The sequence below is a fragment of the Eucyclogobius newberryi genome, unplaced genomic scaffold (genome assembly GCF_026437365.1).
Source record: "Eucyclogobius newberryi isolate DKJ021-1_F unplaced genomic scaffold, fEucNew1.0.hap1 SCAF_6, whole genome shotgun sequence".
In the NCBI taxonomy this organism is placed as follows: Eukaryota; Metazoa; Chordata; class Actinopteri; order Gobiiformes; family Gobiidae; genus Eucyclogobius; species Eucyclogobius newberryi.
The window spans coordinates 2,361,323-2,430,501 of NW_027316278.1; the positions used below are offsets into that span (position 1 = coordinate 2,361,323).

Consider the following 69,179-nt stretch of genomic DNA (forward strand, 5'->3'; position numbering starts at 1 on the left):
TGACAGGGCCGTGCAGGAGGAGGTGTAATGACAGGGCCGTGCAGGAGGAGGAGGAGGTGTAATGACAGGGCCGTGCAGGAGGAGGAGGAGGTGTAATGACAGGGCCGTGCAGGAGGAGGAGGAGGTGTAATGACAGGGCCGTGCAGGAGGAGGTGTAATGACAGGGCCGTGCAGGAGGAGGTGTAATGACAGGGCCGTGCAGGAGGAGGAGGAGGTGTAATGACAGGGCCGTCCAGGAGGAGGAGGAGGTGTAATGACAGGGCCGTGCAGGAGGAGGAGGAGGTGTAATGACAGGGCCGTGCAGGAGGAGGAGGAGGTGTAATGACAGGGCCGTGCAGGAGGAGGTGTAATGACAGGGCCTTGCAGGAGGAGGAGGAGGTTCAATGACAGGGCTGTGCAGGAGGAGGAGGTGTAATGACAGGGCCGTCCAGGAGGAGGAGGAGGTGTAATGACAGGGCCGTGCAGGAGGAGGAGGAGGTGTAATGACAGGGCCGTGCAGGAGGAGGAGGAGGTGTAATGACAGGGCCGTGCAGAAGGAGGAGGAGGTGTAATGACAGGGCCGTGCAGGAGGAGGTGTAATGACAGGGCCGTGCAGGAGGAGGAGGAGGTGTAATGACAGGGCCGTGCAGGAGGAGGAGGAGGTGTAATGACAGGGCCGTCCAGGAGGAGGAGGAGGTGTAATGACAGGGCCGTGCAGGAGGAGGAGGAGGTGTAATGACAGGGCCGTGCAGGAGGAGGAGGAGGTGTAATGACAGGGCCGTGCAGGAGGAGGTGTAATGACAGGGCCGTGCAGGAGGAGGAGGAGGTGTAATGACAGGGCCGTCCAGGAGGAGGAGGAGGTGTAATGACAGGGCCGTGCAGGAGGAGGAGGAGGTGTAATGACAGGGCCGTGCAGGAGGAGGAGGAGGTGTAATGACAGGGCCGTGCAGGAGGAGGAGGAGGTGTAATGACAGGGCCGTGCAGGAGGAGGTGTAATGACAGGGCCGTGCAGGAGGAGGAGGAGGTGTAATGACAGGGCCGTCCAGGAGGAGGAGGAGGTGTAATGACAGGGCCGTGCAGGAGGAGGAGGAGGTGTAATGACAGGGCCGTGCAGGAGGAGGAGGAGGTGTAATGACAGGGCCGTGCAGGAGGAGGAGGAGGTGTAATGACAGGGCCGTGCAGGAGGAGGTGTAATGACAGGGCCGTGCAGGAGGAGGTGTAATGACAGGGCCGTGCAGGAGGAGGAGGAGGTGTAATGACAGGGCCGTGCAGGAGGAGGAGGAGGTGTAATGACAGGGCCGTGCAGGAGGAGGAGGAGGTGTAATGACAGGGCCTTGCAGGAGGAGGAGGAGGTGTAATGACAGGGCCGTGCAGGAGGAGGAGGAGGTGTAATGACAGGGCCGTGCAGGAGGAGGAGGAGGTGTAATGACAGGGCCGTGCAGGAGGAGGAGGAGGTGTAATGACAGGGCCGTGCAGGAGGAGGTGTAATGACAGGGCCGTGCAGGAGGAGGAGGAGGTGTAATGACAGGGCCGTGCAGGAGGAGGAGGAGGTGTAATGACAGGGCCGTGCAGGAGGAGGAGGAGGTGTAATGACAGGGCAGGAGGAGGAGGAGGTGTAATGACAGGGCCGTGCAGGAGGAGGAGGAGGTGTAATGACAGGGCAGGAGGAGGAGGAGGTGTAATGACAGGGCCGTGCAGGAGGAGGAGGAGGTGTAATGACAGGGCCGTGCAGGAGGAGGAGGAGGTGTAATGACAGGGCCGTGCAGGAGGAGGAGGAGGTGTAATGACAGGGCCGTGCAGGAGGAGGAGGAGGTGTAATGACAGGGCCTTGCAGGAGGAGGTGTAATGACAGGGCCGTGCAGGAGGAGGAGGAGGTGTAATGACAGGGCCGTGCAGGAGGAGGAGGAGGTGTAATGACAGGGCCGTGCAGGAGGAGGAGGAGGTGTAATGACAGGGCCGTGCAGGAGGAGGAGGAGGTGTAATGACAGGGCCTTGCAGGAGGAGGTGTAATGACAGGGCCTTGCAGGAGGAGGATTCATCTGGATTATGATCCAAGAGTCATTCTCAATCTGAGGCTCAAGACCAGGAACTCAGATATTTATCCCTGGAGAGGGCGACGCCCACAGCATTGTGATGTCATCAGTTCCACAGGAGGAGAGTGACAGGGACAATATGAGGCTGATGCCCATTACAGGACTGAGAGGACATCGCGTTCAGGAGGAGCTGCTCGCGTTCAGGAGGAGCTGCTCGCGTTCAGGAGGAGCTGCTCGCGTTCAGGAGGAGCTGCTCGCGTTCAGGAGGAGCTGCTCGCGTTCAGGAGGAGCTGCTCGCGTTCAGGAGGAGCTGCTCGCGTTCGACGTCCAGGCGTTTACGTTCACCTTTAAATCTGTTTCAAACGTCTTTGTTCCAGATCCAGATCTTCGGTTGAAGACGTCCGGGACTCTCCTCTGCTCGGAGCGCTGCAGGCTCTGGCCCCTCCCCCCTCAGAGGTATTCCCCGCCTCACCTGTAGCTCCGCCCCCTCCGGACGGTTGTCATGGCGAGTACATTCTGATGGAGCCGCTTCAGAAGCATCAGGAGGCGACTCGAGAGAAGAGAGACCAGACTGTGAACAGGTCAGAGGGACACACGCCCCCCTCGGGGAGCACCCCCAAACCCCCCGAGCCCCCCAGGTCATGGTGCTGGTGTCCTGGTGCTGGTGTGGTGCTGGTGTCCTGGTGCTGGTGTGGTGCTGGTGTCATGGTGCTGGTGTGGTGCTGGTGTGGTGCTGGTGTCCTGGTGCTGGTGTGGTTCTGGTGTCCTGGTGCTGGTGTGGTGCTGGTGTCCTGGTGCTGGTGTGGTGCTGGTGTCATGGTGCTGGTGTGGTGCTGGTGTGGTGCTGGTGTCCTGGTGCTGGTGTGGTGCTGGTGTCCTGGTGCTGGTGTGGTGCTGGTGTCCTGGTGCTGGTGTGGTGCTGGTGTCCTGGTGCTGGTGTGGTGCTGGTGTCCTGGTGCTGGTGTGGTGCTGGTGTCCCGGTGCTGGTGTGGTGCTGGTGTCCTGGTGCTGGTGTGGTGCTGGTGTCCTGGTGCTGGTGTGGTGCTGGTGTGGTGCTGGTGTCCTGGTGCTGGTGTGGTGCTGGTGTCATGGTGCTGGTGTGGTGCTGGTGTCCTGGTGCTGGTGTGGTGCTGGTGTGGTGCTGGTGTCATGGTGCTGGTGTGGTGCTGGTGTGGTGCTGGTGTGGTGCTGGTGTCATGGTGCTGGTGTGGTGCTGGTGTCCTGGTGCTGGTGTGGTGCTGGTGTCCTGGTGCTGGTGTGGTGCTGGTGTGGTGCTGGTGTCCTGGTGCTGGTGTGGTGCTGGTGTCATGGTGCTGGTGTGGTGCTGGTGTCCTGGTGCTGGTGTGGTGCTGGTGTCCTGGTGCTGGTGTGGTGCTGGTGTCCTGGTGCTGGTGTGGTGCTGGTGTCCTGGTGCTGGTGTGGTGCTGGTGTCCTGGTGCTGGTGTGGTGCTGGTGTGGTGCTGGTGTCCTGGTGCTGGTGTGGTGCTGGTGTCATGGTGCTGGTGTGGTGCTGGTGTCCTGGTGCTGGTGTGGTGCTGGTGTGGTGCTGGTGTCCTGGTGCTGGTGTGGTGCTGGTGTCATGGTGCTGGTGTGGTGCTGGTGTCCTGGTGCTGGTGTGGTGCTGGTGTCATGGTGCTGGTGTGGTGCTGGTGTGGTGCTGGTGTCCTGGTGCTGGTGTGGTGCTGGTGTCCTGGTGCTGGTGTGGTGCTGGTGTCCTGGTGCTGGTGTGGTGCTGGTGTCCCGGTGCTGGTGTGGTGCTGGTGTCCTGGTGCTGGTGTGGTGCTGGTGTCCTGGTGCTGGTGTGGTGCTGGTGTCCTGGTGCTGGTGTGGTGCTGGTGTGGTGCTGGTGTGGTGCTGGTGTCCTGGTGCTGGTGTGGTGCTGGTGTCCTGGTGCTGGTGTGGTGCTGGTGTCCCGGTGCTGGTGTGGTGCTGGTGTCCTGGTGCTGGTGTGGTGCTGGTGTCCTGGTGCTGGTGTGGTGCTGGTGTCCTGGTGCTGGTGTGGTGCTGGTGTGGTGCTGGTGTGGTGCTGGTGTCCTGGTGCTGGTGTGGTGCTGGTGTCATGGTGCTGGTGTGGTGCTGGTGTCCTGGTGCTGGTGTGGTGCTGGTGTGGTGCTGGTGTGGTGCTGGTGTCATGGTGCTGGTGTGGTGCTGGTGTCATGGTGCTGGTGTGGTGCTGGTGTGGTGCTGGTGTGGTGCTGGTGTGGTGCTGGTGTCATGGTGCTGGTGTGGTGCTGGTGTCATGGTGCTGGTGTGGTGCTGGTGTCATGGTGCTGGTGTCATGGTGCAGAGTTTAACGCTCCGATTCGGATCTGATTTTAGAACAAATTTTAATTCAGTTCTATCCATTTTTTTAACTTCCAAAATCACAACTTTCTCAAAGGCGACAGTGAAAAACATGTCCCAGTGTCTTCTGGCCCCTGAGACTGGCCCCTGAGACTGGCCCCTGAGACTGGCCCCTGAGCCTGAACCCTGGGACTGGCCCCTGAGACCGACCCCTGACACTGGCCCCTGGGACTGGCCCCTGACATTGGCCCCTGAGACTGGCCCCTGACACTGGCCCCTGACACTGGCCCCTTAGGCTGGCCCCTGACACAGGCCCCTTAGGCTGGCCCCTGACACTGGCCCCTGGGACTGGCCCCTGACACTGGCCCCTGACACTGGCCCCTGGGACTGGCCCCTGACACTGGCCCCTGGGACTGGCCCCTGACACTGGCCCCTGACACTGGCCCCTGACACTGGCCCCTGACACTGGCCCCTGACCAGTTTGTTTCTAGCTTTTATTTCTGGATTTTATGGCACATAAACGTTCCCACAATGTGGCCCCTGTCTCTGAGGCTGAATGGACGGACTCCCAGCTCAGGGGCCAGTTTGAGGAGTCTCTGTGGTGCACATGCGCAGTAGCTCTGAGTCCCGGTCCCTCCGCTCAGACCGCGGAGACACGCGACCGGGACGCGCGAGTCCCCGAGAGCAGCGAGGGACCGGGCGCGAGCGGCAGGTGCACGAGCGGCAGGTGCACGAGCGGCAGGTGCACGAGCGGCAGGTGCACGAGCGGCAGGTGCGTCAGGACTTTTTACTTTCATAAACAGAAATATGACTCACTTAAACACAAATGTTTTTTGAAGTAAAAATATAAATACAATGTGAGAAAAGTGAAAAGTAAAGTGTTAATCATTGAAAATGTTTGACTTTGTTCTGTCTCTGTTTATTATAAATTATATTATTATATTATTATTATAAATATTCTACTTTTAAATTGAGTTGATGGTTTGTGTCTGAAGAAGTCGTGAGCGACAGATCTCGACCCGGACTACACCCGGACTACAGGGACTACACCCGGACTACAGGGACTACACCCGGACTACAGGAACTACACCCGGACTACAGGGACTACACCCGGACTACAGGGACTACACCCGGACTACAGGGACTACACCCGGACTACAGGGACTACACCCGGACTACACCCGGACTACAGGAACTACACCCGGACTACAGGGACTACACCCGGACTACAGGGACTACACCCGGACTACAGGGACTACACCCGGACTACACCCGGACTACAGGAACTACACCCGGACTACAGGGACTACACCCGGACTACGCCCGGACTACAGGGACTACACCCGGACAACAGGGACTACACCCGGACTACAGGAACTACACCCGGACTACAGGGACTACACCCGGACTACAGGGACTACACCCGGACTACAGGGACTACACCCGGACTACAGGAACTACACCCGGACTACAGGGACTACACCCGGACTACAGGGACTACACCCGGACTACAGGGACTACACCCGGACTACAGGAACTACACCCGGACTACAGGGACTACACCCGGACTACAGGGACTACACCCGGACTACAGGAACTACACCCGGACTACAGGGACTACACCCGGACTACAGGGACTACACCCGGACTACAGGGACTACACCCGGACTACAGGAACTACACCCGGACTACAGGAACTACACCCGGACTACAGGAACTACACCCGGACTACAGGGACTACACCCGGACTACAGGGACTACACCCGGACTACAGGAACTACACCCGGACTACAGGAACTACACCCGGACTACAGGGACTACACCCGGACTACAGGGACTACACCCGGACTACAGGAACTACACCCGGACTACAGGGACTACACCCGGACTACAGGGACTACACCCGGACTACAGGAACTACACCCGGACTACAGGGACTACACCCGGACTACAGGAACTACACCCGGACTACAGGGTCAGCGTGAGGCTCGTGTCGTGTTTAATCCGGATTATCCTGATGCTCGGTCACATGACCATCATGAAGTACATTTTCAAACAGCCACTGCAATACTGCCACTTTTACTGAAGTTACTACTATTACTACTACTACTACTACTATTACTATTACTACTACTACTACTACTACTACTACTACTATTACTATTACTACTACTACTACTACTACTACTACTACTATTACTATTACTACTACTACTACTACTACTACTACTACTATTACTACTACTACTACTACTACTACTACTACTACTACTACTAGTAGTAGTAGTAGTATAACTACTATTACAGTATTTCATCCACCACTGCAAAACGTAAGATTACACTATGTAAAGATTTTAAACGGCTCCTCTGCGCCTCCTGCTGGACAAACGGCTCCTCTGCGCCTCCTGCTGGACAAACGGCTCCTCGTGTTTGATGAATCGTGAAGGACTCTGTGATTCTCGGGCTTTTTACAGACGACACTAAAGAGTTTGTTCAGAGCTGCAGCTCAGACAGAGCCTCCAGTCAGACCCTGAGACCAGAGCCTCCAGTCAGACCCTGAGACCCCGAGACTCACACTGAGCTCAGTCTCTTCAGACTCGTGTCAGGCTCAAGTGTCTCCGCCTGAATCCACAACAGAGCTCTGTCCTTTAGAACTTTAGTCCTGGTTTAGTCCCAGTTTAGTCCTGGTTTGAGTCTGACCTCTGTGTTTCAGGGCGGAGCCTGAAGCTGGGGGAGGAGAGTACGTGATGGTGAGTAAATCTAGATTTGTTGTTCTTTGGATCCTTTTAGCTACAACAGAGTTCTTCCTGGTTCTGGTTTAGAAAACAAATATCTGATGTTGGATTAGAGACACGCACTCGCTACTGACCACATCTGACCACATCTGACCACATCTGACCACATCTGACCCCATCTGACCACATCTGACCCCATCTGACCCCATCTGACCGCATCTGACCGCATCTGACCGCATCTGACCACATCTGACCCCATCTGACCCCATCTGACCACATCTGACCCCATCTGACCCCATCTGACCGCATCTGACCGCATCTGACCGCATCTGACCACATCTGACCACATCTGACCCCATCTGACCACATCTGACCCCATCTGACCCCATCTGACCGCATCTGACCGCATCTGACCGCATCTGACCACATCTGACCCCATCTGACCCCATCTGACCCCATCTGACCGCATCTGACCACATCTGACCCCATCTGATCCCATCTGATCACATCTGACCGCATCTGACCGCATCTGACCACATCTGACCCCATCTGACCCCATCTGACCCCATCTGACCACATCTGACCCCATCTGACCCCATCTGACCCCATCTGACCCCATCTGACCACATCTGACCTCATCTGACCCCATCTGACCACATCTGACCACATCTGACCCCATCTGACACCATCTGACCCCATCTGACCCCATCTGACCCCATCTGACCACATCTGACCACATCTGACCACATCTGACCCCATCTGACCCCATCTGACCACATCTGACCACATCTGACCACATCTGACCCCATCTGACCACATCTGACCACATCTGACCACATCTGACCCCATCTGACCCCATCTGACCACATCTGACCCCATCTGACCCCATCTGACCCCATCTGACCACATCTGACCCCATCTGACCCCATCTGACCACATCTGACCACATCTGACCACATCTGACCACATCTGACCACATCTGACCCCATCTGACCCCATCTGACCACATCTGACCACATCTGACCACATCTGACCCCATCTGACCCCATCTGACCACATCTGACCCCATCTGACCCCATCTGACCCCATCTGACCACATCTGACCACATCTGACCCCATCTGACCCCATCTGACCACATCTGACCACATCTGACCCCATCTGACCCCATCTGACCACATCTGACCACATCTGACCCCATCTGACCCCATCTGACCACATCTGACCACATCTGACCACATCTAACCCCATCTGACCACATCTGACCACATCTGACCACATCTGACCACATCTGACCCCATCTGACCCCATCTGACCACATCTGACCCCATCTGACCCCATCTGACCCCATCTGACCACATCTGACCCCATCTGACCCCATCTGACCACATCTGACCACATCTGACCACATCTGACCACATCTGACCCCATCTGACCACATCTGACCCCATCTGACCACATCTGACCCCATCTGACCACATCTGACCACATCTGACCTCATCTGACCCCATCTGACCACATCTGACCACATCTGACCACATCTGACCACATCTGACCACATCTGACCTCATCTGACCCCATCTGACCCCATCTGACCCCATCTGACCACATCTGACCACATCTGACCCCATCTGACCACATCTGACCCCATCTGACCACATCTGACCTCATCTGACCCCATCTGACCACATCTGACCACATCTGACCACATCTGACCACATCTGACCCCATCTGACCACATCTGACCCCATCTGACCACATCTGACCACATCTGACCACATCTGACCACATCTGACCTCATCTGACCCCATCTGACCACATCTGACCACATCTGACCACATCTGACCCCATCTGACCACATCTGACCACATCTGACCACATCTGACCACATCTGACCCCATCTGACCACATCTGACCACATCTGACCACATCTGACCACATCTGACCTCATCTGACCCCATCTGACCACATCTGACCCCATCTGACCCCATCTGACCACATCTGACCACATCTGACCTCATCTGACCCCATCTGACCACATCTGACCACATCTGACCACATCTGACCTCATCTGACCCCATCTGACCCCATCTGACCCCATCTGACCACATCTGACCACATCTGACCACATCTGACCCCATCTGACCCCATCTGACCCCATCTGACCACATCTGACCCCATCTGACCCCATCTGACCCCATCTGACCACATCTGACCCCATCTGACCACATCTGACCCCATCTGACCACATCTGACCACATCTGACCACATCTGACCACATCTGACCTCATCTGACCCCATCTGACCACATCTGACCGCATCTGACCGCATCTGACCGCATCTGACCACATCTGACCCCATCTGACCCCATCTGACCCCATCTGACCGCATCTGACCACATCTGACCCCATCTGATCCCATCTGATCGCATCTGACCGCATCTGACCGCATCTGACCACATCTGACCCCATCTGACCCCATCTGACCACATCTGACCCCATCTGACCCCATCTGACCCCATCTGACCCCATCTGACCACATCTGACCTCATCTGACCCCATCTGACCACATCTGACCACATCTGACCCCATCTGACACCATCTGACCCCATCTGACCCCATCTGACCCCATCTGACCACATCTGACCACATCTGACCACATCTGACCCCATCTGACCCCATCTGACCACATCTGACCACATCTGACCCCATCTGACCACATCTGACCACATCTGACCACATCTGACCACATCTGACCCCATCTGACCCCATCTGACCACATCTGACCCCATCTGACCCCATCTGACCCCATCTGACCACATCTGACCCCATCTGACCCCATCTGACCACATCTGACCACATCTGACCACATCTGACCACATCTGACCCCATCTGACCCCATCTGACCACATCTGACCACATCTGACCACATCTGACCCCATCTGACCCCATCTGACCACATCTGACCCCATCTGACCCCATCTGACCCCATCTGACCACATCTGACCACATCTGACCCCATCTGACCCCATCTGACCACATCTGACCACATCTGACCCCATCTGACCACATCTGACCCCATCTGACCCCATCTGACCACATCTGACCCCATCTGACCCCATCTGACCACATCTGACCACATCTGACCACATCTGACCCCATCTGACCACATCTGACCCCATCTGACCACATCTGACCCCATCTGACCACATCTGACCACATCTGACCACATCTGACCACATCTGACCTCATCTGACCCCATCTGACCACATCTGACCACATCTGACCACATCTGACCACATCTGACCACATCTGACCTCATCTGACCCCATCTGACCCCATCTGACCCCATCTGACCACATCTGACCACATCTGACCCCATCTGACCACATCTGACCCCATCTGACCACATCTGACCTCATCTGACCCCATCTGACCACATCTGACCACATCTGACCACATCTGACCACATCTGACCTCATCTGACCCCATCTGACCCCATCTGACCACATCTGACCCCATCTGACCCCATCTGATCCCATCTGACCCCATCTGACCACATCTGACCACATCTGACCACATCTGACCCCATCTGACCCCATCTGACCACATCTGACCACATCTGACCACATCTGACCCCATCTGACCCCATCTGACCACATCTGACCACATCTGACCACATCTGACCACATCTGACCACATCTGACCTCATCTGACCCCATCTGACCACATCTGACCACATCTGACCACATCTGACCACATCTGACCTCATCTGACCCCATCTGACCCCATCTGACCCCATCTGACCACATCTGACCACATCTGACCCCATCTGACCACATCTGACCCCATCTGACCACATCTGACCTCATCTGACCCCATCTGACCACATCTGACCACATCTGACCACATCTGACCACATCTGACCTCATCTGACCCCATCTGACCCCATCTGACCACATCTGACCCCATCTGACCCCATCTGACCCCATCTGACCCCATCTGACCACATCTGACCACATCTGACCACATCTGACCCCATCTGACCCCATCTGACCCCATCTGACCACATCTGACCACATCTGACATCATCTGACCCCATCTGACCCCATCTGACCACATCTGACCACATCTGACCCCATCTGACCACATCTGACCACATCTGACCACATCTGACCACATCTGACCTCATCTGACCCCATCTGACCACATCTGACCACATCTGACCACATCTGACCCCATCTGACCACATCTGACCACATCTGACCACATCTGACCACATCTGACCCCATCTGACCACATCTGACCACATCTGACCACATCTGACCACATCTGACCACATCTGACCTCATCTGACCCCATCTGACCACATCTGACCCCATCTGACCCCATCTGACCACATCTGACCACATCTGACCTCATCTGACCCCATCTGACCACATCTGACCACATCTGACCACATCTGACCTCATCTGACCCCATCTGACCCCATCTGACCACATCTGACCACATCTGACCACATCTGACCCCATCTGACCCCATCTGACCCCATCTGACCCCATCTGACCACATCTGACCCCATCTGACCACATCTGACCCCATCTGACCACATCTGACCACATCTGACCCCATCTGACCACATCTGACCCCATCTGACCACATCTGACCACATCTGACCACATCTGACCACATCTGACCCCATCTGACCACATCTGACCCCATCTGACCACATCTGACCTCATCTGACCCCATCTGACCACATCTGACCACATCTGACCACATCTGACCACATCTGACCCCATCTGACCACATCTGACCCCATCTGACCACATCTGACCTCATCTGACCACATCTGACCACATCTGACCCCATCTGACCACATCTGACCACATCTGACCACATCTGACCACATCTGACCCCATCTGACCACATCTGACCCCATCTGACCACATCTGACCTCATCTGACCCCATCTGACCACATCTGACCACATCTGACCACATCTGACCACATCTGACCCCATCTGACCACATCTGACCACATCTGTGATTTGGTTCTGGACTCATAACAAATTCTAGCTCTGACGTATTATGTCCTTTTTGTTCTAGAATCTAAACCATCTTAAACCTTCTGTTCATCGTCAAAGACGTAAACACTGCCATGTGTCGCTGTCAATGTCGCACACGGACCTTATATAGTGTCGCACACGTCTTCAGGGCAGAAGTGAAGCCGGCGAAATAAGTTTAAAGACGCGAGAGACAGAACCGCGTCTCCACACGTGAACACTGAAGTGAACCGTGTCTCCACGTGTGAACACTGAAGTGAACCGTGTCTCCACGTGTGAACACTGAAGTGAATTGTGTCTCCACGTGTGAACACTGAAGTGAACCGTGTCTCCACGTGTGAACACTGAAGTGAACCGTGTCTCCACGTGTGAACGCTGAAGTGAACCGCGTCTCCACGTGTGAACGCTGAAGTGAACCGCGTCTCCACACGTGAACGCTGAAGTGAACCGTGTCTCCACGTGTGAACGCTGAAGTGAACCGTGTCTCCACACGTGAACGCTGAAGTGAACCGTGTCTCCACGTGTGAACGCTGAAGTGAACCGCGTCTCCACGTGTGAACACTGAAGTGAACCGCGTCTCCACACGTGAACGCTGAAGTGAACCGTGTCTCCACACGTGAACGCTGAAGTGAACCGTGTCTCCACGTGTGAACGCTGAAGTGAACCGCGTCTCCACGTGTGAACGCTGAAGTGAACCGTGTCTCCACGTGTGAACACTGAAGTGAACCGTGTCTCCACATGTGAACACTGAAGTGAACCGTGTCTCCACGTGTGAACACTGAACTGAACCGCGTCTCCACACGTGAACACTGAAGTGAACCGTGTCTCCACGTGTGAACACTGAAGTGAACCGTGTCTCCACGTGTGAACACTGAAGTGAACCGCGTCTCCACGTGTGAACGCTGAAGTGAACCGCGTCTCCACGTGTGAACGCTGAAGTGAACCGCGTCTCCACGTGTGAACGCTGAAGTGAACCGCGTCTCCACGTGTGAACGCTGAAGTGAACCGCGTCTCCACGTGTGAACGCTGAAGTGAACCGCGTCTCCACGTGTGAACACTGAAGTGAACCGCGTCTCCACGTGTGAACACTGAAGTGAACCGCGTCTCCACGTGTGAACACTGAAGTGAACCGTGTCTCCACACGTGAACACTGAAGTGAACCGTGTCTCCACGTGTGAACACTGAAGTGAACCGCGTCTCCACGTGTGAACACTGAAGTGAACCGTGTCTCCACACGTGAACACTGAAGTGAACCGTGTCTCCACACGTGAACACTGAAGTGAACCGCGTCTCCACGTGTGAACACTGAAGTGAACCGCGTCTCCACGTGTGAACACTGAAGTGAACCGTGTCTCCACGTGTGAACACTGAAGTGAACCGCGTCTCCACGTGTGAACACTGAAGTGAACCGTGTCTCCACACGTGAACACTGAAGTGAACCGTGTCTCCACGTGTGAACACTGAAGTGAACCGCGTCTCCACGTGTGAACACTGAAGTGAACCGTGTCTCCACGTGTGAACACTGAAGTGAACCGCGTCTCCACGTGTGAACACTGAAGTGAACCGCGTCTCCACGTGTGAACACTGAAGTGAACCGTGTCTCCACGTGTGAACACTGAAGTGAACCGTGTCTCCACGTGTGAACACTGAAGTGAACCGTGTCTCCACGTGTGAACACTGAAGTGAACCGCGTCTCCACGTGTGAACACTGAAGTGAACCGTGTCTCCACGTGTGAACACTGAAGTGAACCGTGTCTCCACGTGTGAACACTGAAGTGAACCGTGTCTCCACGTGTGAACACTGAAGTGAACCGCGTCTCCACGTGTGAACACTGAAGTGAACCGTGTCTCCACGTGTGAACACTGAAGTGAACCGTGTCTCCACACGTGAACACTGAAGTGAAACATTGTATCAGATGAAACAGCTGCTTTGACCCTTGACCCCGACTGACCCTGTCAACAACACTCAACATGCTCTTGGTGTTGAGTTGAGTCGTAGCTCGTGATGTGTAAGTTGTAACTTCTGTTAAAAACAGTGAATGAATCAGACAAGTTGAGTTCATTTCACTGCAGTTAAACCTCGTGTTGGAGTCGTCCTGGTTCAGTGTCTTTGTTACGTTGTTATAACTTTATGCAAATATGGCATGAGTTCAGGTCCGGACCTGAACCTGAACCTGAACCTGAACGCAGGTTTAGGTCTGCATCCCTAATCTGACCACACCCGACCACACCCGACCACATCTGACCACATCTGGTGCCGGGGGTTCCTGTACAGGTCTTATACTGAGAGTCATGTGGTGCCTAAAACACACACACCACAGGACCAGGACCAGGAACTGACCAGGACCAGGACCAGGACCAGGACCAGGACCAGGACCAGGACCAGGACCAGGACCAGGACCAGGACCAGGACCAGATCTGCAGAAGAAGCTCCTGTTTGAATCATCACATGTTCTGTTTGTCCCTCCAGTTTTCAAAGAAGAAGCTCTGTGAGGGCCTGGAGCTGGACTCAGGTCTGGACCCGGGTCTGCGGTCAGAGGAGCTGAGGTCAGAGGAGCACCCCCTGTGGTCAGAGGAGCTGAGGTCAGAGGAGCACCCCCTGTGGTCAGAGGAGCTGAGGTCAGAGGAGCACCCCCTGTGGTCAGAGGAGCTGAGGTCAGAGGAGCACCCCCTGTGGTCAGAGGAGCTGAGGTCAGAGAGGACCGCAGGTCAGGAGGACCTGCGGTCAGTTCACAGGTGAGTTCGAATCCTCATGATTTACTCATAGTTTGAACGTTTTTAATAGTTTCTACATTTACGAGATGGAAATATGTGGCTCTGCTCAGAGGAAGTGGCTCATCAGAGGAAGTGGCTCTGCTCAGGGGGAGTGGCTCTGCTCATGGGAAGTGGCTCATCAGAGGAAGTGGCTCTGCTCAGGGGGAGTGGCTCTGCTCATGGGAAGTGGCTCATCAGAGGAAGTGGCTCTTCAGGGGAAGTGGCTCTGCTCAGAGGAAGTGGCTCATCAGAGGAAGTGGCTCTGCTCAGAGGAAGTGGCTCATCAGAGGAAGTGGCTCTGCTCAGGGGGAGTGGCTCTGCTCAGAGGAAGTGGCTCATCAGAGGAAGTGGCTCTGCTCAGAGGAAGTGGCTCATCAGAGGAAGTGGCTCTGCTCAGAGGAAGTGGCTCATCAGAGGAAGTGGCTCTGCTCAGGGGGAGTGGCTCTTCAGAGGAAGTGGCTCTGCTCAGGGGGAGTGGCTCTGCTCATGGGAAGTGGCTCATCAGAGGAAGTGGCTCTTCAGGGGAAGTGGCTCTGCTCAGAGGAAGTGGCTCATCAGAGGAAGTGGCTCTGCTCAGAGGAAGTGGCTCATCAGAGGAAGTGGCTCTGCTCAGGGGGAGTGGCTCTGCTCAGAGGAAGTGGCTCATCAGAGGAAGTGGCTCTGCTCAGAGGAAGTGGCTCATCAGAGGAAGTGGCTCTGCTCAGAGGAAGTGGCTCATCAGAGGAAGTGGCTCTGCTCAGGGGGAGTGGCTCTTCAGAGGAAGTGGCTCTGCTCAGGGGGAGTGGCTCTGCTCAGAGGAAGTGGCTCATCAGAGGAAGTGGCTCTTCAGGGGAAGTGGCTCTGCTCAGAGGAAGTGGCTCATCAGAGGAAGTGGCTCTGCACAGAGGAAGTGGCTCATCAGAGGAAGTGGCTCTGCTCAGGGGGAGTGGCTCTTCAGAAGAAGTGGCTCTGCTCAGGGGGAGTGGCTCTGCTCAGGGGAAGTGGCTCTGCTCAGAGGACGTGGCTCATCAGAGGAAGTGGCTCTTCAGGGGAAGTGGCTCTGCTCAGAGGAAGTGGCTCATCAGAGGAAGTGGCTCTGCTCAGGGCAAGTGGCTCTTCAGAGGAAGTGGCTCTGCTCAGGGAAAGTGGCTTTTCAGAGGAAGTGGCTCTGCTCAGGGGAAGTGGCTCTGCTCAGAGGAAGTGGCTTTTCAGAGGAAGTGGCTCTTCAGAGGAAGTGGCTCTTCAGGGGAAGTGTCTCTGCTCAGGGGGAGTGGCTCTGCTCAGAGGAAGTGGCTCATCAGAGGAAGTGGCTCTTCAGGGGAAGTGGCTCTAGTCAGAGGAAGTGGCTCATCAGAGGAAGTGGCTCTGCTTAGAGGAAGTGGCTCATCAGAGGAAGTGGCTCTTCAGGGGAAGTGGCTCTGCTCAGAGGAAGTGGCTCATCAGAGGAAGTGGCTCTGCTTAGAGGAAGTGGCTCATCAGAGGAAGTGGCTCTGCTCAGGGGGAGTGGCTCTTCAGAGGAAGTGGCTCTGCTCAGGGGGAGTGGGTCTGCTCAGTGGAAGTGGCTCATCAGAGGAAGTGGCTCTTCAGGGGAAATGGCTCTGCTCAGAGGAAGTGGCTCATCAGAGGAAGTGGCTCTGCTCAGAGGAAGTGGCTCATCAGAGGAAGTGGCTCTGCTCAGGGGAGTGGCTCTTCAGAGGAAGTGGCTCTTCAGAGGAAGTGGCTCTGCTCAGGGGAAGTGGCTCTGCTCAGAGGAAGTGGCTTTTCAGAGGAAGTGGCTCTGCTCAGGGGAAGTGGCTCTTCAGAGGAAGTGGCTCTCCTCAGGGAAAGTGGCTCATCAGAGGAAGTGGCTCTGCTCAGAGGAAGTGGCTCTTCAGAGGAAGTGGCTCTTCAGGGGAAGTGGCTCTGCTCAGGGAAAGTGGCTCATCAGAGGAAGTGGCTCTGCTCAGGGGGAGTGGCTCTTCAGAGGAAGTGGCTCTGCTCAGAGGAAGTGGCTCATCAGAGGAAGTGGCTCTGCTCAGAGGAAGTGGCTCATCAGAGGAAGTGGCTCTGCTCAGGGGGAGTGGCTCTTCAGAGGAAGTGGCTCTGCTCAGGGGGAGTGGCTCTGCTCAGGGGGAGTGGTTCTGCTCAGAGGAAGTGGCTCATCAGAGTAAGTGGCTCTTCAGGGGAAGTGGCTCTGCTCAGAGGAAGTGGCTTTTCAGAGGAAGTGGCTCTTCAGAGGTAGTGGCTCTTCAGAGGAAGTGGCTCTGCTCAGGGGAAGTGGCTCCTCAGAGGAAGTGGCTCTTCAGGGGAAGTGGCTCTTCAGGGGAAGTGGCTCTTCAGAGGAAGTGGCTCTGCTCAGGGGAAGTGGCTCTGCTCAGGGGAAGTGGCTCTTCAGAGGAAGTGGCTCTGCTAAGAGGAAGTGGCTCTTCAGAGGAAGTGGCTCTTCAGAGGAAGTGGCTCTGCTCAGGGGAAGTGGCTCTGCTCAGAGGAAGTGGCTTTTCAGAGGAAGTGGCTCTGCTCAGGGGAAGTGGCTCTTCAGAGGAAGTGGCTCTGCTCAGGGAAAGTGGCTCATCAGAGGAAGTGGCTCTGCTCAGAGGAAGTGGCTCTTCAGAGGAAGTGGCTCTTCAGGGGAAGTGGCTCTGCTCAGGGAAAGTGGCTCATCAGAGGAAGTGGCTCTGCTCAGGGGGAGTGGCTCTTCAGAGGAAGTGGCTCTGCTCAGAGGAAGTGGCTCATCAGAGGAAGTGGCTCTGCTCAGAGGAAGTGGCTCATCAGAGGAAGTGGCTCTGCTCAGGGGGAGTGGCTCTTCAGAGGAAGTGGCTCTGCTCAGGGGGAGTGGCTCTTCAGAGGAAGTGGCTCTGCTCAGGGGGAGTGGCTCTGCTCAGAGGAAGTGGCTCATCAGAGGAAGTGGCTCTTCAGGGGAAGTGGCTCTGCTCAGAGGAAGTGGCTCATCAGAGGAAGTGGCTCTGCTCAGGGGGAGTGGCTCTTCAGAGGAAGTGGCTCTGCTCAGGGGGAGTGGCTCTGCTCAGGGGGAGTGGCTTTGCTCAGAGGAAGTGGCTCATCAGAGGAAGTGGCTCTTCAGGGGAAGTGGCTCTGCTCAGAGGAAGTGGCTCATCAGAGGAAGTGGTTTTCCTCAGAGGAAGTGGCTCATCAGAGGAAGTGGCTCTGCTCAGGGGAAGTGACTCTTCAGAGGAAGTGGCTCTGCTCAGGGAAAGTGGCTCATCAGAGGAAGTGGCTCTGCTCAGAGGAAGTGGCTCATCAGAGGAAGTGGCTCTGCTCAGAGGAAGTGGCTCATCAGAGGAAGTGGCTTTTCAGAGGAAGTGGCTCTTCAGAGGAAATGGCTCTTCAGAGGAAGAGGCTCTGCTCAGGGGAAGTGGCTCTGCTCAGAGGAAGTGGCTTTTCAGAGGAAGTGGCTCTTCAGAGGAAGTGGCTCTTCAGAGGAAGTGGCTCTGCTCAGGGGAAGTGGCTCCTCAGAGGAAGTGGCTCTTCAGGGGAAGTGGCTCTTTAGGGGAAGTGGCTCTTCAGAGGAAGTGGCTCTGCTCAGGGGAAGTGGCTCTGCTCAGGGGAAGTGGCTCTTCAGAGGAAGTGGCTCTGCTCAGAGGAAGTGGCTCTTCAGAGGAAGTGGCTCTGCTAAGAGGAAGTGGCTCTTCAGAGGAAGTGGCTCTTCAGAGGAAGTGGCTCTGCTCAGGGGGAGTGGCTCTGCTCAGGGGGAGTGGTTCTGCTCAGAGGAAGTGGCTCATCAGAGGAAGTGGCTCTTCAGGGGAAGTGGCTCTGCTCCGAGGAAGTGGCTTTTCAGAGGAAGTGGCTCTGCTCAGGGGAAGTGGCTCTTCAGAGGAATTGGCTCTGCTCAGGGAAAGTGGCTCATCAGAGGAAGTGGCTCTGCTCAGAGGAAGTGGCTCTTCAGAGGAAGTGGCTCTTCAGGGGAAGTGGCTCTGCTCAGGGAAAGTGGCTCATCAGAGGAAGTGGCTCTGCTCAGGGGGAGTGGCTCTTCAGAGGAAGTGGCTCTGCTCAGAGGAAGTGGCTCATCAGAGGAAGTGGCTCTGCTCAGGGGGAGTGGCTCTTCAGAGGAAGTGGCTCTGCTCAGGGGGAGTGGCTCTTCAGAGGAAGTGGCTCTGCTCAGGGGGAGTGGCTCTGCTCAGAGGAAGTGGCTCATCAGAGGAAGTGGCTCTTCAGGGGAAGTAGCTCTGCTCTGAGGAAGTGGCTCATCAGAGGAAGTGGCTCTGCTCAGAGGAAGTGGCTCATCAGAGGAAGTGGCTCTGCTCAGGGGGAGTGGCTCTTCAGAGGAAGTGGCTCTGCCCAGGGGGAGTGGCTCTGCTCAGGGGGAGTGGCTCTGCTCAGAGGAAGTGGCTCATCAGAGGAAGTGGCTCTTCAGGGGAAGTGGCTCTGCTCAGAGGAAGTGGCTCATCAGAGGAAGTGGTTTTCCTCAGAGGAAGTGGCTCATCAGAGGAAGTGGCTCTGCTCAGGGGAAGTGACTCTTCAGAGGAAGTGGCTCTGCTCAGGGAAAGTGGCTCATCAGAGGAAGTGGCTCTGCTCAGAGGAAGTAGCTCATCAGAGGAAGTGGCTCATCAGAGGAAGTGGTTTTCCTCAGAGGAAGTGGCTCATCAGAGGAAGTGGCTCTGCTCAGGGGAAGTGACTCTTCAGAGGAAGTGGCTCTGCTCAGGGAAAGTGGCTCATCAGAGGAAGTGGCTCTGCTCAGAGGAAGTGGCTCATCAGAGGAAGTGGCTCTGCTCAGAGGAAGTGGCTCATCAGAGGAAGTGGCTCTGTTCAGGGGGAGTGGCTCTGCTCAGGGGGAGTGGCTTTTCAGAGGAAGTGGCTCTGCTCAGGGGAAGTGGCTCTGCTCAGAGGAAGTGGCTTTTCAGAGGAAGTGGCTCTTCAGAGGAAATGGCTCTTCAGAGGAAGAGGCTCTGCTCAGGGGAAGTGGCTCTGCTCAGAGGAAGTGGCTTTTCAGAGGAAGTGGCTCTTCAGGGGAAGTGGCTCTGCTCAGGGAAAGTGGCTCATCAGAGGAAGTGGCTCTGCTCAGGGGGAGTGGCTCTTCAGAGGAAGTGGCTCTGCTCAGGGGGAGTGGCTCTGCTCAGGGGGAGTGGCTCTGCTCAGAGGAAGTGGCTCTGCTCAGAGGAAGTGACTCTTCAGAGGAAGTGGCTCTGCTCAGGGAAAGTGGCTCATCAGAGGAAGTGGCTCTGCTCAGAGGAAGTGGCTCATCAGAGGAAGTGGCTCTGCTCAGAGGAAGTGGCTCATCAGAGGAAGTGGCTCTGTTCAGGGGGAGTGGCTCTGCTCAGGGGGAGTGGCTTTTCAGAGGAAGTGGCTCTGCTCAGGGGAAGTGGCTCTGCTCAGAGGAAGTGGCTTTTCAGAGGAAGTGGCTCTTCAGAGGAAGTGGCTCTTCAGAGGAAGAGGCTCTGCTCAGGGGAAGTGGCTCTGCTCAGAGGAAGTGGCTTTTCAGAGGAAGTGGCTCTTCAGAGGAAGTGGCTCTTCAGAGGAAGTGGCTCTGCTCAGGGGAAGTGGCTCCTCAGAGGAAGTGGCTCTTCAGGGGAAGTGGCTCTTCAGGGGAAGTGGCTCCTCAGAGGAAGTGGCTCTGCTCAGGGGAAGTGGCTCTGCTCAGGGGAAGTGGCTCTTCAGAGGAAGTGGCTCTGCTCAGAGGAAGTGGCTCTTCAGAGGAAGTGGCTCATCAGAGGAAGTGGCTCTTCAGGGGAAGTGGCTCTGCTCAGAGGAAGTGGCTCATCAGAGGAAGTGGCTCTGCTCAGAGGAAGTGGCTCATCAGAGGAAGTGGCTCTGCTCAGGGGGAGTGGCTCTTCAGAGGAAGTGGCTCTGCTCAGGGGGAGTGGTTCTGCTCAGGGGGAGTGGCTCTGCTCAGAGGAAGTGGCTCATCAGAGGAAGTGGCTCTTCAGGGGAAGTGGCTCTGCTCAGAGGAAGTGGCTCATCAGAGGAAGTGGTTTTCCTCAGAGGAAGTGGCTCATCAGAGGAAGTTGCTCTGCTCAGGGGAAGTGACTCTTCAGAGGAAGTGGCTCTGCTCAGGGAAAGTGGCTCATCAGAGGAAGTGGCTCTGCTCAGAGGAAGTGGCTCATCAGAGGAAGTGGCTCTGCTCAGAGCAAGTGGCTCATCAGAGGAAGTGGCTCTGTTCAGGGGGAGTGGCTCTGCTCAGGGGGAGTGGCTTTTCAGAGGAAGTGGCTCTGCTCAGGGGAAGTGGCTCTGCTCAGAGGAAGTGGCTTTTCAGAGGAAGTGGCTCTTCAGAGGAAGTGGCTCTTCAGAGGAAGAGGCTCTGCTCAGGGGAAGTGGCTCTGCTCAGAGGAAGTGGCTCTTCAGAGGAAGTGGCTCTGCTCAGGGAAAGTGGCTCATCAGAGGAAGTGGCTTTGCTCAGAGGAAGTGGCTCTTCAGAGGAAGTGGCTCTTCAGGGGAAGTGGCTCTGCTCAGGGAAAGTGGCTCATCAGAGGAAGTGGCTCTGCTCAGGGGGAGTGGCTCTTCAGAGGAAGTGGCTCTGCTCAGGGGGAGTGGCTCTTCAGAGGAAGTGGCTCTGCTCAGGGGGAGTGGCTCTGCTCAGAGGAAGTGGCTCATCAGAGGAAGTGGCTCTGCTCAGAGGAAGTGGCTCATCAGAGGAAGTGGCTCTGCTCAGGGGGAGTGGCTCTGCTTAGAGGAAGTGGCTCATCAGAGGAAGTGGCTCTTCAGGGGAAGTGGCTCCGCTCAGAGGAAGTGGCTCATCAGAGGAAGTGGTTTTCCTCAGAGGAAGTGGCTCATCAGAGGAAGTGGCTCTGCTCAGGGGAAGTGACTCTTCAGAGGAAGTGGCTCTGCTCAGGGAAAGTGGCTCATCAGAGGAAGTGGCTCTGCTCAGAGGAAGTGGCTCATCAGAGGAAGTGGCTCTGCTCAGAGGAAGTGGCTCATCAGAGGAAGTGGCTCTGTTCAGGGGGAGTGGCTCTGCTCAGGGGGAGTGGCTTTTCAGAGGAAGTGGCTCTGCTCAGAGGAAGAGGCTCTAATCAGGGGAAGTGGCTCTGCTCAGAGGAAGTGGCTTTTCAGAGGAAGTGGCTCTTCAGAGGAAGTGGCTCTGCTCAGGGGAAGTGGCTCCTCAGAGGAAGTGGCTCTTCAGGGGAAGTGGCTCTTCAGGGGAAGTGGCTCTTCAGAGGAAGTGGCTCTGCTCAGGGGAAGTGGCTCTGCTCAGGGGAAGTGGCTCTTCAGAGGAAGTGGCTCTGCTCAGAGGAAGTGGCTCTTCAGAGGAAGTGGCTCTTCAGAGGAAGTGGCTCTGCTCAGGGGAAGTGGCTCTGCTCAGAGGAAGTGGCTTTTCAGAGGAAGTGGCTCTGCTCAGGGGAAGTGGCTCTTCAGAGGAAGTGGCTCTGCTCAGGGAAAGTGGCTCATCAGAGGAAGTGGCTCTGCTCAGAGGAAGTGGCTCTTCAGAGGAAGTTGCTCTTCAGGGGAAGTGGCTCTGCTCAGGGAAAGTGGCTCATCAGAGGAAGTGGCTCTGCTCAGGGGGAGTGGCTCTTCAGAGGAAGTGGCTCTGCTCAGAGGAAGTGGCTCATCAGAGGAAGTGGCTCTGCTCAGAGGAAGTGGCTCATCAGAGGAAGTGGCTCTGCTCATGGGGAGTTGCTCTGCTCAGGGGGAGTGGCTCTTCAGAGGAAGTGGCTCTGCTCAGGGGAAGTGGCTTTTCAGAGGAAGTTGCTCTGCTCAGGGGAAGTGGCTCTGCTCAGAGGAAGTGGCTTTTCAGAGGAAGTGGCTCTTCAGAGGAAGTGGCTCTTCAGAAGAAGAGGCTCTGCTCAGGGGAAGTGGCTCTGCTCAGAGGAAGTGGCTTTTCAGAGGAAGTGGCTCTTCAGAGGAAGTGGCTCTTCAGAGGAAGTGGCTCTGCTCAGGGGAAGTGGCTCCCCAGAGGAAGTGGCTCTTCAGGGGAAGTGGCTCTTCAGGGGAAGTGGATCTTCAGAGGAAGTGGCTCTGCTCAGGGGGAGTGGCTCTGCTCAGAGGAAGTGGCTCATCAGAGGAAGTGGCTCTTCAGGGGAAGTGGCTCATCAGAGGAAGTGACTCTGCTCAGAGGAAGTGGCTCTTCAGGGGAAGTGGCTCTGCTCAGGGGGAGTGGCTCTGCTCAGAGGAAGTGGCTCATCAGAGGAAGTGGCTCTGCTCAGAGGAAGTGGCTCTGCTCAGAGGAATTGGCTCTTCAGGGGAAGTGGCTCTGCTCAGAGGAAGTGGCTCATCAGAGGAAGTGGCTCTGCTCAGGGGGAGTGGCTCATCAGAGGAAGTGGCTCTGCTCAGGGGGAGTGGCTCTGCTCAGGGGGAGTGGCTCTTCAGAGGAAGTGGCTCTGCTCATGGGAAGTGGCTCATCAGAGGAAGTGGCTCTTCAGGGGAAGTGGCTCTGCTCAGAGGAAGTGGCTCATCAGAGGAAGTGGCTCTGCTCAGAGGAAGTGGCTCATCAGAGGAAGTGGCTCTTCAGAGGAAGTGGCTCATCAGAGGAAGTTGCTCTTCAGGGGAAGTGGCTCTTCAGGGGAAGTGGCTCTTTAGAGGAAGTGGCTCTTCAGGGGGAGTGGCTCATTGGCTCAAATGTGTTTACAGCAGGTGTTTTTTTTATTTATTTATTTGACAAAAACAAAACAAAAAATCATCATTTTTCTTTTCTACAGAACGACTTTTCACTCAGAGACGGAAGAATCCAGAGAGTCTCCTCCCACATCTGTGGAGCCTGACCATGCTAACGCTAGCCACGCTAACAAGGCTAACAAGGCTAACAAGCTGCTAATGTCACCAACACCATCTTCAGACCAAGACCTAAACCAAGACCTCAACCAAGACCTAAACCAAGACCTCAACCAAGACCTAAACCAAGACCTCAACCAAGACCTAAACCAAGACCTAAACCAAGACCTCAACCAAGACCTAAACAGAGACCTAAACCAAGACCTAAACCAAGACCTAAACCAAGACCTCAACCAAGACCTAAACCAAGACCTAAACCAAGACCTAAACCAAGACCCAAACCAAGACCTCAACCAAGACCTAAACCAAGACCTAAACCAAGACCTAAACCAAGACCTCAACCAAGACCTAAACCAAGACCTCAACCAAGACCTAAACCAAGACCTAAGCCAAGACCCAAACCAAGACTTAAACCAAGATTTGGACCTTAACCAAGACTTGGACCGGGACTTGGACCAGGACCAGGACCGGGACCAGGACCAGGACCAGGACCAGGACCAGGACCAGGACCAGGACCAGGACCAGGACCAGGACCGGGACCAGGACCAGGACCAGGACCAGGACCAGGACCAGGACCAGGACCAGGACCAGGACCAGGACCAGGACCAGGACCAGGACTGGACTGGCTACACTGAGCTGGTTCCTCAGAGCTTCGTGGAGCGGCTGCACGTGGCGGCTCACGGCTCAGAGAAGCTAAAGGCTAAGGACGTGCCGGAGTCCACTTCCTGCTTCAGCCTCGAGGCCGAGGTCACTTCCTGTTTCCGCCCCGAGGCCGAGGTCACTTCCTGTTTCCGCCCCGAGGCCGAGGTCACTTCCTGTTTCCGCCCCGAGGCCGAGGTCACTTCCTGTTTCCGCCCGCTCTCGTACCGGTCGGCGCTGATGTCGGCAGAGAACCGGCCCCTGGAGGTGGACGTCCTGCGACGGGTCAAACACGTCCTGGCCCAGGTTCAGCCCAGGACGGCCGCTCTGCACATGACCCGGGCCGACTGCCGGGTGAGGGGCCATGGCCACGCCCTTCACACCTGTGCCAGGTGAAGACGTGAGACCCTGAGAACCTCGTCTCTGTCCTCAGGTGGGACGCATCCTGCAGGTGACCCCGGAGCAGCAGAGGATCATGGGAGTCACTTCTGGAGTGGAGCTGCTCACGTTACCGCACGGACGACAGCTCCGACTGGACCTGCTCGAGAGGCAAGTCCCAGTCTGGGTTTAGTCCTGGTTTAGTCCTGGTTTAGTCCTGGTTTAGACCTGGTTTAGACCTGGTTTAGTCCTGGTTTAGACCTGGTTTAGTCCTGGTTTAGTCCTGGTTTAGACCTGGTTTAGTCCTAGTTTAGTCCTGGTTTAGACCTGGTTTAGTCCTGGTTTAGTCCTGGTTTAGACCTGGTTTAGTCCTGGTTTAGTCCTGGTTTAGTCCTGGTTTAGTCCTGGTTTAGTCCTGGTTTAGACCTGGTTTAGACCTGGTTTAGTCCTGGTTTAGACCTGGTTTAGACCTGGTTTAGTCCTGGTTTAGACCTGGTTTAGACCTGGTTTAGTCTTGGTTTAGACCTGGTTTAGTCCTGGTTTAGTCCTGGTTTAGACCTGGTTTAGTCCTGGTTTAGTCCTGGTTTAGTCCTGGTTTAGACCTGGTTTAGACCTGGTTTAGTCCTGGTTTAGACCTGGTTTAGACCTGGTTTAGACCTGGTTTAGTCCTGGTTTAGACCTGGTTTAGACCTGGTTTAGACCTGGTTTAGTCCTGGTTTAGTCCTGGTTTAGACCTGGTTTAGTCCTGGTTTAGTCCTGGTTTAGACCTGGTTTAGTCCTGGTTTAGACCTGGTTTAGACCTGGTTTAGACCTGGTTTAGTCCTGGTTTAGACCTGGTTTAGACCTGGTTTAGACCTGGTTTAGTCCTGGTTTAGACCTGGTTTAGACCTAGGCACTGTCTCCACCTCAAGTCCCTCTCCTGACCAGGATCGGGCTGTAGTCCTGGTCCTGGTCCTGGTCCTGGTCCTGGTCCTGGGTCAGTCCTGGTCCTGGTCCTGGTCCTGGTCCTGTCCTGGTCCTGTCCTGGTCCTGGTCCTGGTCCTGGTCCTGTCCTGGTCCTGGTCCTGGTCCTGGTCCTGGTCTCAGTCCTGGTCATGGTCCTGGTCCTGATCATGGTCCTGGTCCTGGTCCTGGTCCTGGTCCTGGTCCTGTTCCTGTTCCTGTTCCTGGTCCTGGTCCTGGTCCTGGTCTTGGCCCTGGTCCTGGTCCTGGTCCTGGTCCTGGTCCTGTTCCTGTTCCTGGTCCTGGTCCTGGTCCTGGTCCTGGTCCTGGTCCTGGTCCTGGTCCTGGTCCTGGTCCTGGTCCTGTTCCTGGTCCTGGTCCTGGTCCTGGTCCTGGTCCTGGTCCTGGTCCTGTTCCTGGTCCTGGTCCTGGTCCTGGTCCTGGTCCTGGTCCTGGTCCTGTTCCTGGTCCTGGTCCTGGTCCTGTTCCTGGTCCTGTTCCTGGTCCTGGTCCTGGTCCTGGTCCTGGTCCTGGTCCTGGTCCTGGTCCTGTTCCTGGTCCTGGTCCTGTTCCTGTTCCTGTTCCTGGTCCTGTTCCTGGTCCTGGTCCTGGTCCTGGTCCTGGTCCTGGTCCTGGTCCTGGTCCTGGTTCCATTCCTGGTCCTGGTCCTGGTCCTGGTCCTGGTCCTGGTCCTGGTCCTGTTCCTGGTCCTGGTCCTGGTCCTGGTCCTGGTCCTGGTCCTGGTCCTGGTCCTGGTCCTGGTCCTGGTCCTGGTCCTGGTCCTGGTCCTGTTCCTGTTCCTGGTCCTGGTCCTGGTCCTGTTCCTGGTCCTGGTCCTGGTCCTGGTCCTGGTCCTGGTCCTGGTCCTGGTCCTGGTCCTGGTCCTGTTCCTGTTCCTGTTCCTGGTCCTGGTCCTGGTCCTGGTCCTGGTCCTGGTCCTGGTCCTGGTCCTGGTCCTGGTCCTGGTCCTGTTCCTGGTCCTGGTCCTGGTCCTGGTCCTGGTCCTGGTCCTGGTCCTGTTCCTGGTCCTGGTCCTGGTCCTGGTCCTGGTCCTGGTCCTGGTCCTGTTCCTGGTCCTGGTCCTGGTCCTGTTCCTGGTCCTGTTCCTGGTCCTGGTCCTGGTCCTGGTCCTGGTCCTGGTCCTGGTCCTGGTCCTGTTCCTGGTCCTGGTCCTGTTCCTGTTCCTGTTCCTGGTCCTGTTCCTGGTCCTGGTCCTGGTCCTGGTCCTGGTCCTGGTCCTGGTCCTGGTCCTGGTTCCATTCCTGGTCCTGGTCCTGGTCCTGGTCCTGGTCCTGGTCCTGGTCCTGTTCCTGGTCCTGGTCCTGGTCCTGGTCCTGGTCCTGGTCCTGGTCCTGGTCCTGGTCCTGGTCCTGGTCCTGGTCCTGTTCCTGTTCCTGGTCCTGGTCCTGGTCCTGTTCCTGGTCCTGGTCCTGGTCCTGGTCCTGGTCCTGGTCCTGGTCCTGGTCCTGGTCCTGGTCCTGGTCCTGGTCCTGTTCCTGGTCCTGGTCCTGGTCCTGGTCCTGGTTCCATTCCTGGTCCTGGTCCTGGTCCTGGTCCTGGTCCTGGTCCTGTTCCTGTTCCTGGTCCTGGTCCTGGTCCTGGTCCTGGTTCCATTCCTGGTCCTGGTCCTGGTCCTGGTCCTGGTCCTGGTCCTGTTCCTGTTCCTGGTCCTGGTCCCGGTCCCGGTCCCGGTCCCGTTCCCGGTCCTGTTCCTGTTCCTGTTCCTGGTCCTGGTCCTGGTCCTGGTCCTGGTTCCATTCCTGGTCCTGGTCCTGGTCCTGGTCCTGGTCCTGGTCCTGGTCCTGTTCCTGTTCCTGGTCCTGGTCCTGGTCCTGGTCCTGTTCCTGTTCCTGGTCCTGGTCCTGGTCCTGGTCCTGGTCCTGGTCCTGTTCCTGGTCCTGGTCCTGGTCCTGGTCCTGGTCCTGGTCCTGGTCCTGGTCCTGGTCCTGTTCCTGGTCCTGGTCCCGGTCCTGTTCCTGTTCCCGGTCCCGGTCCCGGTCCCGTTCCCGTTCCCGTTCCCGGGACCGGGACCGGGACCGGGACCGGGAACGGGTCCCGGTCCCGGTCCCGGTCCCTGTCCCGTTCCCGGTCCCGGTCCCGGTCCTGTTCCTGGTCCTGGAGGTCTAACTCTGGCTCTCTGCAGGTTCCAGACGATGGCTCTGGCTCTTGCGGTGCAGATCTTGGGCTGCACTGGGACTCTGGAGGAGCGGGCGTGGCTGGTGAACAGGTTCATCCTGACGGCTGAAGAGCTCAGGAGCTTCATGGGAAACATGTTCGGGTTTGGAGCGGTGATGAGGGCACTGCAGCTACCACAGGTCAGAACCTCTCACCTGTCACATGCTCCTGTCACATGCTCCTGTCACATGCTCCTGTCACATGCTCCTGTCACATGCTCCTGTCACATGCTCCTGTCACATGCAGGTGTCTCGTCTGGACCAGACCTGGGCGACGTTGCGGCAGCGACACACAGAGGGCGCTGTTCTGTACGACAAAACCCTCAGGCCTTTTATGAAGCGTCTGAACCAGGGACGAGGTGAGACTAAACCAGGACTAAACCAGGACTAAACCAGGACTAAACCAGGACTAAACCAGGACTAAACCAGGTCTAAACCAGGACTAAAGCAGGACTAAACCAGGACTAAACCAGGACTAAACCAGGTCTAAACCAGGACTAAAGCAGGACTAAAACAGGACTAAACCAGGACTAAACCAGGACTAAACCAGGACTAAACCAGGACTAAACCAGGACTAAACCAGGTCTAAACCAGGACTAAAGCAGGACTAAACCAGGACTAAACCAGGACTAAACCAGGTCTAAACCAGGACTAAAGCAGGACTAAACCAGGACTAAACCAGGACTAAAACAGGACTAAACCAGGACTAAACCAGGACTAAACCAGGACTAAACCAGGACTAAACCAGGTCTAAACCAGCACTAAACCAGGACTAAACCAGGACTAAACCAGGACTAAACCAGGACTAAACCAGGTCTAAACCAGGACTAAAGCAGGACTAAACCAGGACTAAACCAGGACTAAAACAGGACTAAACCAGGTCTAAACCAGGACTAAACCAGCACTAAACCAGGACTAAACCAGGACTAAACCAGGACTAAACCAGGTCTAAACCAGGACTAAAGCAGGACTAAACCAGGACTAAACCAGGACTAAAACAGGACTAAACCAGGACTAAACCAGGACTAAACCAGGACTAAACCAGGACTAAACCAGGACTAAACCAGGTCTAAACCAGGTCTAAACCAGGACTAAACCAGGACTAAACCAGGTCTAAACCAGGTCTAAACCAGGACTAAACCAGGACTAAACCAGGTCTAAACCAGGACTAAACCAGGACTAAACCAGGACTAAACCAGGTCTAAACCAGAACTAAACCAGGACTAAACCAGGACTAAACCAGGTCTAAACCAGAACTAAAGCAGGACTAAAGCAGGACTAAAGCAGGACTAAACCAGGTCTAAACCAGGACTAAAGCAGGACTAAAGCAGGACTAAACCAGGACTAAACCAGGACTATACCAGGACTAAAGCAGGACTAAACCAGGTCTAAACCAGGACTAAACCAGGACTAAACCAGGACTAAACAAGGACTAAACCAGGACTAAAGCAGGACTAAAGCAGGACTAAAGCAGGACTAAAGCAGGACTAAACCAGGACTAAACCAGGTCTAAACCAGGACTAAACCAGGACTAAACAAGGACTAAACCAGGACTAAAGCAGGACTAAAGCAGGACTAAACCAGGACTAAACCAGGTCTAAACCAGGTCTAAACCAGGACTAAACCAGGTCAAAACCAGGTCTAAACCAGGACTAAACCAGGTCTAAACCAGGTCTAAACCAGGACTAAACCAGGACTAAACCAGGTCTAAACCAGGACTAAACCAGGTCAAAACCAGGTCTAAACCAGGACTAAACCAGGTCTAAACCAGGTCTAAACCAGGACTAAACCAGGACTAAACCAGGACTAAACCAGGACTAAACCAGAACTAAACCAGGACTAAAACAGGACTAAACCAGGACTAAAGCAGGACTAAACCAGGACTAAACCAGGACTAAACCAGGACTAAACCAGGACTAAACCAGGTCTAAACCAGGACTAAACCAGGACTAAACCAGGACTAAACCAGGACTAAAGCAGGACTAAACCAGGACTAAACCAGGACTAAACCAGGTCTAAACCAGGTCTAAACCAGGTCTAAACCAGGACTAAACCAGGACTAAACCAGGTCTAAACCAGGACTAAACCAGGACTAAACCAGGACTAAACCAGGTCTAAACCAGGACTAAAGCAGGACTAAAGCAGGACTAAACCAGGTCTAAACCAGGACTAAAGCAGGACTAAAGCAGGACTAAACCAGGACTAAACCAGGACTAAAGCAGGACTAAACCAGGTCTAAACCAGGACTAAACCAGGACTAAACCAGGACTAAACAAGGACTAAACCAGGACTAAAGCAGGACTAAAGCAGGACTAAAGCAGGACTAAACCAGGACTAAACCAGGACTAAACCAGGACTAAACCAGGACTAAAGCAGGACTAAAGCAGGACTAAAGCAGGACTAAACCAGGACTAAACCAGGTCTAAACCAGGACTAAACCAGGACTAAACAAGGACTAAACCAGGACTAAAGCAGGACTAAAGCAGGACTAAACCAGGACTAAACCAGGTCTAAACCAGGTCTAAACCAGGACTAAACCAGGTCAAAACCAGGTCTAAACCAGGACTAAACCAGGACTAAACCAGGACTAAACCAGGTCTAAACCAGGACTAAAGCAGGACTAAAGCAGGACTAAACCAGGACTAAACCAGGACTAAAGCAGGACTAAAGCAGGACTAAACCAGGTCTAAACCAGGACTAAAGCAGGACTAAAGCAGGACTAAACCAGGACTAAACCAGGACTAAACCAGGACTAAACCAGGACTAAAGCAGGACTAAACCAGGTCTAAACCAGGACTAAACCAGGACTAAACCAGGACTAAACAAGGACTAAACCAGGACTAAAGCAGGACTAAAGCAGGACTAAAGCAGGACTAAACCAGGACTAAACCAGGACTAAACCAGGACTAAAGCAGGACTAAAGCAGGACTAAACCAGGACTAAACCAGGACTAAACCAGGACTAAACCAGGACTAAACCAGGACTAAACAAGGACTAAACCAGGACTAAAGCAGGACTAAAGCAGGACTAAACCAGGACTAAACCAGGTCTAAACCAGGACTAAACCAGGACTAAACCAGGACTAAACCAGGACTAAAGCAGGACTAAAGCAGGACTAAACCAGGACTAAACCAGGACTAAACCAGGACTAAAGCAGGACTAAACCAGGTCTAAACCAGGACTAAAGCAGGGCTAAAGCAGGACTAAACCAGGACTAAACCAGGACTAAACCAGGACTAAAGCAGGACTAAACCAGGACTAAACCAGGACTAAAGCAGGACTAAACCAGGACTAAAGCAGGACTAAACCAGGACTAAACCAGGACTAAACCAGGACTAAAGCAGGACTAAACCAGGACTAAACCAGGACTAAACCAGGACTAAACCAGGACTAAACCAGGACTAAACCAGGTCTAAACCAGGACTAAACCAGGTCTAAACCAGGTCTAAACCAGGACTAAACCAGGACTAAACCAGGTCTAAACCAGGACTAAACCAGGACTAAACCAGGACTAAACCAGGTCTAAACCAGGACTAAAGCAGGACTAAAGCAGGACTAAACCAGGACTAAACCAGGACTAAAGCAGGACTAAAGCAGGACTAAACCAGGTCTAAACCAGGACTAAAGCAGGACTAAAGCAGGACTAAACCAGGACTAAACCAGGACTAAACCAGGACTAAACCAGGACTAAAGCAGGACTAAACCAGGTCTAAACCAGGACTAAACCAGGACTAAACCAGGACTAAACAAGGACTAAACCAGGACTAAAGCAGGACTAAAGCAGGACTAAAGCAGGACTAAACCAGGACTAAACCAGGACTAAACCAGGACTAAAGCAGGACTAAAGCAGGACTAAAGCAGGACTAAACCAGGACTAAACCAGGTCTAAACCAGGACTAAACCAGGACTAAACCAGGACTAAACCAGGACTAAACCAGGACTAAAGCAGGACTAAAGCAGGACTAAACCAGGACTAAACCAGGACTAAAGCAGGACTAAACCAGGACTAAACCAGGACTAAACCAGGACTAAAGCAGGACTAAACCAGGACTAAACCAGGACTAAAGCAGGACTAAACCAGGACTAAAGCAGGACTAAACCAGGACTAAACCAGGACTAAACCAGGACTAAAGCAGGACTAAACCAGGACTAAACCAGGACTAAACCAGGACTAAACCAGGACTAAAGCAGGACTAAACCAGGACTAAAGCAGGACTAAACCAGGACTAAACCAGGACTAAACCAGGACTAAACCAGGACTAAAGCAGGACTAAAGGAGGACTAAACCAGGTCTAAACCAGGACTAAAGCAGGGCTAAAGCAGGACTAAACCAGGACTAAACCAGGACTAAACCAGGACTAAACCAGGACTAAACCAGGACTAAAGCAGGACTAAACCAGGACTAAACCAGGACTAAAGCAGGACTAAACCAGGACTAAACCAGGACTAAACCAGGACTAAACCAGGACTAAAGCAGGACTAAACCAGGACTAAACCAGGACTAAAGCAGGACTAAAGCAGGACTAAACCAGGTCTAAACCAGGACTAAAGCAGGGCTAAAGCAGGACTAAACCAGGACTAAACCAGGACTAAACCAGGACTAAACCAGGACTAAAGCAGGACTAAACCAGGACTAAACCAGGACTAAAGCAGGACTAAACCAGGACTAAACCAGGACTAAACCAGGACTAAAGCAGGACTAAAGCAGGACTAAACCAGGACTAAACCAGGACTAAACCAGGACTAAACCAGGACTAAAGCAGGACTAAACCAGGACTAAACCAGGACTAAACCAGGACTAAAGCAGGACTAAACCAGGACTAAACCAGGACTAAAGCAGGACTAAACCAGGTCTAAACCAGGACTAAACCAGGACTAAAGCAGGTCTAAACCAGGACTAAACCAGGTCTAAACCAGGACTAAACCAGGACTAAACCAGGACTGAGTGTCCTCTGTCCTCAGAGTCGTGTCCTCTGTCCTCAGAGTCGTGTCCTCTCTCCTCAGAGTCGTGTCCTCTCTCCTCAGAGTCGTGTCCTCTCTCCTCAGAGTCGTGTCCTCTCTCCTCAGAGTCTTGTCCTCTCTCCTCAGAGTCTTGTCCTCTGTCCTCAGAGTCGTGTCCTCTGTCCTCAGAGTCGTGTCCTCTGTCCTCAGAGTCGTGTCCTCTGTCCTCAAAGTCGTGTCCTCTCTCCTCAGAGTCTTGTCCTCTGTCCTCAGAGTCGTGTCCTCTGTCCTCAGAGTCTTGCCCTCTCTCCTCAGAGTCTTGTCCTCTGTCCTCAGAGTCGTGTCCTCTGTCCTCAGAGTCTTGTCCTCTGTCCTCAGAGTCGTGTCCTCTGTCCTCAGAGTCTTGTCCTCTCTCCTCAGAGTCTTGTCCTCTGTCCTCAGAGTCTTGTCCTCTGTCCTCAGAGTCGTGTCCTCTCTCCTCAGAGTCGTGTCCTCTCTCCTCAGAGTCGTGTCCTCTGTCCTCAGAGTCGTGTCCTCTGTCCAACACTTCGTTCCCTCATGTTCTGCCGCTGCTGTTCCTGATGGAGAAGGCAACTCCGGGGCCGGCGGCGAGGACAGGCGAGGCCCCGGGCCCCACAGGCGAGGCCCCGGGACATTTAGCCCAGCTGTGGGACTCAGATCTCAGTTTGGACTCGCTCATGCTCCATCTCTGCACGGCCAGAACCATGGCCCAGCTCGGAAACATCTACAAGAGCAACGCCACCAGCAAACTGCACGGTCAGAACCAGGACCGGACCAGGACCGGACCAGGACCAGGACTGGACTGGACCAGGACTGGACTGGACTACTTGTCCTACTCCAAACACAGTCCACGGCCCATAGTAGTGTTTGCTCTTCTGCATCGTAACCACAGGGCGTGTGGTTCAAACACAAACATGTCACATGTTTATCACATGTGACGGAGGCTCAGACGTAGAAGGAGCACTGACTCCTGATGGAGTCAGTGTGTGCGGCTGGAGAAGAACGTCTCAGACACTGGGACCATCAGCACAGGAACTCCACAGGGCTGTGTACTGTCCCCCCTGCTTTTCTCCCTGTTACAAACTTCTGCACCTCCAGCCACGACACCACCCTCATCGCCATGACGACACCACCCTCATCACCATGACGACACCACCCTCATCGCCATGACGACACCACCCTCATCACCATGACGACACCACCCTCATCGTCACGACGACACCACCCTCATCACCATGACGACACCACCCTCATCGTCACGACGACACCACCCTCATCACCATGACGACACCACCCTCATCGTCACGACGACACCACCCTCATCACCATGACGACACCACCCTCATCACCATGACGACACCACCCTCATCACCATGACGACACCACCCTCATCGTCACGAGGACACCACCCTCATCACCATGACGACACCACCCTCATCACCATGACGACACCACCCTCATCACCATGACGACACCACCCTCATCACCATGACGACACCACCCTCATCTGGGACGGGGATGAGTCTGTCTACAGGAGCAGCCCCCCCCTCACCGTCACAGACTCCCTCCACCTCCTCTGCACCTCCATCACCAGGACCTCAAGTGGGAGGAGCCACCATCACCTCCTCCTTCACCTCCTCCTTCACCTCCTCCTTCACCTCCTCCTTCACCTCCTCATTCACCTCCTCCATCACCTCCTCCATGACCTCCATCATCACCTCCTCCGTCACCTCCTCAACACCTCCTCCATCACCTCCTCCATCACCATGTGGAGCCACAGACAGGAACAAACAGAGACAACAGCGCCCTCTGCTGAGAAGGTGATCGGCGGCAGACTTCTATCTCTGCAGGAGGCCACTCCCCTCAGAAAGGAGGCCACTCCCCTCAGACAGGAGGCCACGCCCCTCAGGCAGGAGGCCACTCCCCTCAGACCGGAGGCCACTCCCCTCAGCAGGAGGCCACGCCCCTCAGGCAGGAGGCCACTCCCCTCAGCAGGAGGCCACTCCCCTCAGCAGGAGGCAGGAGGCCACGCCCCTCAGACAGGAAGCCACGCCCCTCATGCAGGAGGCCACTCCCCTCAGACAGGAAGCCACTCCCCTCAGGCAGGAGGCCACTCCCCTCAGCAGGAGGCCACGCCCCTCAGACAGGAGGCCACTCCCCTCAGACAGGAAGCCACTCCCCTCAGGCAGGAGGCCACTCCCCTCAGCAGGAGGCCACGCCCCTCAGACAGGAGGCCACTCCCCTCAGCAGGAGGCCACGCCCCTCAGACAGGAGGCCACTCCCCCTTAGCAGGAGGCCACGCCCCTCAGGCAGGAGGCCACTCCCCTCAGACAGGAGGCCACTCCCCTCAGACAGGAAGCCACTCCCCTCAGGCAGGAGGCCACTCCCCTCAGCAGGAGGCCACGCCCCTCAGACAGGAGGCCACTCCCCCTTAGCAGGAGGCCACGCCCCTCAGGCAGGAGGCCACTCCCCTCAGACAGGAAGCCACTCCCCTCAGCAGGAGGCCACGCCCCTCAGGCAGGAGGCCACTCCCCTCAGACAGGAGGCCACTCCCCTCATGCAGGAGGCCACGCCCCTCAGGCAGGAGGCCACTCCCCTCAGACAGGAGGCCACTCCCCTCATGCAGGAGGCCACTCCCATCAGACCAGAGGTCACTCCCCTCAGCAGGAGGCCACGCCCCTCAGGCAGGAGGCCACTCCCCTCAGACAGGAGGCCACTCCCCTCAGCAGGAGGCCACTCCCCTCAGACATTAGGCCACGCCCCTCATGCAGGAGGCCACTCCCCTCAGACAGGAGGCCACGCCCCTCAGGCAGGAGGCCACTCCCCTCAGCAGAAGGCCACGCCCCTCAGGCAGGAGGCCACTCCCCTCATGCAGGAGGCCACTCCCCTCAGACAGGAGGCCACGCCCCTCATGCAGGAGGCCACTCCCCTCAGACATTAGGCCACGCCCCTCATGCAGGAGGCCACTCCCCTCAGACAGGAGGCCACGCCCCTCAGGCAGGAGGCCACTCCCCTCAGACAGGAGGCCACTCCCCTCAGCAGAAGGCCACTCCCCTCAGACAGGAGGCCACGCCCCTCAGGCAGGAGGCCACGCCCCTCAGGCAGGAGGCCACTCCCCTCAGCAGGAGGCCACGCCCCTCAGACAGGAGGCCACGCCCCTCATGCAGGAGGCTACTCCCCTTAGACAGGAGGCCACGCCCCTCATGCAGGAGGCCACTCCCCTCAGCAGGAGGCCACGCCCCTCAGACAGGAGGCCACGCCCCTCATGCAGGAGGCTACTCCCCTCAGACAGGAGGCCACGCCCCTCATGCAGGAGGCCACTCCCCTCAGCAGGAGGCCACCCCCCTCAGGCAGGAGGCCACGCCCCTCAGGCAGGAGGCCACGCCCCTCAGGCAGGAGGCCACGCCCCTCAGGCAGGAGGCCACTCCCCTCAGCAGGAGGCCACGCCCCTCAGACAGGAGGCCACTCCCCTCAGACAGGAAGCCACTCCCCTCAGGCAGGAGGCCACTCCCCTCAGCAGGAGGCCACTCCCCTCAGCAGGAGGCCACGCCCCTCAGACAGGAGGCCACGCCCCTCATGCAGGAGGCTACTCCCCTCAGACAGGAGGCCACGCCCCTCATGCAGGAGGCCACTCCCCTCAGCAGGAGGCCACCCCCCTCAGGCAGGAGGCCACGCCCCTCAGGCAGGAGGCCACGCCCCTCAGGCAGGAGGCCACGCCCCTCAGGCAGGAGGCCACTCCCCTCAGCAGGAGGCCACGCCCCTCAGACAGGAGGCCACGCCCCTCATGCAGGAGGCTACTCCCCTTAGACAGGAGGCCACGCCCCTCATGCAGGAGGCCACTCCCCTCAGCAGGAGGCCACGCCCCTCAGACAGGAGGCCACGCCCCTCATGCAGGAGGCCACGCCCCTCAGGCAGGAGGCCACGCCCCTCATGAACACTTCATATATAATTCTGTTCATGGAAAATGGAAATAACCCTTTTCTGATTCTGAATTTGAGCTGAGGACGTTTTACTGCTGCAGAACAAACAGGAGATTTTCCTCATTAACTGGAGTCTTAACTGTGTTCCAGGTCTGGACCAGGACCAGGACCAGGACCAGGACCTGGACCAGGACCAGGACCTGGACCAGGTCTTCAGCACAGACTTTCAGCAGCGTCTGCTCTGGGGCCAAAGAGGAGCCACTGCTCCTCAGACTCTGAGATACAAGAAGTTCAACCAGGTCCTGACGGCCCTGTCCTGCCGACTGGAGCCACCCAGGACCAGGTCTAAACCAGGACTAAACCAGGACTAAACCAGGTCTAAACCAGGTCTAAACCAGGTCTAAACCAGGACTAAACCAGGACTAAACCAGAGCTAAACCAGGTCTAAACCAGGTCTAAACCAGGTCTAAACCAGGTCTTCTGAACTGCTCTCTAACAACTCAAACCTGTTTTGGTTTTATTTGTTTTGGTTTTACCTCATAGTCTTGTTTAGTTTGTTGGAGCACCAGGTGAAATGTCCCACACTGCAGCTTTAGAGCTCGCACCAGAAACTAAACCTCTTTGTTCCTCTCAGTCCTTTGACCATCAGCCTCCTATTGTCCCTGTCTCCTATTGTCCCTGTCTCACTCTCCCAGAATTCTGTGGGCGTCGCCCTCTCCATTATGAACAACTGAAAGGTTGAATCTTAAACCACTGTTTTTATGCATTTAATGATGGTGTTTCTTTTTGAACAAAGACGTCCTCTAAAACCTCATGAACAAAGACGTCCTCTAAAACCTCATGAACAAAGACGTCCTCTTTAATCTCATATTCACTTTTAGTTTTATGCAATTTTAGGTCTAAAAGTTGAGAATTGTAAATGTTTTTTCCACTGATGAAACTGTTTAATAAAGTGTTTTTCTCCTAAAGTTTCTGTGAGTTTCACTTCAGACACGACTCCGGGCCCCGCGGAGCGGCTCCGTGGACATTCCACAGGCACATGTGGCTCCCATCAGCCCCGGAGAAACATGTGACCTGCAGAGAAACATGTGACCAACATGAACATTTGTAGAACACAGTTCATGACCTTTGTTTAAGGACAAAATGTCCTTAAACTTTAAGACTTCTCTGGAGGGACATGAGACTCCGCCTCCTTTAGGACGCTTCCAAAGCCGTGTTGAGAGGACACATTATAGACATCGCCTCAGAGAAAGAAACAAAGGGAGAAAAAGCAAAAAGATCTGCAAGAAATATTCAAATTGTTGGAGGAAAAACATGACAAAAGGGATTTTCTAAAATGGAAATTAAAAAGAGGAAAAATAATGATGTGATTTCACAGGAAAGAGACTTTACACACAATGAGACACACACAAGACGACATAAGACCATCTTTACACACAATGAGACACACACAAGAGGACATAAGACCATCTTTACACACAATGAGACACACACAAGACGACATAAGACCATCTTTACACACAATGAGACACACACAAGAGGACATAAGACCGTCTTTACACACAATGAGACACACACAAGACGACATAAGACCGTCTTTACACACAATGAGACACACACAAGACGACATAAGACTATCTTTACACACAATGAGACACACACAAGACGACATAAGACCATCTTTACACACAATGAGACACACACAAGAGGACATAAGAGCATCTTTACACACAATGAGACACACACAAGAGGACATAAGACCATCTTTACACACAATGAGACACACACAAGAGGACATAAGAGCATCTTTACACACAATGAGACACACACAAGAGGACATAAGAGCATCTTTACACACAATGAGACACACACAAGAGGACATAAGAGCATCTTTACACACAATGAGACACACACAAGAGGACATAAGACCATCTTTACACACAAAGAGACACACACAAGACGACATAAGACCATCTTTACACACAATGAGACACACACAAGAGGACATAAGAGCATCTTTACACACAATGAGACACACACAAGAGGACATAAGAGCATCTTTACACACAATGAGACACACACAAGAGGACATAAGACCATCTTTACACACAATGAGACACACACAAGACGACATAAGACCATCTTTACACACAATGAGACACACACAAGAGGACATAAGAGCATTTGATTCTGTTGCTAATTTCAAATCAATGATTTAATTAAAAACATATTGGGCTCCTTCTCTCCACCTGGAGAGGACAACACACCTTGTTCTGGTTGACAACCATGACCTCTGATTTGGAGCTGATTCTCATCCCCAGACGCTTCACTGGGCTCGTCCCGGGGCAGCTGCAGCTCCAGGTCTAGTGGAGTTATTGTTTTTATAAATCATTAAAAGGATCAGTTTCATGAGAGTTATGTTCAGCTTCAGTCTGGACATGTGACATGAGGAGACACACACACACACACACAGACACACATACACACATACACACAGACACACACACACACACACACACACACACAGACACACACAAACACACACACACACACACAGACAGGACTTTGACCACAACACTCTCTCTCTTCGCGCCGGTTTAGTTCTGGTTCACTTTGGAGACGGTGAGTTGAAGCCTTTTTCTTAATTTCAGAGAAGTTTCTCACGCTTTCCTGGTTTAGTCCTGGTTTAGTCCTGGTTTAGTCCTGGTTTAGTGCTGGTTTAGTCCTGGTTTAGTCCTGGTTTAGTCCTGGTTTAGTGCTGGTTTAGTCCTGGTTTAGTCCTGGTTTAGACCTGGTTTAGTGCTGGTTTAGTGCTGGTTTAGTCCTGGTTTAGTCCTGGTTTAGTGCTGGTTTAGTCCTGGTTTAGTCCTGGTTTAGTGCTGGTTTAGTCCTGGTTTAGACCTGGTTTAGTCCTGGTTTAGTGCTGGTTTAGTCCTGGTTTAGTCCTGGTTTAGTGCTGGTTTAGTCCTGGTTTAGACCTGGTTTAGTCCTGGTTTAGTCCTGATTTAGTCCTGGTTTAGACCTGGTTTAGTCCTGGTTTAGTGCTGGTTTAGTCCTGGTTTAGACCTGGTTTAGTCCTGGTTTAGACCTGGTTTAGTCCTGGTTTAGACCTGGTTTAGACCTGGTTTAGTCCTGGTTTAGACCTGATTTAGTCCTGGTTTAGTCCTGGTTTAGTGCTGGTTTAGTCCTGGTTTAGACCTGGTTTAGTCCTGGTTTAGACCTGGTTTAGTCCTGGTTTAGTCCTGATTTAGTCCTGGTTTAGACCTGGTTTAGTCCTGGTTTAGTGCTGGTTTAGTCCTGGTTTAGACCTGGTTTAGTCCTGGTTTAGTCCTGGTTTAGTCCTGGTTTAGTCCTGGTTTAGTCCTGGTTTAGACCTGATTTAGTCCTGGTTTAGTCCTGGTTTAGTGCTGGTTTAGTCCTGGTTTAGACCTGGTTTAGTCCTGGTTTAGACCTGGTTTAGTCCTGGTTTAGTCCTGATTTAGTCCTGGTTTAGACCTGGTTTAGTCCTGGTTTAGTGCTGGTTTAGTCCTGGTTTAGACCTGGTTTAGTCCTGGTTTAGTCCTGGTTTAGTGCTGGTTTAGTCCTGGTTTAGTCCTGGTTTAGTCCTGGTTAAGTGCTGGTTTAGTCCTGGTTTAGACCTGGTTTAGTCCTGGTTTAGTCCTGATTTAGTCCTGGTTTAGATCTGGTTTAGTCCTGGTTTAGACCTGGTTTAGTCCTGGTTTAGTCCTGGTTTAGTCCTGGTTTAGTGCTGGTTTAGTCCTGGTTTAGACCTGGTTTAGTCCTGGTTTAGTCCTGATTTAGTCCTGGTTTAGACCTGGTTTAGTCCTGGTTTAGTGCTGGTTTAGTCCTGGTTTAGACCTGGTTTAGTCCTGGTTTAGTCCTGGTTTAGTCCTGGTTTAGTGCTGGTTTAGTCCTGGTTTAGTCCTGGTTTAGTCCTGGTTTAGTCCTGGTTTAGTGCTGGTTTAGTCCTGGTTTAGTCCTGGTTTAGTGCTGGTTTAGTCCTGGTTTAGTCCTGGTTTAGTGCTGGTTTAGTCCTGGTTTAGACCTGGTTTAGTCCTGGTTTAGTGCTGGTTTAGTCCTGGTTTAGTCCTGGTTTAGTGCTGGTTTAGTCCTGGTTTAGACCTGGTTTAGTCCTGGTTTAGTCCTGATTTAGTCCTGGTTTAGACCTGGTTTAGTCCTGGTTTAGTGCTGGTTTAGTCCTGGTTTAGACCTGGTTTAGTCCTGGTTTAGTCCTGGTTTAGTCCTGGTTTAGACCTGGTTTAGTCCTGGTTTAGACCTGATTTAGTCCTGGTTTAGTCCTGGTTTAGTGCTGGTTTAGTCCTGGTTTAGACCTGGTTTAGTCCTGGTTTAGACCTGATTTAGTCCTGGTTTAGTCCTGGTTTAGTGCTGGTTTAGTCCTGGTTTAGACCTGGTTTAGTCCTGGTTTAGACCTGGTTTAGTCCTGGTTTAGTCCTGATTTAGTCCTGGTTTAGTCCTGGTTTAGTCCTGGTTTAGTGCTGGTTTAGTCCTGGTTTAGACCTGGTTTAGTCCTGGTTTAGACCTGGTTTAGTCCTGGTTTAGTGCTGGTTTAGTCCTGGTTTAGACCTGGTTTAGTCCTGGTTTAGTCCTGGTTTAGTCCTGGTTTAGTCCTGGTTTAGTGCTGGTTTAGTCCTGGTTTAGTCCTGGTTTAGTCCTGGTTAAGTGCTGGTTTAGTCCTGGTTTAGACCTGGTTTAGTCCTGGTTTAGTCCTGATTTAGTCCTGGTTTAGATCTGGTTTAGTCCTGGTTTAGACCTGGTTTAGTCCTGGTTTAGTCCTGGTTTAGTCCTGGTTTAGTGCTGGTTTAGTCCTGGTTTAGACCTGGTTTAGTCCTGGTTTAGTCCTGATTTAGTCCTGGTTTAGACCTGGTTTAGTCCTGGTTTAGTGCTGGTTTAGTCCTGGTTTAGACCTGGTTTAGTCCTGGTTTAGTCCTGGTTTAGTGTTGGTTTAGTCCTGGTTTAGTCCTGGTTTAGTGCTGGTTTAGTCCTGGTTTAGACCTGGTTTAGTCCTGGTTTAGTGCTGGTTTAGTCCTGGTTTAGTCCTGGTTTAGTGCTGGTTTAGTCCTGGTTTAGACCTGGTTTAGTCCTGGTTTAGTCCTGGTTTAGTCCTGGTTTAGTGTTGGTTTAGTCCTGGTTTAGTCCTGGTTTAGTGCTGGTTTAGTCCTGGTTTAGTCCTGGTTTAGTCCTGGTTTAGTCCTGGTTTAGTGCTGGTTTAGTCCTGGTTTAGTCCTGGTTTAGTGCTGGTTTAGTCCTGGTTTAGACCTGGTTTAGTCCTGGTTTAGTGCTGGTTTAGTCCTGGTTTAGTCCTGGTTTAGTGCTGGTTTAGTCCTGGTTTAGTCCTGGTTTAGTGCTGGTTTAGTCCTGGTTTAGACCTGCTTTAGTCCTGGTTTAGTGCTGGTTTAGTCCTGGTTTAGACCTGGTTTAGTCCTGGTTTAGTGCTGGTTTAGTCCTGGTTTAGTCCTGGTTTAGTGCTGGTTTAGTCCTGGTTTAGACCTGGTTTAGTCCTGGTTTAGTGCTGGTTTAGTCCTGGTTTAGTCCTGGTTTAGTGCTGGTTTAGTCCTGGTTTAGACCTGGTTTAGTCCTGGTTTAGTCCTGATTTAGTCCTGGTTTAGACCTGGTTTAGTCCTGGTTTAGTGCTGGTTTAGTCCTGGTTTAGACCTGGTTTAGTCCTGGTTTAGTCCTGGTTTAGTCCTGGTTTAGACCTGGTTTAGTCCTGGTTTAGACCTGATTTAGTCCTGGTTTAGTCCTGGTTTAGTGCTGGTTTAGTCCTGGTTTAGACCTGGTTTAGTCCTGGTTTAGACCTGGTTTAGTCCTGGTTTAGTCCTGATTTAGTCCTGGTTTAGACCTGGTTTAGTCCTGGTTTAGTGCTGGTTTAGTCCTGGTTTAGACCTGGTTTAGTCCTGGTTTAGTCCTGGTTTAGTCCTGGTTTAGTCCTGGTTTAGTGCTGGTTTAGTCCTGGTTTAGTCCTGGTTTAGTCCTGGTTAAGTGCTGGTTTAGTCCTGGTTTAGACCTGGTTTAGTCCTGGTTTAGTCCTGATTTAGTCCTGGTTTAGATCTGGTTTAGTCCTGGTTTAGACCTGGTTTAGTCCTGGTTTAGTCCTGGTTTAGTCCTGGTTTAGTGCTGGTTTAGTCCTGGTTTAGACCTGGTTTAGTCCTGGTTTAGTCCTGATTTAGTCCTGGTTTAGACCTGGTTTAGTCCTGGTTTAGTGCTGGTTTAGTCCTGGTTTAGACCTGGTTTAGTCCTGGTTTAGTGCTGGTTTAGTCCTGGTTTAGTCCTGGTTTAGTGCTGGTTTAGTCCTGGTTTAGACCTGGTTTAGTGCTGGTTTAGTCCTGGTTTAGTCCTGGTTTAGTCCTGGTTTAGTGCTGGTTTAGTCCTGGTTTAGTGCTGGTTTAGTCCTGGTTTAGACCTGGTTTAGTCCTGGTTCAGTCCTGGTTTAGTCCTGGTTTAGTGCTGGTTTAGTCCTGGTTTAGACCTGGTTTAGTCCTGGTTTAGACCTGGTTTAGTCCTGGTTTAGACCTGATTTAGTCCTGGTTTAGTCCTGGTTTAGTGCTGGTTTAGTCCTGGTTTAGACCTGGTTTAGTCCTGGTTTAGACCTGGTTTAGACCTGGTTTAGTCCTGGTTTAGTCCTGGTTTAGTCCTGGTTTAGTCCTGGTTTAGTGCTGGTTAAGTGCTGGTTTAGTCCTGGTTTAGACCTGGTTTAGTCCTGGTTTAGTCCTGATTTAGTCCTGGTTTAGATCTGGTTTAGTCCTGGTTTAGTGCTGGTTTAGTCCTGGTTTAGACCTGGTTTAGTCCTGGTTTAGTCCTGGTTTAGTCCTGGTTTAGACCTGGTTTAGTCCTGGTTTAGACCTGATTTAGTCCTGGTTTAGTCCTGGTTTAGACCTGGTTTAGTCCTGGTTTAGACCTGATTTAGTCCTGGTTTAGTCCTGGTTTAGTGCTGGTTTAGTCCTGGTTTAGACCTGGTTTAGTCCTGGTTTAGACCTGATTTAGTCCTGGTTTAGTCCTGGTTTAGTGCTGGTTTAGTCCTGGTTTAGACCTGGTTTAGTCCTGGTTTAGACCTGGTTTAGTCCTGGTTTAGACCTGGTTTAGTCCTGGTTTAGTGCTGGTTTAGTCCTGGTTTAGACCTGGTTTAGTCCTGGTTTAGTCCTGGTTTAGTCCTGGTTTAGTCCTGGTTTAGTGCTGGTTTAGTCCTGGTTTAGTCCTGGTTTAGTCCTGGTTAAGTGCTGGTTTAGTCCTGGTTTAGACCTGGTTTAGTCCTGGTTTAGTCCTGATTTAGTCCTGGTTTAGATCTGGTTTAGTCCTGGTTTAGACCTGGTTTAGTCCTGGTTTAGTCCTGGTTTAGTCCTGGTTTAGTGCTGGTTTAGTCCTGGTTTAGACCTGGTTTAGTCCTGGTTTAGTCCTGATTTAGTCCTGGTTTAGACCTGGTTTAGTCCTGGTTTAGTGCTGGTTTAGTCCTGGTTTAGACCTGGTTTAGTCCTGGTTTAGTCCTGGTTTAGTGTTGGTTTAGTCCTGGTTTAGTCCTGGTTTAGTGCTGGTTTAGTCCTGGTTTAGACCTGGTTTAGTCCTGGTTTAGTGCTGGTTTAGTCCTGGTTTAGTCCTGGTTTAGTGCTGGTTTAGTCCTGGTTTAGACCTGGTTTAGTCCTGGTTTAGTCCTGGTTTAGTCCTGGTTTAGTGTTGGTTTAGTCCTGGTTTAGTCCTGGTTTAGTGCTGGTTTAGTCCTGGTTTAGTCCTGGTTTAGTCCTGGTTTAGTCCTGGTTTAGTGCTGGTTTAGTCCTGGTTTAGTCCTGGTTTAGTGCTGGTTTAGTCCTGGTTTAGACCTGGTTTAGTCCTGGTTTAGTGCTGGTTTAGTCCTGGTTTAGTCCTGGTTTAGTGCTGGTTTAGTCCTGGTTTAGTCCTGGTTTAGTGCTGGTTTAGTCCTGGTTTAGACCTGCTTTAGTCCTGGTTTAGTGCTGGTTTAGTCCTGGTTTAGACCTGGTTTAGTCCTGGTTTAGTGCTGGTTTAGTCCTGGTTTAGTCCTGGTTTAGTGCTGGTTTAGTCCTGGTTTAGACCTGGTTTAGTCCTGGTTTAGTGCTGGTTTAGTCCTGGTTTAGTCCTGGTTTAGTGCTGGTTTAGTCCTGGTTTAGACCTGGTTTAGTCCTGGTTTAGTCCTGATTTAGTCCTGGTTTAGACCTGGTTTAGTCCTGGTTTAGTGCTGGTTTAGTCCTGGTTTAGACCTGGTTTAGTCCTGGTTTAGTCCTGGTTTAGTCCTGGTTTAGACCTGGTTTAGTCCTGGTTTAGACCTGATTTAGTCCTGGTTTAGTCCTGGTTTAGTGCTGGTTTAGTCCTGGTTTAGACCTGGTTTAGTCCTGGTTTAGACCTGATTTAGTCCTGGTTTAGTCCTGGTTTAGTGCTGGTTTAGTCCTGGTTTAGACCTGGTTTAGTCCTGGTTTAGACCTGGTTTAGTCCTGGTTTAGTCCTGATTTAGTCCTGGTTTAGACCTGGTTTAGTCCTGGTTTAGTGCTGGTTTAGTCCTGGTTTAGACCTGGTTTAGTCCTGGTTTAGTCCTGGTTTAGTCCTGGTTTAGTCCTGGTTTAGTGCTGGTTTAGTCCTGGTTTAGTCCTGGTTTAGTCCTGGTTAAGTGCTGGTTTAGTCCTGGTTTAGACCTGGTTTAGTCCTGGTTTAGTCCTGATTTAGTCCTGGTTTAGATCTGGTTTAGTCCTGGTTTAGACCTGGTTTAGTCCTGGTTTAGTCCTGGTTTAGTCCTGGTTTAGTGCTGGTTTAGTCCTGGTTTAGACCTGGTTTAGTCCTGGTTTAGTCCTGATTTAGTCCTGGTTTAGACCTGGTTTAGTCCTGGTTTAGTGCTTGTTTAGTCCTGGTTTAGACCTGGTTTAGTCCTGGTTTAGTCCTGGTTTAGTGTTGGTTTAGTCCTGGTTTAGTCCTGGTTTAGTGCTGGTTTAGTCCTGGTTTAGACCTGGTTTAGTCCTGGTTTAGTGCTGGTTTAGTCCTGGTTTAGTCCTGGTTTAGTGCTGGTTTAGTCCTGGTTTAGACCTGGTTTAGTGCTGGTTTAGTCCTGGTTTAGTCCTGGTTTAGTCCTGGTTTAGTGCTGGTTTAGTCCTGGTTTAGTGCTGGTTTAGTCCTGGTTTAGACCTGGTTTAGTCCTGGTTTAGACCTGGTTTAGTCCTGGTTTAGACCTGATTTAGTCCTGGTTTAGTCCTGGTTTAGACCTGGTTTAGTCCTGGTTTAGACCTGATTTAGTCCTGGTTTAGTCCTGGTTTAGTCCTGGTTTAGACCTGGTTTAGTCCTGGTTTAGACCTGATTTAGTCCTGGTTTAGTCCTGGTTTAGTCCTGGTTTAGACCTGGTTTAGTCCTGGTTTAGTCCTGATTTAGTCCTGGTTTAGACCTGGTTTAGTCCTGGTTTAGTGCTGGTTTAGTCCTGGTTTAGACCTGGTTTAGTCCTGGTTTAGTCCTGGTTTAGTGTTGGTTTAGTCCTGGTTTAGTCCTGGTTTAGTGCTGGTTTAGTCCTGGTTTAGACCTGGTTTAGTCCTGGTTTAGTGCTGGTTTAGTCCTGGTTTAGTCCTGGTTTAGTGCTGGTTTAGTCCTGGTTTAGACCTGGTTTAGTCCTGGTTTAGTCCTGGTTTAGTCCTGGTTTAGTGTTGGTTTAGTCCTGGTTTAGTCCTGGTTTAGTGCTGGTTTAGTCCTGGTTTAGTCCTGGTTTAGTCCTGGTTTAGTCCTGGTTTAGTGCTGGTTTAGTCCTGGTTTAGTCCTGGTTTAGTGCTGGTTTAGTCCTGGTTTAGACCTGGTTTAGTCCTGGTTTAGTGCTGGTTTAGTCCTGGTTTAGTCCTGGTTTAGTGCTGGTTTAGTCCTGGTTTAGTCCTGGTTTAGTGCTGGTTTAGTCCTGGTTTAGACCTGCTTTAGTCCTGGTTTAGTGCTGGTTTAGTCCTGGTTTAGACCTGGTTTAGTCCTGGTTTAGTGCTGGTTTAGTCCTGGTTTAGTCCTGGTTTAGTGCTGGTTTAGTCCTGGTTTAGACCTGGTTTAGTCCTGGTTTAGTGCTGGTTTAGTCCTGGTTTAGTCCTGGTTTAGTGCTGGTTTAGTCCTGGTTTAGACCTGGTTTAGTCCTGGTTTAGTCCTGATTTAGTCCTGGTTTAGACCTGGTTTAGTCCTGGTTTAGTGCTGGTTTAGTCCTGGTTTAGACCTGGTTTAGTCCTGGTTTAGTCCTGGTTTAGTCCTGGTTTAGACCTGGTTTAGTCCTGGTTTAGACCTGATTTAGTCCTGGTTTAGTCCTGGTTTAGTGCTGGTTTAGTCCTGGTTTAGACCTGGTTTAGTCCTGGTTTAGACCTGATTTAGTCCTGGTTTAGTCCTGGTTTAGTGCTGGTTTAGTCCTGGTTTAGACCTGGTTTAGTCCTGGTTTAGACCTGGTTTAGTCCTGGTTTAGTCCTGATTTAGTCCTGGTTTAGACCTGGTTTAGTCCTGGTTTAGTGCTGGTTTAGTCCTGGTTTAGACCTGGTTTAGTCCTGGTTTAGTCCTGGTTTAGTCCTGGTTTAGTCCTGGTTTAGTGCTGGTTTAGTCCTGGTTTAGTCCTGGTTTAGTCCTGGTTAAGTGCTGGTTTAGTCCTGGTTTAGACCTGGTTTAGTCCTGGTTTAGTCCTGATTTAGTCCTGGTTTAGTGCTGGTTTAGTCCTGGTTTAGACCTGGTTTAGTCCTGGTTTAGTGCTGGTTTAGTCCTGGTTTAGTCCTGGTTTAGTGCTGGTTTAGTCCTGGTTTAGACCTGGTTTAGTGCTGGTTTAGTCCTGGTTTAGTCCTGGTTTAGTCCTGGTTTAGTGCTGGTTTAGTCCTGGTTTAGTGCTGGTTTAGTCCTGGTTTAGACCTGGTTTAGTCCTGGTTCAGTCCTGGTTTAGTCCTGGTTTAGTGCTGGTTTAGTCCTGGTTTAGACCTGGTTTAGTCCTGGTTTAGACCTGGTTTAGTCCTGGTTTAGACCTGATTTAGTCCTGGTTTAGTCCTGGTTTAGTGCTGGTTTAGTCCTGGTTTAGACCTGGTTTAGTCCTGGTTTAGACCTGGTTTAGACCTGGTTTAGTCCTGGTTTAGTCCTGGTTTAGTCCTGGTTTAGTCCTGGTTTAGTGCTGGTTTAGTCCTGGTTTAGACCTGGTTTAGTCCTGGTTTAGTCCTGGTTTAGTCCTGGTTTAGACCTGGTTTAGTCCTGGTTTAGACCTGATTTAGTCCTGGTTTAGTCCTGGTTTAGTGCTGGTTTAGTCCTGGTTTAGACCTGGTTTAGTCGTGGTTTAGTCCTGGTTTAGTCCTGGTTTAGTCCTGGTTTAGTCCTGATTTAGTCCTGGTTTAGACCTGGTTTAGTCCTGGTTTAGTCCTGATTTAGTCCTGGTTTAGACCTGGTTTAGTCCTGGTTTAGTCCTGGTTTAGTCCTGGTTTAGACCTGGTTTAGTCCTGGTTTAGACCTGATTTAGTCCTGGTTTAGTCCTGGTTTAGTGCTGGTTTAGTCCTGGTTTAGACCTGGTTTAGTCCTGGTTTAGTCCTGGTTTAGACCTGGTTTAGTCCTGGTTTAGTCCTGATTTAGTCCTGGTTTAGACCTGGTTTAGTCCTGGTTTAGTCCTGGTTTAGTCCTGGTTTAGACCTGGTTTAGTCCTGGTTTAGACCTGATTTAGTCCTGGTTTAGTCCTGGTTTAGTGCTGGTTTAGTCCTGGTTTAGACCTGGTTTAGTCCTGGTTTAGACCTGATTTAGTCCTGGTTTAGTCCTGGTTTAGTGCTGGTTTAGTCCTGGTTTAGACCTGGTTTAGTCCTGGTTTAGACCTGGTTTAGTCCTGGTTTAGTCCTGATTTAGTCCTGGTTTAGACCTGGTTTAGTCCTGGTTTAGTGCTGGTTTAGTCCTGGTTTAGACCTGGTTTAGTCCTGGTTTAGTGCTGGTTTAGTCCTGGTTTAGTCCTGGTTTAGTCCTGGTTAAGTGCTGGTTTAGTCCTGGTTTAGACCTGGTTTAGTCCTGGTTTAGTCCTGATTTAGTCCTGGTTTAGATCTGGTTTAGTCCTGGTTTAGACCTGGTTTAGTCCAGGTTTAGTCCTGGTTTAGTCCTGGTTTAGTGCTGGTTTAGTCCTGGTTTAGACCTGGTTTAGTCCTGGTTTAGTCCTGATTTAGTCCTGGTTTAGACCTGGTTTAGTCCTGGTTTAGTGCTGGTTTAGTCCTGGTTTAGACCTGGTTTAGTCCTGGTTTAGTCCTGGTTTAGTGTTGGTTTAGTCCTGGTTTAGTCCTGGTTTAGTGCTGGTTTAGTCCTGGTTTAGACCTGGTTTAGTCCTGGTTTAGTGCTGGTTTAGTCCTGGTTTAGTCCTGGTTTAGTGCTGGTTTAGTCCTGGTTTAGACCTGGTTTAGTCCTGGTTTAGTCCTGGTTTAGTCCTGGTTTAGTGCTGGTTTAGTCCTGGTTTAGTCCTGGTTTAGTCCTGGTTTAGTGCTGGTTTAGTCCTGGTTTAGTCCTGGTTTAGTGCTGGTTTAGTCCTGGTTTAGACCTGGTTTAGTCCTGGTTCAGTCCTGGTTTAGTCCTGGTTTAGTGCTGGTTTAGTCCTGGTTTAGACCTGATTTAGTCCTGGTTTAGTCCTGGTTTAGTGCTGGTTTAGTCCTGGTTTAGACCTGGTTTAGTCCTGGTTTAGACCTGGTTTAGTCCTGGTTTAGACCTGATTTAGTCCTGGTTTAGTCCTGGTTTAGTGCTGGTTTAGTCCTGGTTTAGACCTGGTTTAGTCCAGACCTGGTTTAGACCTGGTTTAGTCCTGGTTTAGTGCTGGTTTAGTCCTGGTTTAGACCTGGTTTAGTCCTGGTTTAGTCCTGGTTTAGTCCTGGTTTAGTCCTGGTTTAGTGCTGGTTTAGTCCTGGTTTAGTCCTGGTTTAGTCCTGGTTTAGACCTGGTTTAGACCTGGTTTAGTCCTGGTTTAGTCCTGATTTAGTCCTGGTTTAGATCTGGTTTAGTCATGGTTTAGTGCTGGTTTAGTCCTGGTTTAGACCTGGTTTAGTCCTGGTTTAGTCCTGGTTTAGTCCTGGTTTAGACCTGGTTTAGTCCTGGTTTAGACCTGATTTAGTCCTGGTTTAGTCCTGGTTTAGTGCTGGTTTAGTCCTGGTTTAGTCCTGGTTTAGTCCTGGTTTAGTGCTGGTTTAGTCCTGGTTTAGACCTGGTTTAGTCCTGGTTTAGTCCTGATTTAGTCCTGGTTTAGACCTGGTTTAGTCCTGGTTTAGTGCTGGTTTAGTCCTGGTTTAGACCTGGTTTAGTCCTGGTTTAGTCCTGGTTTAGTGCTGGTTTAGTCCTGGTTTAGACCTGGTTTAGTCCTGGTTTAGTGCTGGTTTAGTCCTGGTTTAGTCCTGGTTTAGTGCTGGTTTAGTCCTGGTTTAGACCTGGTTTAGTCCTGGTTTAGTCCTGGTTTAGTCCTGGTTTAGACCTGGTTTAGTCCTGGTTTAGTCCTGGTTTAGTCCTGGTTTAGTGCTGGTTTAGTCCTGGTTTAGTCCTGGTTTAGTGCTGGTTTAGTCCTGGTTTAGACCTATTTTAGTCCTGGTTTAGTGCTGGTTTAGTCTTGGTTTAGTCCTGGTTTAGTGCTGGTTTAGTCCTGGTTTAGACCTGGTTTATTCCTGGTTTAGTCCTGATTTAGTCCTGGTTTAGACCTGATTTAGTCCTGGTTTAGTCCTGGTTTAGTGCTGGTTTAGTCCTGGTTTCGACCTGGTTTAGTCCTGGTTTAGTCCTGGTTTAGGTTTAGACCTGGTTTAGTCCTGGTTTAGTGCTGGTTTAGTCCTGGTTTAGACCTGGTTTAGTCCTGGTTTAGTCCTGATTTAGTCCTGGTTTAGACCTGGTTTAGTCCTGGTTTAGACCTGGTTTAGTCCTGGTTTAGTCCTTGTTTAGTCCTGGTTTAGTCCTGGTTAAGTGCTGGTTTAGTCCTGGTTTAGACCTGGTTTAGTCCTGGTTTAGACCTGGTTTAGTCCTGGTTTAGTCCTGGTTTAGTCCCGGTTTAGACCTGGTTTAGTCCTGGTTTAGACCTGATTTAGTCCTGGTTTAGTCCTGGTTTAGTGCTGGTTTAGTCCTGGTTTAGACCTGGTTTAGTCCTGGTTTAGTCCTGGTTTAGTCCTGGTTTAGTGCTGGTTTAGTCCTGGTTTAGACCTGATTTAGTCCTGGTTTAGACCTGGTTTAGTCCTGGTTTAGTGCTGGTTTAGTCCTGGTTTAGTCCTGGTTTAGACCTGGTTTAGTCCTGGTTTAGTGCTGGTTTAGTCCTGGTTTAGACCTGGTTTAGACCTGGTTTAGTCCTGGTTTAGTCCTGGTTTAGACCTGGTTTAGTGCTGGTTTAGTCCTGGTTTAGACCTGGTTTAGTCCTGGTTTAGTCCTGGTTTAGTCCTGGTTTAGACCTGGTTTAGTCCTGGTTTAGTGCTGGTTTAGTCCTGGTTTAGACCTGGTTTAGTCCTGGTTTAGTCCTGGTTTAGTCCTGATTTAGTTCTGGTTTAGACCTGGTTTAGACCTGGTTTAGTCCTGGTTTAGACCTGGTTTAGTCCTGGTTTAGTCCTGGTTTAGTCCTGATTTAGTTCTGGTTTAGACCTGGTTTAGACCTGGTTTAGACCTGGTTTAGTCCTGGTTTAGACCTGGTTTAGACCTGATTTAGTCCTGGTTTAGTCCTGGTTTAGTGCTGGTTTAGTCCTGGTTTAGACCTGGTTTAGTCCTGGTTTAGTCCTGATTTAGTCCTGGTTTAGACCTGGTTTAGACCTGGTTTATTCCTGGTTTGGACCTGATTTAGTCCTGGTTTAGTCCTGGTTTAGTGCTGGTTTAGTCCTGGTTTAGTGCTTTTTTAGTCCTGGTTTAGACCTGGTTTAGTCCTGGTTTAGTCCTGGTTTAGACCTGGTTTAGTCCTGGTTTAGTGCTGGTTTAGTCCTGGTTTAGACCTGGTTTAGTCCTGGTTTAGTCCTGATTTAGTCCTGGTTTAGACCTGGTTTAGTCCTGGTTTAGTGCTGGTTTAGTCCTGGTTTAGACCTGGTTTAGTCCTGGTTTAGTCCTGGTTTAGTCCTGATTTAGTTCTGGTTTAGACCTGGTTTAGACCTGGTTTAGTCCTGGTTTAGACCTGGTTTATTCCTGGTTTAGACCTGATTTAGTCCTGGTTTAGTCCTGGTTTAGTGCTGGTTTAGTCCTGGTTTAGTGCTGGTTTAGTCCTGGTTTAGTCCTGGTTTAGACCTGGTTTAGTCCTGGTTTAGTCCTGGTTTAGACCTGGTTTAGTCCTGGTTTAGTCCTGGTTTAGTCCTGGTTTAGTGCTGGTTTAGTCCTGGTTTAGACCTGGTTTAGTCCTGGTTTAGTCCTGATTTAGTCCTGGTTTAGACCTGGTTTAGTCCTGGTTTAGTCCTGGTTTAGTCCTGGTTTAGACCTGGTTTAGTCCTGGTTTAGACCTGGTTTAGTCCTGGTTTAGTCCTGGTTTAGTGCTGGTTTAGTCCTGGTTTAGTCCTGGTTTAGTGCTGGTTTAGTCCTGGTTTAGACCTGGTTTAGTCCTGGTTTAGTGCTGGTTTAGTCCTGGTTTAGTCCTGGTTTAGTGCTGGTTTAGTCCTGGTTTAGACCTGGTTTAGTCCTGGTTTAGTCCTGGTTTAGTCCTGGTTTAGACCTGGTTTAGTCCTGGTTTAGTCCTGGTTTAGTCCTGGTTTAGGGCTGGTTTAGTCCTGGTTTAGACCTGATTTAGTCCTGGTTTAGTCCTGGTTTAGTGCTGGTTTAGTCCTGGTTTAGTGCTGGTTTAGTCCTGGTTTAGACCTGGTTTAGTCCTGGTTTAGTCCTGATTTAGTCCTGGTTTAGACCTGGTTTAGTCCTGGTTTAGTGCTGGTTTAGTCCTGGTTTAGACCTGGTTTAGTCCTGGTTTAGTCCTTGTTTAGTCCTGGTTTAGTCCTGGTTAAGTGCTGGTTTAGTCCTGATTTAGTCCTGGTTTAGATCTGGTTTAGTCCTGGTTTAGTGCTGGTTTAGTCCTGGTTTAGTCCTGATTTAGTCCTGGTTTAGATCTGGTTTAGACCTGGTTTAGTGCTGGTTTAGTCCTGATTTAGTCCTGGTTTGGATCTGGTTTAGTCCTGGTTTAGTGCTGGTTTAGTCCTGGTTTAGTACTGGTTTAGTCCTGGTTTAGTCCTGGTTTAGTCCTGGTTAAGTGCTGGTTTAGTCCTGGTTTAGTCCTGATTTAGACCTGGTTTAGTCCTGGTTTAGACCTGGTTTAGTCCTGGTTTAGTCCTGATTTAGTCCTGGTTTAGATCTGGTTTAGTCCTGGTTTAGTGCTGGTTTAGTCCTGGTTTAGTCCTGGTTTAGTCCTGGTTTAGATCTGGTTTAGTCCTGGTTTAGTGCTGGTTTAGTCCTGGTTTAGACCTGGTTTAGTCCTGGTTTAGTCCTGGTTTAGTCCTGGTTTAGTGCTGGTTTAGTCCTGGTTTAGACCTGATTTAGTCCTGGTTTAGACCTGGTTTAGTCCTGGTTTAGTGCTGGTTTAGTCCTGGTTTAGACCTGATTTAGTCCTGGTTTAGACCTGGTTTAGTCCTGGTTTAGTGCTGGTTTAGACCTGGTTTAGTCCTGGTTTAGTGCTGGTTTAGTCCTGGTTTAGACCTGGTTTAGTCCTGGTTTAGTCCTGGTTTAGTCCTGGTTTAGACCTGGTTTAGTCCTGTTTAGTGCTGGTTTAGTCCTGGTTTAGACCTGATTTAGTCCTGGTTTAGACCTGGTTTAGTCCTGGTTTAGTGCTGGTTTAGACCTGGTTTAGTCCTGGTTTAGTGCTGGTTTAGTCCTGGTTTAGACCTGGTTTAGTCCTGGTTTAGTCCTGGTTTAGTCCTGGTTTAGTCCTGGTTTAGACCTGGTTTAGTCCTGGTTTAGTCCTGATTTAGTCCTGGTTTAGACCTGGTTTAGTCCTGGTTTAGTGCTGGTTTAGTCCTGGTTTAGACCTGGTTTAGTCCTGGTTTAGTCCTGGTTTAGTCCTGGTTTAGACCTGGTTTAGTCCTGGTTTAGACCTGATTTAGACCTGGTTTAGTCCTGGTTTAGTGCTGGTTTAGTCCTGGTTTAGACCTGGTTTAGTCCTGGTTTAGTCCTGGTTTAGTGCTGGTTTAGTCCTGGTTTAGTCCTGGTTTAGACCTGGTTTAGTCCTGGTTTAGTCCCTGGTTTAGTCCTGGTTTAGTGCTGGTTTAGTCCTGGTTTAGACCTGGTTTAGTCCTGGTTTAGTCCTGATTTAGTCCTGGTTTAGACCTGGTTTAGTCCTGGTTTAGTGCTGGTTTAGTCCTGGTTTAGACCTGGTTTAGTCCTGGTTTAGTCCTGATTTAGTCCTGGTTTAGACCTGGTTTAGACCTGGTTTAGACCTGGTTTAGTCCTGGTTTAGACCTGGTTTATTCCTGGTTTAGACCTGATTTAGTCCTGGTTTAGTCCTGGTTTAGTGCTGGTTTAGTCCTGGTTTAGTCCTGGTTTAGACCTGGTTTAGTCCTGGTTTAGTCCTGGTTTAGTCCTGGTTTAGTGCTGGTTTAGTGCTGGTTTAGACCTGGTTTAGTCCTGGTTTAGTCCTGGTTTAGTCCTGGTTTAGTGCTGGTTTAGTCCTGGTTTAGACCTGGTTTAGTCCTGGTTTAGTCCTGATTTAGTCCTGGTTTAGACCTGGTTTAGTCCTGGTTTAGTGCTGGTTTAGTCCTGGTTTAGACCTGGTTTAGTCCTGGTTTAGTCCTGGTTTAGTCCTGATTTAGTTCTGGTTTAGACCTGGTTTAGACCTGGTTTAGTCCTGGTTTAGACCTGGTTTATTCCTGGTTTAGACCTGATTTAGTCCTGGTTTAGTCCTGGTTTAGTGCTGGTTTAGTCCTGGTTTAGTGCTGGTTTAGTCCTGGTTTAGACCTGGTTTAGTCCTGGTTTAGTCCTGGTTTAGACCTGGTTTAGTCCTGGTTTAGTCCTGGTTTAGTGCTGGTTTAGTCCTGGTTTAGACCTGGTTTAGTCCTGGTTTAGTCCTGGTTTAGTCCTGGTTTAGTGCTGGTTTAGTCCTGGTTTAGACCTGGTTTAGTCCTGGTTTAGTCTTGATTTAGTCCTGGTTTAGACCTGGTTTAGTCCTGGTTTAGTGCTGGTTTAGTCCTGGTTTAGACCTGGTTTAGTCCTGGTTTAGTCCTGGTTTAGTCCTGATTTAGTTCTGGTTTAGACCTGGTTTAGACCTGGTTTAGTCCTGGTTTAGTCCTGGTTTAGTCCTGGTTTAGTCCTGGTTTAGTCCTGGTTTAGACCTGGTTTAGTCCTGGTTTAGTCCTGATTTAGTCCTGGTTTAGACCTGGTTTAGTCCTGGTTTAGTGCTGGTTTAGTCCTGGTTTAGACCTGGTTTAGTCCTGGTTTAGTCCTGGTTTAGTGCTGGTTTAGTCCTGGTTTAGTCCTGGTTTAGTCCTGGTTTAGTCCTGGTTTAGACCTGGTTTAGTCCTGGTTTAGTCCTGGTTTAGTCCTGGTTTAGACCTGGTTTAGACCTGGTTTAGACCTGGTTTATTCCTGGTTTAGACCTGATTTAGTCCTGGTTTAGTCCTGGTTTAGACCTGGTTTAGACCTGGTTTAGTCCTGGTTTAGACCTGGTTTAGTCCTGGTTTAGTCCTGGTTTAGACCTGGTTTAGTCCTGGTTTAGTCCTGGTTTAGTCCTGGTTTAGACCTGGTTTAGTCCTGGTTTAGTCCTGGTTTAGTCTTTGTTTTGTCTTTGTTTTGTCTGTTTTTATTCTTAAATTGTGTCTGTGGTGCTGACGTCTGTATTCAGTCATGAAGTCATCTGAGCGCCTGGTCCTCAGATGACTTCATGAATACAGACGTCAGCACCACAGGGTCATGAAGGCCAGTGATCCAGGGCTTCTTGGGGACAGGGACAGAGACAGAGACAGAGACAGGGACAGAGACAGGGACAGAGACAGGGACAGAGACAGGGACAGAGACAGGGACAAAGACAGAGACAGGGACAGAGACAGGGACAGAGACAGAGACAGAGACAGGGACAGGGACAGAGACAGAGACAGGGACAGAGACAGGGACATAGACAGAGACAGGGACAGGGACAGAGACAGGGACAAAGACAGAGACAGGGACAGGGACAGAGACAGGGACGGAGACAAATTAGTCAATGCTATTACTTAACGATCAGAGAACATAATTCAACTTAGAAAATGAAACGACACAGAAACGTCAGACATTTGTGTGGAAGGAAGAGGAAGAGGAAGAGGAGGAGGACGAGGAAGAGGAAGAGGAAGAGGAAGAGGAAGAGGACGAGGAAGAGGAGGAGGAAGAGGAAGACGAAGAGGACGAGGAAGAGGAAGAGAAAGAGGAAGAGGAGGAGGAAGAGGAGGAGGAAGAGGAAGACGAAGAGGACGAGGAAGAGGAAGAGAAAGAGGAAGAGGACGAGGAAGAGGAAGAGGAGGAGGAAGAGGAAGAGGAGGAGGAAGAGGAGGAGGAGAAAGAGGAAGAGGAGGAGGAAGAGGAGGAGGAGAAAGAGGAAGAGGAGGAGGACGAGGACGAGGAAGAGGAAGAGAAAGAGGAGGAGGAAGAGGAAGAGGAGGAGGAAGAGGAGGAGGAGAAAGAGGAAGAGGAAGAGGAAGAGGAGGAGGAAGAGGAGGAGGAGAAAGAGGAAGAGGAGGAGGACGAGGACGAGGAAGAGGAAGAGAAAGAGAACGAGGAAGAGGACGAGGAAGAGGAGGAGGAAGAGGAAGAGGACGAGGAAGAGGAGGAGGAAGAGGAAGAGGAAGAGGAGGAGAAAGAGGAAGAGGACGAGGAAGAGGAGGAGGAAGAGGAAGACGAAGAGGACGAGGAAGAGGAAGAGAAAGAGGAAGAGGAGGAGGAAGAGGAGGAGGAAGACGAAGAGGACGAGGAAGAGGAAGAGAAAGAGGAAGAGGACGAGGAAGAGGAAGAGGAGGAGGAAGAGGAAGAGGAGGAGGAAGAGGAGGAGGAGAAAGAGGAAGAGGAAGAGGAAGAGGAGGAGGAAGAGGAGGAGGAGAAAGAGGAAGAGGAGGAGGACGAGGACGAGGAAGAGGAAGAGAAAGAGAACGAGGAAGAGGAGGAGGAAGAGGAAGAGGAAGAGGAGGAGGAAGAGGAAGAGGACGAGGAAGAGGAGGAGGAAGAGGAAGACGAAGAGGACGAGGAAGAGGAAGAGAAAGAGGAAGAGGAGGAGGAAGAGGAGGAGGAAGAGGAAGACGAAGAGGAAGAGGAAGAGAAAGAGGAAGAGGACGAGGAAGAGGAAGAGGAGGAGGAAGAGGAAGAGGAGGAGGAAGAGGAGGAGGAGAAAGAGGAAGAGGAGGAGGAAGAGGAGGAGGAGAAAGAGGAAGAGGAGGAGGACGAGGAAGAGGAAGAGAAAGAGGAGGAGGAAGAGGAAGAGGAGGAGGAAGAGGAGGAGGAGAAAGAGGAAGAGGAAGAGGAAGAGGAGGAGGAAGAGGAGGAGGAGAAAGAGGAAGAGGAGGAGGACGAGGACGAGGAAGAGGAAGAGAAAGAGAACGAGGAAGAGGACGAGGAAGAGGAGGAGGAAGAGGAAGAGGACGAGGAAGAGGAGGAGGAAGAGGAAGAGGAAGAGGAGGAGAAAGAGGAAGAGGACGAGGAAGAGGAGGAGGAAGAGGAAGACGAAGAGGACGAGGAAGAGGAAGAGAAAGAGGAAGAGGAGGAGGAAGAGGAGGAGGAAGACGAAGAGGACGAGGAAGAGGAAGAGAAAGAGGAAGAGGACGAGGAAGAGGAAGAGGAGGAGGAAGAGGAAGAGGAGGAGGAAGAGGAGGAGGAGAAAGAGGAAGAGGAAGAGGAAGAGGAGGAGGAAGAGGAGGAGGAGAAAGAGGAAGAGGAGGAGGACGAGGACGAGGAAGAGGAAGAGAAAGAGAACGAGGAAGAGGAGGAGGAAGAGGAAGAGGAGGAGGAAGAGGAAGAGGACGAGGAAGAGGAGGAGGAAGAGGAAGACGAAGAGGACGAGGAAGAGGAAGAGAAAGAGGAAGAGGAGGAGGAAGAGGAGGAGGAAGAGAAAGACGAAGAGGACGAGGAAGAGGAAGAGAAAGAGGAAGAGGACGAGGAAGAGGAAGAGGAGGAGGAAGAGGAAGAGGAGGAGGAAGAGGAGGAGGAGAAAGAGGAAGAGGAAGAGGAAGAGGAGGAGGAAGAGGAGGAGGAGAAAGAGGAAGAGGAGGAGGACGAGGACGAGGAAGAGAAAGAGAACGAGGAAGAGGACGAGGAAGAGGAGGAGGAAGAGGAAGAGAAAGAGGACGAGGAACAGGATTAGGACGAGGAAGAGGAAGAGGAGGAGGAAGAGGACAAGGAAGAGGAGGAGGAAGAAGAAGAGGAAGGGGACGAGGAAGAGGACGAGGAAGAGGAAGAGAAAGAGGAAGAGGAAGAGGACGAGGAGGAGGAAGAAGAAGAGGACGAGGAAGAGGAAGAGGACGAGGAAGAGGAAGAGAAAGAGAAAGAGGAAGAGGAAGAAGAAGAGATAGAGGAAGAGGGCGAGGAAGAGGAGGAGGAAGAGGACGAGAAAGAGAAGGAGAAAGAGGACGAGGACGAGGAAGAGGAGGAGGAGGAAGAGGACGAGGAAGAGGACGAGGAGGAGGAAGAGGAAGAGGAAGAGGAAGAGAAAGAGGAAGAGAAAGAGGACGAGGAAGAGGAAGAGGAGGAGGAAGAGGACCAGGAACAGGAAGAGGACGAGGACAAGGACAAGGAAGAGGAAGAGGAAGAGGACGAGGAAGAGGAAGAGGAGGAGGAAGAGGAAGAGAAAGAGGACGAGGACGAGGAAGAGGAAGAGGAGGAGGAAGAGAAAGAGGACAAGGAAGAGGAGGAAGAAGAAAAGGAAGAGGACGAGGAAGAGGACGAGGAAGAGAAAGAGGAAGAGGAAGAAGAAGAGAACGAGGAAGAGGAGGAGGAAGAGGACGAGGAAGAGGAAGAGAACGAGGAAGAGGAAGAGGAGGAGGAAGAGGAATAGGACAAGGAAGAGGAAGAGGTAAAGGAAGAGGAAGAGGAAGATAAAGAGAAAGAGGAAGAGAACGAGGAGGAGGAAGAAGAGGAGGACGAGGAAGAGGACGAGGAAGAGGAAGAGAAAGAGAAAGTGGAAGAGGAAGAGGAAGAAGAAGAGGAAGAGGAAGAGGGCGAGGAAGAGGAGGAGGAAGAGGAAGAGAAAGAGAAGGAGAAAGAGGACGAGGAAGAGGACGAGGAAGAGGAGGAGGAAGAGGAGGAGGAAGAGGACGAGGAAGAGGAAGAGAAAGAGGAAGAGGACGAGGAAGAGGAGGAGGAAGAGGAAGAGGAGGAGGAAGAGGAGGAGGAGAAAGAGGAAGAGGAAGAGGAAGAGGAGGAGGAAGAGGAGGAGGAGAAAGAGGAAGAGGAGGAGGACGAGGACGAGGACGAGGAAGAGGAAGAGAAAGAGAACGAGGAAGAGGACGAGGAAGAGGAGGAGGAAGAGGAAGACGAAGAGGACGAGGAAGAGGAAGAGAAAGAGGAAGAGGAGGAGGAAGAGGAGGAGGAAGAGAAAGACGAAGAGGACGAGGAAGAGGAAGAGGAAGAGGACGAGGAAGAGGAAGAGGAAGAGGAGGAGGAAGAGGAGGAGGAAGAGGAGGAGGAGAAAGAGGAAGAGGAAGAGGAGGAGGAAGAGGAGGAGGAGAAAGAGGAAGAGGAGGAGGACGAGGACGAGGAAGAGAAAGAGAACGAGGAAGAGGACGAGGAAGAGGAGGAGGAAGAGGAAGAGAAAGAGGACGAGGAACAGGATTAGGACGAGGAAGAGGAAGAGGAGGAGGAAGAGGACAAGGAAGAGGAGGAGGAAGAAGAAGAGGAAGGGGACGAGGAAGAGGAAGAGAAAGAGGAAGAGGAAGAGGACGAGGAGGAGGAAGAAGAAGAGGACGAGGAAGAGGACGAGGAAGAGGAAGAGGAAGAGAAAGAGAAAGAGAAAGAGGAAGAGGAAGAGGAAGAGGAAGAAGAAGAGATAGAGGAAGAGGGCGAGGAAGAGGAGGAGGAAGAGGACGAGAAAGAGAAAGAGAAGGAGAAAGAGGACGAGGACGAGGAAGAGGAGGAGGAGGAAGAGGACGAGGAAGAGGACGAGGAGGAGGAAGAGGAAGAGGAAGAGGAAGAGGAAGAGAAAGAGGAAGAGAAAGAGGACGAGGAAGAGGAAGAGGAGGAGGAAGAGGACCAGGAACAGGAAGAGGACGAGGACAAGGACAAGGACAAGGAAGAGGAAGAGGAAGAGGACGAGGAAGAGGAAGAGGAGGAGGAAGAGAAAGAGGACGAGGACGAGGAAGAGGAAGAGGAAGAGGAGGAGGAAGAGAAAGAGGACAAGGAAGAGGAGGAAGAAGAAAAGGAAGAGGACGAGGAAGAGGACGAGGAAGAGAAAGAGGAAGAGGAAGAAGAAGAGAACGAGGAAGAGGAGGAGGAAGAGGACGAGGAAGAGGAAGAGAACGAGGAAGAGGAAGAGGAGGAGGAAGAGGAATAGGACAAGGAAGAGGAAGAGGTAAAGGAAGAGGAAGAGGAAGATAAAGAGAAAGAGGAAGAGAACGAGGAGGAGGAAGAAGAGGAGGACGAGGAAGAGGACGAGGAAGAGGAAGAGAAAGAGAAAGTGGAAGAGGAAGAGGAAGAAGAAGAGGAAGAGGAAGAGGGCGAGGAAGAGGAGGAGGAAGAGGAAGAGAAAGAGAAGGAGAAAGAGGACGAGGAAGAGGACGAGGAAGAGGAGGAGGAAGAGGAGGAGGAAGAGGACGAGGAAGAGGAAGAGAAAGAGGAAGAGGACGAGGAAGAGGAAGAGGAGGAGGAAGAGGACGAGGAAGAGGAAGAGGAAGAGAACGAGGAAGAGGAAGAGGAGGAGGAAGAGGAATAGGACAAGGAAGAGGAAGAGGAAAAGGAAGAGGAAGAGGAAGATAAAGAGAAAGAGGAAGAGAACGAGGAGGAGGAAGAAGAGGAGGACGAGGAAGAGGACGAGGAAGAGGAAGAGAAAGAGAAAGTGGAAGAGGAAGAGGAAGAAGAAGAGGAAGAGGAAGAGGGCGAGGAAGAGGAGGAGGAAGAGGAAGAGAAAGAGGAAGAGGACGAGGAAGAGGAAGAGGAGGAGGAGGAGGAGGAGGAGGAGGAGGAGGAGGAGGAGGAGGAGGAAGAGGAAGAGGACGAGGAAGAGGAGGAGGAGGAAGAGGACGAGGATGAGGAAGAGGACGAGGAAGAGGAGGAAGAGGAAGAGGAAGAGGAAAAGGAAGGCTGAGCTGAGTCGATTCTGAACCACTTTCACAATTCACTCTCAGTGTTTCTCCCTTTTACAAGTCATTTTATGAGAATTTCACAGATAAAAGGCGGGTCACTTTTCTCATTGGTCAGCTCCACATCGAGCATTTGACTTTTACAACTGTCTCTGGTCTTGTCTTTAGAGACAAGAGCCTTGAGTTGTCTTTAGAGACAAGAGCCTTGAGTTGTCTTTAGAGACAAGAGCCTTGAGTTGTCTTTAGAGACAAGAGCCTTGAGTTGTCTTTAGAGACAAGAGCCTTGAGTTGTCTTTAGAGACAAGAGCCTTGGTGAATGTTTACTTCTGGTCCCTGGGACAATGTGGGAGGAACAGCTGCTTTTACATCTTCACAGTCGTCAGATGATGCAGAACATTTAACACACAAATATAATCATATCTTTACAATTGATCACACAGAGACAGGGACAATGATGGACGACTTGAAGCTGGGACATGAGTCCAGGAGGTGTTAAAAATGCCAGTGAAGACAGGAGTCAGCTCGCCTGCACAGTGTCTCAGGGGGTGGAGTCCAGCTGCTTTTCAGGGGTTGGATCTCATTAGATGAGGCTAATGATGCTAACTCTGAGCTAACTGGGCCCAGTCAGCCTCACATGACCCGCTCACACGACCCGCTCACACGACCCGCTCACACGACCCGCTCACACGACCCGCTTACACGACCCGCTCACACGACCCGCTTACACGACCCGCTCACACGACACGACCCGCTCACACGACCCTCTCACACGACCCGCTCACACGACCCGCTCACACCCGCTCACACGACACGACCCGCTCACACGACCCGCTCACACGACACGACCCGCTCACACGACCCGCTCACACGACCCGCTCACACGACCCGCTTACACGACCCGCTCACACGACCCGCTCACACGACCCGCTCACACGACCCGCTCACACGACCCGCTCACACGACCCGCTCACACGACCCGCTCACACGACACGACCCGCTCACACGACCCTCTCACACGACCCGCTCACACGACCCGCTCACACCCGCTCACACGATCCGCTCACACGACACGACCCGCTCACACGACCCGCTCACACGACACGACCCGCTCACACGACCCTCTCACACGACCCGCTCACACCCGCTCACACGATCCGCTCACACGACACGACCCGCTCACACGACCCGCTCACACGACACGACCCGCTCACACGACCCGCTCACACGACCCGCTCACACGATCCGCTCACACGACACGACCCGCTCACACGACCCGCTCACACGACCCGCTCACACGACCCGCTCACACGACCCGCTCACACGACCCGCTCACACGACACGACCCGCTCACACGACCCGCTCACACGACCCGCTCACACGACCCGCTCACACGACCCGCTCACATGAAAAGCACTTCTCCCTCGTTGTAAAATACACAAAGTGCTTCATGTTTTAAGAACAAAGATGTAATAAACAGCTAAAATAGGCCAATGTACATTTGTCTGCGTCGCCGTTTGTTTAGGTTCCTCCTCATTTCTTCTGCCTGTGATTGGTCGGCCGCTCGAACAGAGCGAGTCCAGAGGATTCTGAGGAGAAACAAATATCTCCAAAAATCATGCTCAGGTTCATCTTCCACTTTAATCATTTACACGAGCGCGAGCCGTGCTCAGAGAACATGGACATGGTTCATATTTATATCCACTTCACACTCAAACAGAACGACCAAAACGACCCAAGGACAAAGCTGAAGAAAGAGACAAAAGAGGGTGAAATAAGGTGAATAAAATGGACTGAACTTGATAAACACAAAGGGGAATAACTTTATCTCTTATATTGACGACAGTAGAAGCAGTAGATCTCTGATGAAGCAGCCTGCCTGCTCACTGTTCTCTGCTGATTGTGTTCTCGTCTCAGGTTCAGAATGCTCCTGACGCTGCTCCTGCCTCTGCTCTGCACCTGCCTCTGCTCCAGCCCTGTCTCTGGAGGTAAAGTCCTGGTGTTTCCTCTGGACGGCTCACACTGGATAAACATGCACAAGCTGGTGGAGGAGCTTCACGCTCGGGGACACGAGGTGACGGTGCTGCGGCCGCTCGACACATGGTACATCAAGGCGGAGTCGCCCTTCTACCGCACCATCACCATCAACTCCACCACCGGCTTCAGCGAGAAAAAGTTTGGCTCCTTTGCCGCAAAAATGGTGCGTCTGCGACGCGAGGGAGCGTCCATCTGGACGCTCATTTCTTTGGAGGTCGAAATTGTCCGCTCATTTTATGAGATGAACCGGAAGGTGGTGGAGCTGCTGGAGGATCTGTTCGAGAACCAGGAGCTGATGCAGGAGCTGAAGGAGGCGCGCTACGATGTGGTTCTGACGGACCCTGCCATCGGGGCCGGCGTCCTGATCGCACGCCGCTTGGAGCTGCCTCTGGTGCTCAACGTGCGCTGGACCATCCAAGGCGAAGGCCACGCCGCCATCGCGCCAACGCCACTGTCCTACGTGCCCATCCCCATGAGCGAGCTCACCCACCGCATGAACTTCCTGCAGCGCGTCAAGAACATGCTGATCTTCTTCTTCACGCGAATACAGATCTGGTATGTGACCGACCCCAACTACAAGCCCTTTGTGCACAAACACTTCGGCCGGGACGTCCACTACATGGAGCTGATCCAGTCGGCCGACATCTGGCTCATGAGGAACGACTTCATCTTTGAGTTTCCGCGCCCGACGATGCCCAACGTCATCTACATGTCCGGCTTCCAGTGCAAACCGGCCAAAGCGCTGTCGCCGGAGCTGGAGGCTTTCGTCCAGACCGGCGGAGAGCACGGCGTGATCGTCATGACCTTAGGGACGCTCGTGGCCGAACTGCCCGAGGACATCACGGAGGAGATCGCCGCCGCGTTCGCTCAGCTGCCGCACAAAGTCGTCTGGAGACACAAGGGCAGACGACCGTCCACTTTAGGGAACAACACTCTGCTGGTTGACTGGCTGCCGCAGAACGACCTGCTCGGACACTCACGGACTAAACTCTTTGTGGCGCACGGAGGAACAAACGGCATTCAGGAGGCGATTCACCACGGCGTTCCTCTGGTGGGTCTGCCGCTCATGTTCGACCAGCAGGACAACTTCTTCAGGATGAAGGTGCGCGGCGTGGCCAGAGTGTTGGACGTGTCCACAGTGAACAGACAGATCTTCCTGCAGGCGCTGGAGGACGTCCTGTACGATCCCAAATACAGAGAGAACATGAAGCGTCTGTCGGCGCTGCACCACGACCAGCCCATGAAGCCGCTGGAAGTGGCCACTTTCTGGATCGAGTTTGTCATGAGACACGGAGGAGCCAAACATCTGGTCAGCGAGTCCTACAAACTGTCCAAGCTCCAGTATTACTGCCTGGACGTGGGCGCGTTTGTGCTCGTGTCGGTGGCTCTGAGTGTGTTCGCGCTCGCAAAGACACTTGCAGTCCTGTGGAGGGCGCTGTTCTGCAGCAGCAAAGCCAAAAGAGACTGAAGTTTGACAGAAACGTTTGACTCCGAGTCTGTTCGTTTGCTTTTCTATTACAATGGATGGAAAAACACTAGACTCAAAATTATATTCTCACATCACAAAAGTATAAAACTATTATGTATTCAACATTTCTGTGAGTATTTGTCCAGTAGAAGCTAAAAATCATCAAAAATGCTAAAATGTATGTCGTAACGTGCTGTTAAATGTGTTTAAAGCAGCTCTGATGTCACTCGTGTGAATATATATATATATATATATATATTAATACTTTAATTAATAAATAAAAAGTTGTTGACCTAAAGGAATTTGCCTGAGCCCCGAGTGCATAGCAGCAGTGTAAGACGCTCCTGTCGCTGAGCTCCTGCCCTCTATGTCGCTGAGCTCCTGCTCCTGCCCGCTCCTGCCCTCTCAGTCGCTGAGCTCCTGCCCTCTATGTCGCTGAGCTCCTGCCCGCTCCTGCCCTCTCAGTCGCTGAGCTCCTGCCCGCTCTGTCGCTGAGCTCCTGCCCTCTATGTCGCTGAGCTCCTGCTCCTGCCCGCTCCTGCCCTCTCAGTCGCTGAGCTCCTGCCCGCTCTGTCGCTGAGCTCCTGCTCCTGCCCGCTGAGCTCCTGCCCTCTCTTTCAGTAATGGGCTATCAACATCCTACTCTAAAGTGACTGTTGCTCCCTCATCACTGAGTACCTGATCAGAATGGTCAGGATTTCTCCCGCTCCTTGGCTTCAAAAAGACTATTATACACAACCGGAAGGTTGAATCTTGTTCCTCCATTTCTGTTTAAAAAGGGGTTCCCAAAATCCACTCAGAGGATGTTCCACTCAGACCCAGAGTACACACTGTAGAAGAAGACACATCGTGTTCTCTTTATTTTAAACTTCAAAATGTTGTGTTTTATTACAATCAGAGTCATATTCACGGAGAAATGAGTCTAATGAGGAAGTGAATCTAGATCTAGAAAGACACACGTGGAGCACATGTGATAAACGGGTCTGAAGGTTAGAATCTGCTGCAGTGAGAGACTTGGCCAGATCTGACTCATGGGTCCACAGATTGAGAATGACTCTTGGAAGAGTCGAAATGGTCCAGATGATAGGACTGAAGCTCTAAATGATGAGCTTTGATCTTTTGTCCATTGGCAGAAATGAGCTCTGACTCTAAAATGACAAAATGTAAAGTGACTTCATGACAGAGCTTCCTCTGCTGTGACGACACAAATCACATGAGATTTATTTTGCCTCATATTTATTTTATTCAGAAAAACAACAGTTTCATGTTTCAGTATCAGATGCAGATCGTTTTTCACATCCATCTCTGCAGCTGCTCCAAGTTTGACTCGTTCTTCTTCATGTCAGACACGCTTGAGGTTTGAGGAGCCTCACGAGCAGCCTCACGAGCAGCCTCAGGAGGGAGCCTTGGGAGGAGCCTCACGAGGAGCCTCGGGAAGGAGCCTCACGAGGAGCCTCACGAGGAGCCTCGGGAGGAGCCTCGGGAAGGAGCCTCACGAGGGAGCCTCAGGAGGGAGCCTCAGGAAGAAGCCTCACGAGGAGCCTCACGAGGGAGCCTCGGGAGGGAGCCTCACGAGGAGCCTCAGGAAGAGCCTCAGGAAGGAGCCTCAGGAGGAGCCTCAGGAAGGAGCCTCAGGAGGAGCCTCAGGAAGGAGCCTCAGGAGGAGCCTCAGGAGGAGCCTCAGGAGGAGCCTCAGGAAGGAGCCTCAGGAAGGAGCCTCAGGAAGGAGCCTCAGGAAGGAGCCTCAGGAAGGAGCCTCAGGAGGAGCCTCAGGAGGAGCCTCAGGAGGAGCCTCAGGAGGAGCCTCAGGAGGAGCCTCAGGAGGAGCCTCAGGAAGGAGCCTCAGGAAGGAGCCTCAGGAGGAGCCTCAGGAGGAGCCTCAGGAGGAGCCTCAGGAAGGAGCCTCAGGAAGGAGCCTCAGGAAGGAGCCTCAGGAAGGAGCCTCAGGAGGAGCCTCAGGAGGAGCCTCAGGAGGAGCCTCAGGAGGAGCCTCAGGAGGAGCCTCAGGACTCTCACATCATCTCAAGAGTAAACTAAAGGCTCAAGACAAAACGCACGTCCTTTAATCAAAATGCAAAAACACATTTATAATCATGAGTTTGTCCTGCTGAGCACCTGGTTCACACCTCGTCTCCGTCTTCATTGGCTTAAGTCGTCTAGGCCCCGCCCCTGCAGCGCTCTGATTGGCCTGAAGCTTCCGTACTTTCCGTCCTCGCTGGGAAAGCTTTCCCTGATCTTCAGGACGCAGCAGCGCGGGACAACGGCCGCTGCGTTTGTGGGCGCGATGCCGATCCTCCAGCTCACGTACTGAGAGAAGGCACAGCGCCGCAGCTCCCTCGTGCTCCTGCGGGTGGCGCTGAGGAGCGGCTCCGAGTACTGCAGCCCCGCCTCCAGCAGGGCGCGGTTCAACACGAGACGCCGGAACTGAGGCGACGACGAGAGGCACGGCCCAGGAGCGCGACGACAGCACAGAGACTCCACCAGGACGGAGGTGGAACTGCAGCCGGCGCATTTACACCAGGAGGGAGGGGCTACAGGGGCAGGGGGCGGGCCAGAGGGGGCAGAGGGGGAGGAGTCATCACAGGGTTTGTCAGACAGAGGAAAGATCTCAGGGTCAGACTGAAGGAAGAGGGAAACCACCGCTTTTAAATGTCCCAGGTCCTCCTGCAAAAAGAGAAGACGCTGAGGCTAACCACTCTGCACCTGAGGCTAACCACTCTGCCCCTGAGGCTAACCACTCTGCCCCTGAGGCTAACCACTCTGCCCCTGAGGCTAACCACTCTGCCCCTGAGGCTAACCACTCTGCACCTGAGGCTAACCACTCTGCACCTGAGGCTAACCACTCTGCCCCTGAGGCTAACCACTCTGCACCTGAGGCTAACCACTCTGCCCCTGAGGCTAACCACTCTGCCCCTGAGGCTAACCACTCTGCCCCTGAGGCTAACCACTCTGCCCCTGAGGCTAACCACTCTGCCGCTCAGGGTCAGACTCGTCACCTTCTTGCTCTGGACAGAAACAGGTTTGGTGTTCTGTAAACTCTTCTTCTGAGGCTTCTTCACCAGACGCAGGAGTGACTCGTCCACGAAGGAGACACAGAGCAGCCCCTGGAGGACAGAAGAGGGACATGTCCTCCATGTCAGACCTCCACACACACACACGTGTAAGACCTCCACACACACACGTGTAAGACCTCCACACACACACGTGTAAGACCTCCACACACACACACGTGTAAGACCTCCACACACACACGTGTAAGACCTCCACACACACACGTGTAAGACCTCCACACACACACGTGTAAGACCTCCACACACACACGTGTCAGATCTCCACCCACACGTTCTTACTCTGGGCGTGTCCTGCACCGCCTCCACCTTCTTCTCGGAGTACCTCTGTCCCTCAGACGAGTAGCAGCTGGTGTCCAGGAGCCAGTCCAGGAGCACGGTGGTCTGCAGGAGACAGAGGGTGAAAGCAGCGTTACCAGGACAACAGAGCGTGAGGTGGAGCAGATCCTGACCAGGGCGTAGTAGGACAGGGTGGAGCCCACGTAGAGCACGAGCTGGACGAAGCTGAAGCGTCCGGCCTGAAACACACTCACACTTTAATGGTCAGGGTCAGTTCACACAAGTTTGTGTCGGTCACTGACCTGACCAAAGACCATCACGTCGAAGCGGATCCCGAAGGCTTTGTACAGCGTCCTCTCCTCCACCCCGCCCACCACGTGGAAGCGAGCGAACCTGCAACAGGCCCGGGTTTAGACCGACCGGGTTTGGACCGACCGGGTTTGGACCGACCGGGTTTGGACCGACCGGGTTTGGACCGACCGGGTTTGGACCTGGAGCTGCTGGTCCAGACCCGGGCACAGACCTGTAGTTCAGACCTGTAGTTCAGACCTGTAGTTCAGACCCGGGTACAGACCTGTAGTTCAGACCCGGGCACAGACCTGTAGTTCAGACCCGGGCACAGACCTGTAGTTCAGACCCGGGCACAGACCTGTAGTTCAGACCCGGGCACAGACCTGTAGTTCAGACCCGGGCACAGACCTGTAGTTCAGACCCGGGCACAGACCTGTAGTTCAGACCCGGGCTCAGACCCGGGCACAGACCTGTAGTTCAGACCCGGGCACAGACCTGTAGTTCAGACCCGGGCACAGACCTGTAGTTCAGACCCGGGCACAGACCTGTAGTTCAGACCCGGGCACAGACCTGTAGTTCAGACCCGGGCACAGACCTGTAGTTCAGACCCGGGCACAGACCTGTAGTTCAGACCCGGGCACAGACCTGTAGTTCAGACCTGTAGTTCAGACCCGGGTACAGACCTGTAGTTCAGACCCGGGTACAGACCTGTAGTTCAGACCCGGGTACAGACCTGTAGTTCAGACCCGGGCTCAGACCCGGGCACAGACCTGTAGTTCAGACCCGGGCACAGACCTGTAGTTCAGACCCGGGTACAGACCTGTAGTTCAGACCCGGGCTCAGACCCGGGCACAGACCTGTAGTTCAGACCCGGGTACAGACCTGTAGTTCAGACCCGGGCTCAGACCCGGGCACAGACCTGTAGTTCAGACCCGGGCACAGACCTGTAGTTCAGACCCGGGCTCAGACCCGGGCACAGACCTGTAGTTCAGACCCGGGTACAGGGTCTTGTTGGACTCCTTCTCGTCCAGGCGTCTGAAGCTGTACGCTGGGAGGCAGCGCTGAGTCAAACGGTCCAAGTCACAGTCCCATTGGATATGCACGCCGATGACGCCGCCCTGTGGACACAGCGGGCATGACACTCACACTTTGGACATTTAACTTTGACAAATGGACAGAGCAGTTTAAATGTCTTCATTTTGTCCACAGATTAGACACAAAGACATTTACAGAAGATTTTGGATTCATCCTTTAGTTTGTGACTGAACTGAATCTGACTGGAAACTGGGATAAAGTGTCACATTTTTGTCTCTAAAGCAACAGAAATGTAAATTGTGTTTTTTTTTAAATCAGACAAAGTGAGCACATGTGAAGAGAAAAGCAGAGGGGCCATAACTGAGCCCTGTGGAACCCCTGCCGTGAACAACTTCAATATAATCTCAACTTTTCTGAGGACGTT

General features: G+C 52.4%; 2 protein-coding genes and 1 pseudogene across 2 annotated transcripts in view; 2 read left to right on the forward strand and 1 right to left on the reverse strand.

The window, feature by feature from the left end:
- The first annotated feature begins 4,902 nt into the window (after positions 1-4,902).
- sh2d3cb (SH2 domain containing 3Cb) lies at positions 4,903-33,491 on the forward strand. Its single transcript, XM_072432951.1, has 8 exons — positions 4,903-5,067; positions 14,562-14,616; positions 23,877-24,205; positions 24,296-24,451; positions 24,531-24,646; positions 27,561-27,732; positions 27,839-27,950; positions 33,058-33,491. The coding sequence occupies exons 1-8, from the start codon at positions 4,903-4,905 to the stop codon at positions 33,489-33,491; spliced, it is 1,539 nt and encodes a 512-aa protein (XP_072289052.1).
- Positions 33,492-62,489: 28,998 nt separating this feature from the next.
- Positions 62,490-64,130, forward strand: LOC140346862 (UDP-glucuronosyltransferase 2B31 pseudogene; annotated as a pseudogene).
- Positions 64,131-66,189: 2,059 nt separating this feature from the next.
- The window catches only part of p2rx7 (purinergic receptor P2X, ligand-gated ion channel, 7), a 134,752-nt gene continuing 131,762 nt past the window's right edge, over positions 66,190-69,179 (reverse strand). The window contains exons 9-14 of the mRNA XM_072432691.1: positions 68,702-68,838; positions 67,732-67,822; positions 67,603-67,668; positions 67,433-67,534; positions 67,079-67,186; positions 66,190-66,746 (exon numbers count right to left, since the gene is read on the reverse strand). Of these exons, the coding sequence (XP_072288792.1) occupies positions 66,222-66,746; positions 67,079-67,186; positions 67,433-67,534; positions 67,603-67,668; positions 67,732-67,822; positions 68,702-68,838 (1,029 nt within the window). The 3' untranslated portion in view covers positions 66,190-66,221. The remainder of the gene's footprint in view (positions 66,747-67,078; positions 67,187-67,432; positions 67,535-67,602; positions 67,669-67,731; positions 67,823-68,701; positions 68,839-69,179) is intronic.

Bases quoted from the DNA above. Each gene is read 5' to 3' on its own strand.
- sh2d3cb (XM_072432951.1), top strand. From the start codon at position 4,903: ATGCGCAGTAGCTCTGAGTCCCGGTCCCTCCGCTCAGACCGCGGAGAC. The intron at 5,068-14,561 runs GTGCGTCAGGAC...TTGTCCCTCCAG, and splicing joins GGCAGGTGCACGAGCGGCAG to TTTTCAAAGAAGAAGCTCTG. The intron at 14,617-23,876 runs GTCTGCGGTCAG...ACTTAAACCAAG, and splicing joins GGACTCAGGTCTGGACCCGG to ATTTGGACCTTAACCAAGAC.